This window comes from Eriocheir sinensis, unplaced genomic scaffold, assembly GCF_024679095.1.
Source record: "Eriocheir sinensis breed Jianghai 21 unplaced genomic scaffold, ASM2467909v1 Scaffold725, whole genome shotgun sequence".
Lineage (NCBI taxonomy): Eukaryota > Metazoa > Arthropoda > Malacostraca > Decapoda > Varunidae > Eriocheir > Eriocheir sinensis.
Window position 1 is genome coordinate 149,028 of NW_026112082.1, and position 63,473 is coordinate 212,500.

The 63,473-nt window shown below is 46.0% G+C and overlaps 2 protein-coding genes across 10 annotated transcripts; both read left to right on the plus strand.

Moving 5' to 3' along the window:
- The first annotated feature begins 8,413 nt into the window (after positions 1-8,413).
- LOC126994128 (uncharacterized) lies at positions 8,414-60,740 on the plus strand. Of its 9 annotated transcripts, XR_007748820.1 has the most exons (6): positions 8,695-9,018; positions 18,239-18,588; positions 18,886-19,067; positions 32,488-32,582; positions 51,394-51,820; positions 60,513-60,740. XR_007748820.1 is itself a non-coding variant. In XM_050853374.1 (3 exons), exons 1-3 carry the CDS (start codon positions 8,695-8,697, stop codon positions 51,763-51,765), a joined length of 1,620 nt encoding a protein of 539 aa, XP_050709331.1. In that variant the 5' UTR covers positions 8,414-8,694. The 9 variants fall into 9 exon arrangements, 6 of the variants coding, with proteins under 6 accessions (XP_050709331.1, XP_050709332.1, XP_050709330.1 ...); XR_007748819.1 differs by lacking the exon at positions 8,695-9,018 and having other exon boundaries at positions 17,798-18,588; XR_007748818.1 differs by lacking the exons at positions 8,695-9,018; positions 18,239-18,588; positions 18,886-19,067; positions 32,488-32,582; positions 51,394-51,820 and adding exons at positions 31,256-31,784; positions 37,540-38,060; positions 44,649-45,352.
- Positions 9,035-10,344, plus strand: LOC126994130 (uncharacterized). The gene is made up of 2 exons (XM_050853377.1): positions 9,035-9,366; positions 9,664-10,344. The coding sequence occupies exons 1-2, from the start codon at positions 9,035-9,037 to the stop codon at positions 10,310-10,312; spliced, it is 981 nt and encodes a 326-aa protein (XP_050709334.1). The 3' UTR covers positions 10,313-10,344.
- Positions 60,741-63,473: the final 2,733 nt, after the last annotated feature.

A 63,473-nucleotide genomic window follows, 5' to 3' on the forward strand; every position in this document is an offset into this window, starting at 1 on the left:
TTCTTTACATCCCTTTCCTTCGCCTCTCCTTCGCTCCTTTTTCTCTCTCTCTTTCCCTTCCCTTCGTCATTTCCATACTTTTTTTCCCTATCCTCCTCCTCTTTCTTCTCCCTTTCTCTAACCTTTTCCTCATCCTTCTCGCTTCTGTCTTCCCAATTTCATCTTTCCCATTTCAACTAATCTACTACTTTTCTTCTTTTCTTTTTCTTTTTTTCCTTTCTTCTTCTCCTTCTTCTTCTTCTTCTTCTTTTAAGTCTCCTTCCATTTGCCTGTCATCTCTCTACTCACATTTGCACTTCTCTTTCTCTGCCATTTATCAATTTTCTTGGGTCTGTTTCTGTTTTTTTTCCACCTCCTTCAGCCTTTCCAAACTCTCCCCTTTCGACTGCTTTCTCCCATATTCGCTTCTCTTCCTCTCCTCTCCTTGACATCATTCTCTTCTCTTTTCTAATTTTCCTTTTCTTACTTTTCTTCAATGTTCACCTCTTCTCTTTTGCCTTTTTCACACAGATGTATCCTTCTATCACTTCCTTCCTTCCTCTTCCTCTGTTTCTTCTTCCCTTTTCTCTTTCCCTTCCTTTCATTATCTTTCTGTCTATGTCCACTTTCCCTCTTCATTTTCCATCACTTTTCACCACTTTGTCTACTATTCCATTCCTCTCTCTCTCTCTCTCTCTCTCTCTCACCAATATACTACAGCCTGATGTATGAGTTAGGAAAGCTGTTGTATGTATTCGTCTCTCTCTCTCTCTCCTTTCCTCTATTTCCATTCTTTTTCCTCTTAATTTCTTCCTTTCTCTTTTTTTATTATATCGTCTACATTTTCTTCCCTCTCTTCTTCCCTCTTTGCCTCCTTTCTTGTTTCCTCTCTTCCTATCTTCTACCTTTTCAATTCTCTCTCTCTCTCTCTCTTCCCTTCATCTTCTATTTTCTTCTCTTTCCCTTTGTTATCTTCCCTGGCTCATTTTCTCTTTCCTTCCCTTCTTCCCTTTCTTCCTTCCTTTCCTCTACCTCCGTCCCGCCTTCCCTCCACTTTTCATCTCTCATTCCCTTTCTTCCTCCCTCTTCATTTTCCTTCATCCATTTCTCTCTGTTCATTACCTCATTTCTCTCGTTCCTTTTCCCATCCCTCTCTCTCCCTTTCCTCCTAAATCCACTCTCTTCCTTCTTTACATTTACCCTCCCTCCCTCCCTCCTTCCCTCCCTCCCTCCTCTGCAAAGATCTTCCTGGGATATATTATGCATTTTTTATAAAGTATGATATTACAGAGGTAGAGGAGGGAGGGAGGGAGAGAGGAAAGGATGGATGGAGTGGGAGGGAATAAAAAGGAAACATGTACACCTGGAAACATGAAAATATAGGCAACAGAAAGTCTATTGGCTCACTACGCGATTGGGGGCTCTAGTGGTTCACCTGCTCGACACTCCCTTCGTCCCTGCAGAGGAGAACAAAGCACGCTGGTACGTTAGTTCAGCTCACTCTTGACGCAACAAAGTAGTGGTCGATTTGATATTTAAAGGACTTGAATGTTTTCCCACTTACTACTCTTGAAGGGAGATTGTTCCGGTGGCGCATGACTCGCTTTGAGGAAAAAAAGAAAAAAAAAAAAAACTCGTGCTAATATTTTTTTTTTTTTTTTTTACAACAAAGGAGACAGTTCAAGGGCACAAAAAAGTAAACAATAATAAAAAAAAGCCCGCTACTCGCTGCACTACATTCCCTCATTTAAATAGGAAGGTAAAGTTCGGGGCATGCGCTATAGCTACGCGTGGCCTCGGTGCTCATTTCCGTCGCATTGGCCCTTATAGCCCGTGGAGGGAAGAAGCCATTACCCCGGGATGCAGACCAGTGTGTGACGTCGCGGATTGGCACAGTTTATCTTCCCCAGGTTTTTCCAGGTGTCCACTTATCGACCAGCCCGAAAGGAAGGATGAACAGCTGGGTGAACTGAATGCCGACAGTCCCGGCCGTGATTCGAACCCGGGCAGGCGGATTCATAGCTAGGCACGTTAGGCACTGCTCCACGATATCTCATAAGCGTTTCTTTTTCTGCGAGAAGGGAGAGAAGGAAAGGTGGGGCAGTGAAGCAGGGAAGAGAGAGAAGGAAAGGCGGGGCAGCGTGACAGGAAAGAGAGAGAAGGAAAGACGGGGCAGTGTGACAGGAAAGAGAGAGAAAAACGGGCAGTGTGACAGGAAAGAAAGAGAGAGAAAGACGGGCAGTGTGACAGGAAAGAGAGAGAAAGACGGGCAGTGTGACAGGAAAGAGAAAGACGGGGAAGCGTGACAGGAAAGAGAGAGAAGGAAAGACGGGGAAACGTGACAGGAAAGGGAGAGAAGGAAAGGGAGAACTGCGAAACAGGGAAGAGGGAGAAGGGAAGGGGGGCGGCGAAACAGGGAAGAGGGAGAAAGGAGGGGGGGGAGAGTGTGACAGGGAATGAAGGGGAGAGGAAGGGGAAGGGGTGAGTGAGTAAGTGATTGAACGAATGAATGAATTAAAGTAAGTTCGTGAAAGAGTAAGTGAGTAAGTGAGGAAGCGTTTACGAAAGTGAGGAAGAAAAGAAAAAATAGGAGAGAGGAATGACGTACAAGAGGCAGTGAATGAATAATGAGTTAACATGACTGAATAACGAAAGAAGTGAGAGTGAACGAAAAGTGAGTAAGAGAACGCGCAAAAATATGAACAAAAAGAATGAATGGATGAGTGACAATGTGAGAAAATGAGTAAATAAGCATAATTAAGCGATAAGAGAGAGAGAGAGAGAGAGAGAGAGAGAGAGAGAGAGAGAGAGAGAGAGAGAGAGAGAGAGAGAGAGAGAGAGAGAGAGTCAGGGTAGTGTTCGCCTCCAGCTCTCTTGCTCTTCTATTTTTCTTCTCAAGAGTAATGTTCACCTGAAGCAGGAGGGGGAGGGAGGGAGGTAAGGAGGAGGAAAGGAGGGAGGAGGAGGAGGGAGGGAGGAGGAGGGAGGAAGGGGAGGAAGGAAGGGACAGGAGAGGAGAGAGAGGAGAGAGAGAGAGAGAGAGAGAGAGAGAGAGAGAGAGAGAGAGAGAGAGAGAGAGAGAGAGAGAGAGAGAGAGAGAGAGAGAGAGAGAGAGAGAGAGAGAGAGAGAGAGAGAGAGAGAGAGAGAGAAATTTAGGCAGGTGAGGTAGGAGAGAGGAAAGGAAAGGAAGGAGGAGGTAGGGAAAGAGAAGGGAAGAAGGGAGGGAGGAAAAGTTAAGGAAGAAGGAGGAGGAGAGGAGGAGGATAAAAAGGAGTAGAGGTAAAACATTGAGGAAGGAAGGAAGGAAGGAAGAAAGGAAGGAAGGAGGGAGGAAGGGAAGGAAAAGGATAGAAAGGAGTAAAGGTGAAGCGTGGAGGGAGAGGAAGGGAGAAGGAGGGAAAGAGTGAGGGAGTGAGTGAGGGATGGATGAAGGGAGGGAAGGAGGAAGGGAGGGAGGGAAGGAAGGAAGATAATAGACATGAATGAAGGAAAGGAAAAGGAAAGATTTTAGTAAAGGTGAACCATGGAGGGAGAGGAAGGGAGAAGGAGGGAAAGAGTGAGGGAGAGAGGGAGGGAAGGAGGAAGGGAGGGAGGGAAGGAAGGAAGATAATAGACATGAATGAAGGAAAGGAAAAGGAAAGATTGGAGTAAAGGTGAAGCATGGAGGGAGAGGAAGGGAGAAGGAGGGAAAGAGTGAGGGAGAGAGGGAGGGAGGGAGGGAGGGAGAGAGGGAGGGAGGGATGGAGGGATATCTATGACCCTTCATCTCTCGCTGCTTCTCAGGAAATATATTACTGGATTTTCTTGTTATATATATTTTTTTCATTTTTTTATATATATTTCAGTTATTCTATTTGTTCTTTTTTGGGGAATGGAAGTTAAATAGCGGTTACGTTCGGCAGCAACAGTACCACCACCACCACCACCAACAACAACAACAACAACATCACCACCACCACCACCATCACCACCACCAACAACAACAACAATAATAAAGGAAGAATAGATTGAAGATAGTGACGTTAAGTGAATGTTTGAAAGGAAATGTAGAAAGTAAAAAAAGAAAAGAAAAAAATACTTACGATGAACACGAAAACCAAATAGAAAGGAAAGTTCAGGTAGATGAAGTAGAAGAGAAAAAAGGGAAGGAGAAAAGGAGGAACGGAGAGACAGGTAAAAAGGGGCTAAAAAGAAGGAAGGAAGGGAGAGAAAAAGGAAGGAAGAAAGGGAAGGAGGAAAATGAGAGAAGAAATGAGAATATAGGTTGAAGTGGTAGAGGAAAGAATGAAAGGAGAGAAGGAGGAATAGAAGAGAGGTAAGAAAGAGGAATAGAGAAGGAAAGAGAGGGAGGGAAAAATGGAAGGGAGGGAAAAAAAGATGGAAGGAAGGGAGTGAAAAAAGATGAAAGGGAGGGAGGGAAAAAAGATATAAGGAAGGGAGGGAAAAAAAGATGGAAGGAAGGGAGGGAAAAAGATGGAAGGAAGGAAGGAAAAAGATGGAAGGAGGAGGGAAAAAGATGAAAGGAGGAGGGAAAAAGATGGAAGGAGGTAGGGAAAAAAAGATGGAAGGGAGGGAGGGAAAAAAAGATGGAAGGGAGGGAGGGAAAAAAAAGAGGGAAGGAAGGGAGGGAAAAAAGATGGAAGGGAGGGAGGGAAAAAAAGATGGAAGGAAGGGAGAGAAAAAAAGATGGAAGGAAGGGAGGGAAAAAAAGATGGAAGGAAGGGAGAGAAAAAAAGATGGAAGGAAGGAGAAAAAGATGGAAGGAAGGAGGGAAAAAGATGGAAGGAAGGAGAGAAAAAGATGGAAGGAAGGGAGGGAAAAAAGATGGAAGGAAGGGAGGGAAAAAAGATGGAAGGAAGGGAGGGAAAAAAAGATGGAAGGAAGGGAGGGAAAAAAAAGATGGAAGGAAGGGAGGGAAAAAAGATGAAAGGGAGGGAGGGAAAAAAAAGTGGAAGGGAGGGAGGGAAAAAAAAGATGGAAGGGAGGGAGGGAAAAAAGATGAAAGGGAGGGAGGGAAAAAAGATGGAAGGAAGGGAGGGAAAAAAAGATGGAAGGGAGGGAGGGAAAAAAAGATGGAAGGAAGGGAGGGAAAAAAAGATGGAAGGGAGGGAGATAAAGAAAGATGGAAGGGAGGAAAGATAAAAACAGGTAAAAAAAAGTAAGAAATAAAACTAAAACATGAAAGAATGAGATGAAAAACAGAAATCAAAACAGCGTCACAGATTTATTTAAAGAACAACAAATAAAGAAACACCGTCAACATATTCAGTAAAGCAACAAAACAAAGGAAATAAAACTAGTAAAATAAGTCACTGCAGTTTTGAGGTAAAGTTCAGGAAGAAGAAATTAATGTATTTAAGAAAAAAAAAAGAAAGTCGGTCTGCGCCAAATTAAAATTCACGATTAAATATCAACTTGAAGGCTTTGTTTACTCTCTCTCTCTCTCTATATTCTTTTTTTATTTCTTTTATTTTACTCTTCATTTTTTTTTATAATTTTATCTATTTAATTTTTAAGTCTCTCTCTCTCTCTCTCTAATCATCATTCTTTTTCTCTCATTCACAAGATTTATTTCCCTCTCCTCTGATTTGTGGATTTACTTCAATTATTTTCCTCTCCTCATCCCTCCCTCTCTCCCTCTCCGTCCCTCCCTCACTCTCTCCATCTCTCTGCCTCCTTCCCTCCCATCCCCTCACCCCTTCGTATTCTCTCTCTCTCTCATCCTACCCGTCCCTTCCACTCCCTCCCTCCTTCCCTCTCTTCCCCTCCCACCCTTCATATCTTCTCTCCATCCCTCCCCTCTCCCTCTTCCTTCCCTCCATCCCTCCCTCCCTCCTCGCCTCTTCCGCCAATTTATCGTCTATTTGAGATGATTAGAATGAAGAAACTTTAATTAGTGTTGGAGAAAGAACAAAAGCTTTCCTTCATTTAGTCTGCCTCGATGTGTGTGTGTGTGTGTGTGTGTGTGTGTGTGTGTGTGTGTGTGTGTATGTGAGTCAGGATTAGAGTATTCGTATTCAGTATCCATAATCGATAACAGTGGAATAGAGTACTTTGGTTTATTCGTATTCGAGTTATTGTTATTCGACATTTAAGTGTTATCATTTGCATTTGAAAACTCGTGGTAAATATTCGTATGCGTCGAATAACGTGCCGAATAATCCTCCGTTAATTGCAGAAATAACAATCTATTTGAGCGATATGTCCTGTCTGAACGCATGCAGAGGTGGTATGACGTGATCTGGTGTTTATTTTAAAGGTAAGGTAAAGCTGGGAGGATATCCTAAAGCTGCGCGTGGCGGCGGTGCTCATCTCCGTCCCGTTGGCCCTTTCAGCCTGTGGTATCTTAACCCGACGCAGTGTCAGTGTAACAACCGGGATAGCACAGTTCACCTTTCCCAGGTTTCCGCAGGTACCCATTTAATGACCATCCCGAGAGGTAAAATGAATAGCTGGGTGTGCTGGACGCCGCCGCCTAGGCCAGGATTCGAACCTAGGCCCGCAATTTCGTAATCAGATAAGTTAACCATTGCGTCGCGGAGGCATTTATTCATTTATTTTTGCCAGAGAAAGAATAGAAAGTACACTTGAGCTGGTGCTGCTTACTTTCCAGCAGACGTCGGTAGTCGGCATGGAGTGCGGACGGAGAGATGAGTCGGTGAGTGGTCAGTGAGCGGCTGCCTTCTTTCACCCACACAACAGCTAACTAATGGGAGTTTGAGCGTCTGAGTGAGCGAGTCATGGAATCGTACAGTCAGGATACGGAGCGGGAATTTGACATCGTAGCATCAAACAGTAAATTATACTAAAGACTAAATTATTGATAAACTCCGCCGAGTCATAGTACTGTGTTACGATATCAAGAAAACGGTCTCATTGAGCCTAGACTCCAAAGAGTTGACTCTGCCTGTGCACAGATAATTACTATAATTATATAGCATTTATTTTCCGTGTAGGTTTTGTCATTTTATCTCAAAGTTAGAAATCATCTCTATGAATACCAGTATGGTTCATTTAAAAGAATTTATCCGAAAATTTATCTCTAACTGCTTTTTTATCACTTTTTCTCGGCCACACTGCCATGAAACAAAAAGGTCAGTACGTGATCAGGCCGCGTATTCCCGTTCTGTGTCACATTTTTGCACAGCTCTCCTCCGCCCCGCCCTTCTCGAGGCTTTTCAGTCAATCACACAGCAGAGCCGCGTGTGGCATGCCAGGTTCCACTTCCCGTGAAATTGGTCATATTTACCTGTGTTTTCCATGCATAAATAGGTCGAAGATACATACCATGTGGGCGTATTTTTAAAAATATTTCTCACTTGAATTTCATCGACTTTGATAAAATCCAGACAGTGAGGAAACAGAACGGCCAGACTATAGTACTGACATAGTCACTGAGAGAGAGAGAGAGAGAGAGAGAGAGAGAGAGAGAGAGAGAGAGAGAGAGAGAGAGAGAGAGAGAGAGAGAGAGAGAGAGAGAGAGAGAGAGAGAGAGAGAGAGAGAGAGAGAGAGAGAGAGAGAGAGTGTGTGTGTGTGTGTGTGTGTGTGTGTGTGTGTGTGTGTGTGTGTGTGTGTGTGTGTGTGTGTGTGTGTGTGTGCGTGTGTGTGTGTGTGTGTGTGTGTGTGTGTGTGTGTGTGTGTGTGTGTGTGTGTGTGTGTGTGTGTGTGTGTGTGTGTGTGTGTGTGTGTGTGTGTGTGTGTGTGTGTGTGTGTGTGTGTGTGTGTGTGTGTGTGTGTGTGTGTGTGTGTGTGTGTGTGTGTGTGTGTGTGTGTGTGTGTGTGTGTGTGTGTGTGTGTGTGTGTGTGTGTGTGTGTGTGTGTGTGTGTAGTTCAATGCTAACAAGAGACAAATCCATCACCAAGGCTCCTGGAGGGCAAGGCGGGACGATCCAGTAGTTAACAAAGCCTCACGCCGCTGAACGCGTCATCTGTTAAAATTCAGAAGAAAAAAACTACCCGAGAAATCGTATTGTTGCAGCAGCTAAATATTTGTAATTGTAAATATTTTGTACGCCTCCCTTCATTGCCAATAATCAATATAAGGGAAATATATATGTGTGACGTTATTATTCTTGTAAGATTGATAATACGAAGTTCTTGCTGGGCTTGTGGCAAGAATTTTCGGCCGAGTGTTTCATTGGGTTAGGTGGGCACGATGCGGCCAGTCCCAGCTCACGGCGGCTTCTCGGTGTGATGAGATGTGTGTTGCGCCGCCGGCAGGTTTAAGTGAAGCTGAGGGGATGAATTATGAGGGTTGGTGTGAGTAGAAGGAGCTAGGAGCATGAGGGCGTGGGGGCGGGGTTGGCATGGGCGTAATACTGGTAGCAAACATTCGGCCAGGGATGAGGGAGTGGGTCGTGTGGGTTGGTGTGGGTGGCATGAGGAGTATGAGGGTGTGCGTGCGGGGTTGGCATGGGCGTAATACTGGTAGCAATCATTCGGCCAGGGATGAGGGAGTGGGTTGTGTGGGTTGGTGTGGGTGGCAGGAGGAGCATGAGGGCGTGGGCGTGGGATGGGCGCACTACTTCCAGCAACATTTCGTCACCTGCATTACGTCCCATCGCCCCAGCGTTACACTCTCAGCCTTTTCTTTGAGCGTCCCCGCCAGTGGTCGGTGTAGCCAAGGCGGCACACGACGAGGAGAAGCCATCCCAGAAGAGGACAACGTTGATGACCTGCACGTTCCTGCTAAAGATTGTTCATTTACATTAAAATGACTCAGCAAAAACAAGTGAAGAAGTCTTGGTGCTGCGGGTGCTTCGGCTGGCTCTTCGCCAGGCGGAAGCGCCGCAGCCCCTCCGAGGAACCTGACGACATCGTCGAGGAAACCGAAAACGCGGGTGCCCAGGCCGATGCAGGGCAACAGGCCCTGGTCTGCCTGAAGAAGGCTGCTCAGCCTCTCTCAGTGGTGGAGGAGGAGATCCCCTCCGACACCCTGCTGGATGCTGATGGGGTGGTGGGGAAGGGCGAAAAGGAGGCCACTGGCAGGGGGCGTCAGACTCTCATCATCACAATCCACTTGGTGAAGAGAGAGAAGGTCCACAAGCCAGTGGATGATACAACAGTCGCACAAAAAGACTGCACGCAATTGGAGAGCCATGGCAAGAGGGTTCACACTCGTAATTACTCTGCACATGGTCAAGAGAGAGAAAATAAAGGAGGTATACGATGAGCTCCCCTCCGGGCACCAAGGCACGGCTGGGGACGCTCCTTCCAGCAGGAGCAAGGCCGTTACCGGCCCACCGGAAAAGATGCCCCTTATCAGCAGCTTCAAACAGCGGGATGCATCTCAAACCCCGGTCAAGAAAATGATCAGGTTCAACTTCCAAAACCTGAACACTTTCGTCAAAATTCGTGAGCTGTACTGTGCCTACGACTACTGCAAGTATGGCTTCCCTCTCTCCAGCATTCGTCCTGAGCTGAAAAGCCTAAAGGAGAGAGCAGTGGAGCCACAGGAAGAGCCACCAAAGGAAGCAGTAAACAAACTACCAGAGGCTCAGAAAACAGTAGCAGAGGAAGCAACAGATTCAGCCAACAAAATCAATGAGCCACAACACCTCACAGGGATCCTCAAGAAAGGAAAGACGGCCAGCACCGCTCATAAATGTGTGCGCTTTAACTTCCAGAACCTGAACACTTTCGTCAAGGATCGTGAACTGTACTGTGGCTACGACTACTTCAGGTATGGCTTCCCTCTCTCCAGCATTCGTCCTGAGCTGGACAGGCGAAAGGAGAGAACAGTGAAGCCACAGAAAGGGCCAGCAAAGGACGCGGTAAAGAAACACAACACACGACACCAGCAAACAGTTGGAGCAGCTCGCTGTGCACAAATGAATACCACTACTGAAGGGAAGTCTCCTAAAGGTATCCTGAAGAAAGAAAAGATGCCACGGTCCACCTGTCCAAGACACGTGCCCTTCAACCTTGGTAACCTCCGCGCCCCCGTCAAGGAACGTGAGGTGTACCGTGGCCACGACACCTTCAGATACGCCGCGCCGCTCCAAGTCACTCAGCCTCCCAACTTTACCTCGAGGCCTCACCAGCAGCCCGTTAGATCCGCCTCTAACTCGCTGCGTGGCGCACCTCGGCACCTCGAGAGGCCGACACAGCGGAGGAACGACTCCTTCCAGCAAAACAGTGGCTGGTATGCTGCACACAACTACACCAACAGCCGCCACTCACAGCAACGCCAGCACAACGCCAGCAGCCACGTCCCGCCAAGATACGAAACAAGGCATTTCTACGAGGGACAGACACATCGGGGCACCAACTCCCGCAGCAGAGGTCGTGCCAAGAGAGGCGCAAAGCCGAGTGGTGGCGAGTTTCTGTGAGCACCGGGCGAGTACACAGCGTCGTGATCAAACTCAAATGTTCAGCGTTGTACAGGTGACGTACACTCCGGGTGCATTTCTCAACACTCGCTGAACAGTAACTGTCGCTGACTGGTGATAACAGAGACTGAGGAGTGCCAAGAAGCACCACAATCACACTGAGAGGAACGGCTCGCCAGCTGACTAAAATCACCATGCAGAGGAACGCATCCCATGGAACGGTGCCACTTCTGCGGAACAAATTGTTCAAGAGTGTCGCATCTGTGGGGAGTGTTTGGACGCATGTGTGCTTACATTTTATCTTATATTTCAAATGAAAAATAGAAAATATTGTCTTACAAAACCTTAGGCAGGGATAGTGGGGTCGTGTTGCACCTCAGAACAAGAAACGTTATGTAAGGAGTTGTCTGAACGACCACCTGTTTTAAAACTATATTTAAATGAAAGGTATTAGAATGCTCTTGCCAGTATGCTTCAGCTCAGTGTGATGACCTGAGTTTTATTTTGTCTCTCATTCTCTGCGGAATGATTATAGCTTCCAGGTCTGAGACGCGTGCCCAGAGCGTGACGGAGGTGAGATCGGGATGGAGCCACACATTCCGCGTTATTCATTTATCATGTAAAAATTCCCTGGTTCAGTCACGCTTGTTCGCGTGCTATCAACGATTGAGGCAGCTCACAGAAGGTGCCGGAGCCTTAGAACTTTTGCTAATAATGGTCTTCACATTTATGCCAAGAATCGTGCCAAATCTGTTCTCCGACTTGCCAATAACTCCTTCATCAATAAATCAAAATGTCAAAATTTTGCTAACAAAATTGTTTCCATCTACCTGAAAATAGCTCCCACAAAACACACACACACACACTCTCTCTCTCTCTCTCTCTCTCTCTCATCAAGTGCCGATGTCAATACACCAGTCTGGCCGTTCTATTTCTTCACTGACTGGATTTACTCAAAGTCGAACAAAATCAAATGAAAAATAATAAAAAAAATACGTCCATATACACACTTATGTATCTTCGACCTTTTTATGTTGAAAACACAGATAAACTTGACGAATTTTACGGGAAATGGAACATAAGAACATAAGAACGTAAGGAGTCTGCAAGAGGCTGGTTGGCCTATACAAGGCAGCTCCTGTGCACTCAACCCCACCTTACCTCACCATCCATGGCTTTATCTAACTTCTTCTTGAATGTATCTACGGTATTGGCACCCACAACATGGCCCCCAAGCCTGTTCCATTCGTCCACCACTCTATTGGTGAACCAATTCTTGCCTCTGTCTTTGTTGAATCTGAATTTGTCTAACTTAAAACCATTGCTACGCGTCCTACCTGGCTCTTTTACTATCAAAATCTTATTGACATCCCCTCTATTAAAGCCCTTCATCCATTTGTAGACTACGATCAAGTCTCCTCGCAACCTTCGCCTTTCTAGAGAGTGTAGATTTAAATGCTTCAGCCTGTCTTCATAAGGCAAGTTTCTCACCCCCTGAATCATCTTTGTCATCCTCCTCTTTCCAGATTCTAACATCTTGATATCCATTCTATAGTGGGGGACCAGAACTGAACTGCATAATCGAGCTGAGGTCTAACTAGTGCTAAGTAAAGTTTGAGGATGACTTCAGCGCTCCTATTGCTTACGCTCCTTGAGATGAAACCAAGTACTCTGATGGCCCGATTTTTAGCCTGAATGCATTGAGCCCTAGGACGGAGGTCATCGCTCACTAGGACTCCTAAAGGTGCGGTCACACTAGCTACTGATATCGCTGGATCCAGCGGTACGGCTTGATCGGCCAGCCATTTGCGCTGCACGAGCTACTGATATCGGCTGCTTTGAGCTATCGATACGGACCGTTTTCACTGGCCGTACTGCTGGCGGCAGCGGTAGCCGAATGGAAGGGAATAAGAAACTATCGTTTATTCAGCATACATGTAATCAAAAAATATTCCATTTCTTTTTTTGGGGAGGGACTTTAAATGCGTAATATAAAAGCTAAACGACAATACAAGAAAATTTCCAAATGTATTTTTTTTCTTTAATGGAAATATAATATTCATTTCTTATTTGACCTCGGTGACTTTCCAACGGGTCACCTGTACAGCAAGAGCAAGAGCAAGAGCGAACACACTTGCCAGCCATGGTCTTATCCACTTTCGTTTCACTTTTCTTTTCTTCTTTAAGTCCTCACTGGCTACAAAACAAGTGGCAAGAGTAATTGTGGACAGAGCGAATCCAAGAAGTGCTTCCTCCATAGCGGCTAGTGTTGTTATGATATGGTCCGCTAGCTAGCTAGCTAGCGGACTTTGCATGTGGTGTGACCAGACTGCCGCGCGTATCGCGTTAACAATAACAAGTGTGACCGTAGCTTAAGTCTCTCTCACGCCCGGACCTGTTTAGAGGAGTGTCATTTAAGGAGTAATTGTGTGAGGAGTTATTCCTACCTACACTCAAAATGCTACACTTCCCGACATTGAATTCCATCTGCCACTTCCCCGCCCAATCATATAGTCTGTCAAGCTCATCCTGGAGAACCCGAGCGGCCCTGTCTGATTGGATTACTCTACCGATCTTGGTATCATCTGCGAACTTACTGACATCGCTACTAATTCCTGTGTCCAAGTCATTGATGAAAATAATATAAAGCAGAGGACCCAGCACCGACCCTTGTGGGACGCAACTCGTAACACTGCCCCATCCAAATCCCACACGCGACTCTGCTGTGTGATTAGCTGTCAGGCCACGAGAAGGGCGGGGCGGAGGAGAGCTGTGCAAAAATGTGACACAGAACGGGAATACGCGATCACACACACACACACACACACACACACACACACACACACACACACACACACACACACACACACACTGGAAGAATAGTCAGTGAAACATGGTACATCAAACCCGCAGATTCAAATTCAAAATAGGCATACCTACCAACAACATTATAACGAACACCGCCGCTACCACCACTACTAATCACCCACCACTTGGATAACTACCATTAATACCATCATGGCAGGCACTTCAACCGCAAGAACTACCATACAGCCGCCCCCTACCCATCCATCACCACCACTACTACAAAAGAGGAAGAGAATAGGAGGAAAATGATAAAAGGGGAACCCAAATATCGAAGGAAAGTTTTTGAGTAGAAAAAAAGAAAAGGAGAAATATGGAAATAATAAGTATGAGTAAGTGAGAGTTTTGAAGGAATAAGAGGAAGAAAAGAAGGGAAAGTAAAGGGACGGAAAATAAAAGTAAAGGAAAAAATATTAGATGAGGTGAAAACAAAATATGCAAACACGAAACAAGAAGATGAACAAGAAAATGGAAGAAGGAAGTGGAAGAAAAAATGTCAAGGAATTATAACTCAAAGAACGTAGAGGATACAAAAAGGAGAGTCACGAGGAAGGCGATGGAAGAATTAAGGTAAGGCAGAGTAGGGAGAAGGGATAAGAGGCGAAATAAGACTTAGAATATATGAAAAAGTAAGAGGATATGATAAGAAATAGAAAAAGTTGGAAGAAAACAATAAAAAGGAGGAAAAAATAAACACGAAGAGGAAAGAAGAGAAAAAAGAGAGTATTTAAATGTGTAGAAATTGGGAAGATTAATATTATGAGAATGTAAAAACGCAGGAAAGCAAAACGAGGAAGTAGAAGTAAAAAAAATAATATACAAAAGTGAAATGACAGGAAGGAGGAAGATGAAATGCAAGAACAATAAAAACAGAAAGACACGTAAGACAAAACAGACAGAGACGATAAAAGAGAGAGAAGACAAAGGGCGAGAAATATACGAATGAGGCTGAAAAACAAAATATAAAGACGGATAAGTAAAAACATGGATGGGGAGGAGGAGTAAGAGGGAGAGATGAAAGAAAAGAACATGGGATTTAAAGTTTAGTGAGATAATGAGGAACTGAAAGATGGGTTGGAAAAAAGAAAAGATGTAGACCAAATTAAGAATGAATGGGAAAACAAACAGAAGAAAAAACAAGATTAAAAGGAAAATTTGGAGTAGGACAATGAGGAGGAAGAAGAGCGTGAGGACTGGAAGGAAGAGGACGAGGAAGAGGAAGTGACTGAAAGAGGAAAAAAAGGGGACTGAAAAGATGAACATGGGTTAATTAACTTAAGCGCGGGTGACACAATAGTGGACAGCCGGAGCGTGGGCTCGGGTGTCCACAATAGTGGACAGCCGGAGCGTGGGTTAGCGCGGATGTCACAATAGTGGACAGCCGGCCGTGGCTCGTAGCGCGGGTGTCCACAATAGTGGACAGCCGGGGCGTGGGCTCATGCGCGGGTGTCCACAATAGTGGACAGCCGGAGCGTGGGCTCGTAGCGCGGCTGTCAACAAAAGTGGACAGCCGGAGAGTGGGCTCAGTAGCGCGGGTGTCCACAATAGTGGACAGCCGAGCGTGGGCTCAGCGCGGGTGTCCACAATAGTGGACAGCCGAGCGTGGGCTCAGAAGCGCGGGTGTCCACAATAGTGGACAGCCGGAGCGTAGGCTCGTAGCGCGGGTGTCCACAAAAGTGGACAGCCGGAGCGTGGGCTCGTAGCGCGGGTGTCCACAATAGTGGACAGCCGGAGCGTGGGCTCGTAGCGCGGGTGTCCACAATAGTGGACAGCCGGAGCGTGGGCTCGTAGCGCGGGTGTCCACAATAGTGGACAGCCGGAGCGTGGGCTCGTAGCGCGGGTGTCCACAATAGTGGACATGGCATTTTTTTTATGAACGCGCCGCCAGATTTGGTTGGTTTGTCGTCAAGTACAGTAAACATGCCGTTTTCTTTCCTACAATGCCCACAAACACTCTCTTACATTATCAGTGGTCAGTTAACGCCTTGTGCTAGCTTTGACAAGATGTCCGCTAGACCCCGCAGCTCCGCTCACCTTCCAGTCAAATCCATCCTCAAGATGGGGCCCCTTTGACCTCAACACCAATAAAAAACATCAGGAAAGCCTTGGAAGAAAGCGAAATTGAAGCAGAGTTAGATAAAACTGTCACAAGCACAATCCTTGGTAGTGACAGTGATGCCACTCTAAGTTACTGTAGTGATGGTGATGGATATGGCTTTGTCAATGAAAGCAGTGCTTCTGGTGATGTTCCTGAACATTTTCACAAGGGAAAGGGGATTTTTTATCATTCTAACATACATGAAGATCTACGCCATGTCAGAAATATACGCCCTGTCAGGACTGCCTTATCGCCCTCACCAGTCAGCTCCGCCACAAGTGTGGACCCCGCTACAGAGACCACCACCACGGATACGCCTGATCCTAACTTTTTTTTTTTCATTCTAACATGCACGATGATGTTATCTGTATATATTTGTGATAGGTATGATAAATAAACGCTGGATGCAGAAAAATGAAATGCAAATGTTACGTGTCATACAGTGGCCGTTCGGCGTGGAGGGTGCAGCCTGGCAACGCCTGAGCCAGTGTGTACAATGTTGCGAGAGGCACAACAATAAGTATGTAGCGAACCGTAAAACTTACCCTTTGTAATCTCAAAAATATTAGTAGTGTTGTTTTCTGTTTTTTTATCATTCCTTTTGTTACACAATGCAAGTACAGCATTCTAGCATGGATTTTGGTTCATTGCTAAGTGTAGCGAGTAATGCTAACCACAGATTTTTACAATAATACAAAATTTGAGCTTTATATGGGTATGGTACACAGAAGCTGTAAAAAAGTGATGCTTTTTATTGCTAAATAATAGAAAATAAGAACAATAGAGGTGGGTATCTCTATAATAATATGTCTTCATAGTTCCTACTTCATAACTCTGTACTCGTTCTACCAATGCTTATATGGTGTTCAAATTAACGTCAAAGGGCAGCTAAGGAAAAGGACTTTACAATGATACCTCATTCAGCAACGTTAGCTCAGTAAGAGAGAAGATACTTGAGGTTGAAGTGAGGTGTGTTTTTGAGTGAAAATGCTGCGTGGAGGCCAGGCGCGGCAAAAATCTAGCCTGCGCTTGAAGGGTTAAGAAAGAAATGAGATGGAAGAAAATAAAGATAAGATATAAAGCAAAATTAGGAAGAGGATAATGAGGAAGAAGAAGAGAGTGATGATTAGAAGGAATTAGAAGAGGAAGAGGAAGAAGGAAAACGGAGACTCAAAAAAAGGAAAATCAATGGGAAACAGTTTAATGTGAGCAGAATGTTAAGCGAAGACCGTCAGAAAAAGCGAAAACAATAAAAATAAGGAGAAAAAAGTAAGAAAAGAGTAAAAAGGAAAGGAAAAAACATTGAATAGAAAAGAGTGGAAGATGAAAAAGGAAAAAAAAGATGAAAACGTAGAATTAAAACTGGGAGAGAATGATCATAAGCAGGAGTAAATTAGAAGATGGGTGAGCGGAATAAAAGAAGACTAGACAAAAAAAGAAGAGAGAGAGAGAGAGAGAGAGAGAGAGAGAGAGAGAGAGAGAGAGAGAGAGAGAGAGAGAGAGAGAGAGAGAGAGAGAGAGAGAGAGAGAGAGAGAGAGAGAGAGAGAGAGTCACCACGTGGCGGTAAGAGGTCGTGTTACGTGTGTGTGTGTGTGTGTGTGTGTGTGTGTGTGTGTGTGTGTGTGTGTGTGTGTGTGTGTGTAGTTCAATGCTAACAAGAGACAAATCCATCACCAAGGCTCCTGGAGGGCAAGGCGGGACGATCCAGTAGTTAACAAAGCCTCACGCCGTTAAACGCGTCATCTGTGAAAATACAGAAGAAAAAAACTACCCGAGAAATCGTATTGTTGCAGCAGCTAAATATTTGTAACTGAAAATATTTTGTACGCCTCCCTTCATTGCCAATAATCAATATAAGGGAAATATATTTGTGTGACGTTATTATTCTTGTAAGATTAATAATACGAAGTTCTTGCTGGGTTTGTGGCAAGAATTTTCGGCCGAGTGGTTCATTGGGTAAGGTGGGCACGATGCGGCCAGTCCCAGCTCACGGCGGCTTCTCGGTGTGACGAGATGTGTGTTGCGGCGCCGGCAGGTTTAAGTGAAGGTGAGGGGATGAATTATGAGGGTTGGTGTGAGTAGAAGGAGCTAGGAGCATGAGGGCGTGGGGGCGGCATTGGCATGGGCGTAATACTTGTTGCAATCATTTGGCAAGGGATGAGGGAGTGGGTCGTGTGGGTTGGTGTGGGTGGCAGGAGGAGCATGAGGGCGTGGGTGTGGGATGGGCGCACATGGCGTAATACTGGTAGCAAACATTCGGCCAGGGATGAGGAAGTGGGTTGTGTGGGTTGGTGTGGGTGGCAGGAGGAGCATGAGGGCGTGGGTGTGGGATGGGCGCACATGGCGTAATACTGGTAGCAAACATTCGGCCAGGGATGAGGGAGTGGGTTGTGTGGGTTGGTGTGGGTGGCAGGAGGAGCATGAGGGCGTGGGTGTGGGATGGGCGCACTACTTCCAGCAACATTTCGTCACCTGCATTACGTCCCATCGCCCCAGCGTTACACTCTCAGCCTTTTTTGAGCGTCCCCGCCAGTGGTCGGTGTAGCCAAGGCGGCACACGACGAGGAGAAGCCATCCCAGAAGAGGACAACGTTGATGACCTGCACGTTCCTGCTAAAGATTGTTCATTTACATTAAAATGACTCAGCAAAAACAAGTGAAGAAGTCTTGGTGCTGCGGGTGCTTCGGCTGGCTCTTCGCCAGGCGGAAGCGCCGCAGCCCCTCCGAGGAACCTGACGACATCGTCGAGGAAACCGAGAACGCGGGTGCCCAGGCCGATGCAGGGCAACAGGCCCTGGTCTGCCTGAAGAAGGCTACTCAGCCTCTCTCAGTGGTGGAGGAGGAGATCCCCTCCGACACCCTGCTGGATGCTGACGGGGTGGTGGGAAAGGGCGAAAAGGAGGCCACTGGCAGGAGGCGTCAAACTCTCATCATCATAATCCACTTGGTGAAGAGAGAGAAGGTCCACAAGCCAGTGGATGATACAACAGTCTCACAAAAAGACTGCACGCAATTGGAGAGCCATGGCAAGAGGGTTCAAACTCTCGTAATTACTCTGCACATGGTCAAGAGAGAGAAAATAAAGGAGGTATACGATGAGCTCCCCTCCGGGCACCAAGGCACTGCTGGGGACGCTCCTTCCAGCAGGAGCAAGGCCGTTACCGGCCCACCGGAAAAGATGCCCCTTATCAGCAGCTTCAAACAGCGGGATGCATCTCAAACACCGGTCAAGAAAACTATCAGTTTCAACTTCCAAAACCTGAACACTTTCGTCAAAATTCGTGAGCTGTACTGTGCCTACGACTACTGCAAGTATGGCTTCCCTCTCTCCAGCATTCGTCCTGAGCTGAAAAGCCTAAAGGAGAGAGCAGTGGAGCCACAGGAAGAGCCACCAAAGGAAGCAGTAAACAAACTACCAGAGGCTCAGAAAACAGTAGCAGAGGAAGCAACAGATTCACCCAACAAAATCAATGAGCCAGAACACCTCACAGGGATCCTCAAGAAAGGAAAGACGGCCAGCACCGCTCATAAATGTGTGCGCTTTAACTTCCAGAACCTGAACACTTTCGTCAAGGATCGTGAACTGTATTGTGGCTACGACTACTTCAGGTATGGCTTCCCTCTCTCCAGCATTCGTCCTGAGCTGGAAAGGCGAAAGGAGAGAACAGTGAAGCCACAGAAAGGGCCAGCAAAGGACGCGGTAAAGAAACACAACACACGACACCAGCAAACAGTTGGAGCAGCTCGCTGTGCACAAATGAATACCACTACTGAAGGGAAGTCTCCTAAAGGTATCCTGAAGAAAGAAAAGATGCCACGGTCCACCTGTCCAAGACACGTGCCCTTCAACCTTGGTAACCTCCGCGCCCCCGTTAAGGAACGTGAGGTGTACCGTGGCCACGACACCTTCAGATACGCCGCGCCGCTCCAAGTCACTCAGCCTCCCAACTTTACCTCGAGGCCTCACCAGCAGCCCGTTAGATCCGCCTCTAACTCGCTGCGTGGCGCAACTCGGCACCTCGAGAGGCCGGCACAGCGGAGGAACGACTCCTTCCAGCAAAACAGTGGCTGGTATGCTGCACACAACTACACCAGCAGCCGCCACTCACAGCAACGCCAGCACAACGCCAGCAGCCACGTCCCGCCAAGATACGAAACAAGGCATTTCTACGGAGGGCAGACACATCGGGGCACCAACTCCCGCAGCAGAAGTCGTGCCAAGAGAGGCGCAAAGCCGAGTGGTGGCGAGTTTCTGTGAGCACCGGGCGAGTACACAGCGTCGTGATCAAACTCAAATGTTCAGCGTTGTACAGGTGACGTACACTCCTGGTGCATTTGTCAACAACCTGTGAACAGTATCTGTCTCTGACTTGTGTTATCAGTTAGTGAGGAGTGCCTAGTAGCACCACAATCACACTGAGAGGAACGGCTCGCCAGCTGACTAAAATCACCATGCAGAGGAACGCATCCCATGGAACGGTGCCACTTGCGGAACAAATTGTTCAAGAGTGTCGCATCTGTGGGGAGTGTTTGGACGCATGTGTGCTTACATTTCTTATCTTATATTTCAAATGAAAAAATAGAAAATATTGTCTTACAAAAACCTTAGGCAGGGATAGTGGGGTCGTGTTGCACCTCAGAACAAGAAACGTTATGTAAGGAGTTGTCTGAACGACCACCCGTTTTAAAACTATATTTAAATGAAAGGTATTAGAATGCTCTTGCCAGTATGCTTCAGCTCAGTATGATGACCTGAGTTTTATTTTGTCTCTCATTCTCTGCGGAATGATTATAGCTTCCAGGTCTGAGACGCGTGCCCAGAGCGTGACGGAGGTGAGATCGGGATGGAGCCACACATTCCGCGTTATTCATTTATCATGTAAAAATTCCCTGGTTCAGTCACGCTTGTTCGCGTGCTATCAACGATTGAGGCAGCTCACAGAAAGTGCCGGAGCCTTAGAACTTTTGCTAAAAATGGTCTTAACATTTATGCCAAGAATCGTGCCAAATCTGTTCTCCGACTTGCCAATAACTCCTTCATCAATAAATCAAAATATTGAAATTTTGCTAACAAAATTGTTTCCATCTACCTGAAAATAGCTCCCACAAAACTCTCTCATGAAGTGACGATGTCAACACACCAGTCTGGCCGTTCTATTTCTTCACTGACTGGATTTAATCAAAGTCGAACAAAATCAAATGAAAAAATAATAAAAAAAATACGTCCACATAGTACACACTTATGTATCTTCGACCTTTTTATGCATGGAAAACACAGATAAAATTGACGAATTTTACGGGAAGTGGAACCTGGCATCCCACACGCGGCTCTGCTGTGTGATTGGCTGTCAGGCCACGAGAAGGGCGGGGCGGAGGAGAGCTGTGCAAAAATGTGACACTAAAAGGAAAACGCGATCAGGCCACGGTGAATTTTACACACACACACACACACACACACACACACACACACACACACACACACACACACACACACACACACACACACACACACACACACACACACACACACAATGGAAGAATGGTAACTGAAACATGGTATAACAAACCCGTAGACTTAAACTCAAAATAAGCATTCCAACTAATAACACTATCAGGAACACTGCCGCTACCACCACTACTAATCACCCACCACTTGAATAACGACCATTAGAACCATCATGGCAGGCACTTCAACCACCAGGACTACCATATCCCCCCCCCCCCTTCTTCCTGGCATCACCACTGCAGAAGAAAAGGAAGAGAATAGGAGGAAAATGATGAAAGCAGAATGCAAAATCGAAGGAAAAGTTTGTGGGCAGGAAAAAGGAGGAGAAGGAGTAATATGGAAATAATAAGTATGAGTAAGTGAGAGTTTCGAAGGAATAAGAGGAAGAAAAGAAGCAAAAGAAGAAGGACGGAGAAAAAAAAGAAAGGAAAAAATATTAGATGAAGTAAAAACAAGACTTGCAAAAAGGAAACAAAAAGATGAACAAGAAAACGGAACAAGGAAATGGAAGAAAAAATGTCAAGGAATTAAAACTCAAAGAACGTAGAGGATACAAAAAGGAAGTTACGAGGAAGGCGATGGAAGAATTAAAGCAAGGCAGAGTAGGGAGAAGGGATAAGAGGCGAAATAAGACTTAGAATATATGAAAAAGTAAGAGGATATGAAAAGAAATAGAAAAAGTTGGAAGAAAACAATAAAAAGGAGGAAAAAATAAACACGAATGGGAAAGAAGAGAAACAAAAGAGAGTATTTAAATGTGTAGAAATTGGGAAGATTAATATTATGAGAATGTGAAAACGCAGGAAAGCAAAACGAGGAAGTAGAAGTAAAAAAAATAATATACAAAAGTGAAATGACAGGAAGGAGGAAGATGAAAGGCAAGAACAATAAAAACAGAAAGACACATAAGACAAAACAGACAGAGACGATAAAAGAGAGAGAAGACAAAGGGCGAGAAATATACGAATGAGGCTGAAAAACAAAATATAAAGACGGAGAAGTAAAAACATGGATGGGGAGGAGGAGTAAGAGGGAGAGATGAAAGAAAAGAATATGGGAGTTAAAGTTTAGTGAGATAATGAGGAACTGAAAGATGGGTTGGAAAAAAGAAAAGATGTAGACCAAATTAAGAATGAATGGGAAAACAAACAGAAGAAAAAACAAGATTAAAAGGAAAATTTGGAGTAGGACAATGAGGAGGAAGAAGAGCGTGAGGACTGGAAGGAAGTAGAAGAGGAAGAGGAAGAGGAAGTGACTGAAAGCGGAGGAAAAAGAGGGGACTGAAAAGATAGACATGCGAAAGAAAAAGTGTTAAGGCAACATTAATTAACCCTTAAAGCGCGGGTGTCCACAATAGTGGACAGCCGGAGCGGAGCGTGGGTTTCAGAGCGCGGGTGTCCAATAGTGGACAGCCGGAGCGTGGGGTCGAGCGTGGGTGTCTGACAATAGTGACAGCGCGGTGTGGGCTCACAGTGGACAGCCGGAGCGTGGGCTCAGCGCGGTGTCCACAATAGTGGACAGCCGGAGCGTGGGCTCGTAGCGCGGGTGTCCACAATAGTGGACAGCCGGAGCGTGGGTCAGAAGCGCGGGTGTCCACAATAGTGGACAGCCGGGCGTGGGCTCAGCGCGGGTGTCCACAATAGTGGACAGCCGGAGCGTGGGCTCAGAAGCGCGGGTGTCCACAACAGTGGACAGCCGAGCGTGGGCTCAGCGCGGGTGTCCACAATAGTGGACAGCCGGAGCGTGGGCTCGTAGCGCGGGTGTCCACAATAGTGGACAGCCGGAGCGTAGGCTCGTAGCGCGGGTGTCCACAATAGTGGACATGGCATTTTTTTTATGAACGCGCCGCCAGATTTGGTTGGTTTGTCGTCAAGTACAGTAAACATGCCGTTTTCTTTCCTACAATGCCCACAAACACTCTCTTACATTATCAGTGGTCAGTTAACGCCTTGTGCTAGCTTTGACAAGATGTCCGCTAGACCCCGCAGCTCCGCTCACCTTCCAGTCAAATCCATCCTCAAGATGGGGCCCTTTGACCTCAACACCAATAAAAAACATCAGGAAAGCCTTGGAAGAAAGCGAAATTGAAGCAGAGTTAGATAAAACTGTCACAAGCACAATCCTTGGTAGTGACAGCGATGCCACTCTAAGTTACTGTAGTGATGGTGATGGATATGGCTTTGTCAATGAAAGCAGTGCTTCTGGTGATGTTCCTGAACATTTTCACAAGGGAAAGGGGATTTTTTTCATTCTAACATACATGAAGATCTACGCCATGTCAGAAATATACGCCCTGTCAGGACTGCCTTATCGCCCTCACCAGTCAGCTCCGCCACAAGTGTGGACCCCGCTACAGAGACCACCACCACGGATACGCCTGATCCTAACTTTTTTTTTTTCATTCTAACATGCACGATGATGTTATCTGTATATATTTGTGATAGGTATGATAAATAAACGCTGGATGCAGAAAAATGAAATGCAAATGTTACGTGTCATACAGTGGCCGTTCGGCGTGGAGGGTGCAGCCTGGCAACGCCTGAGCCAGTGTGTACAATGTTGCGAGAGGCACAACAATAAGTATGTAGCGAACCGTAAAACTTACCCTTTGTAATCTCAAAAATATTAGTAGTGTTGTTTTCTGTTTTTTTTTATCATTCCTTTTGTTACACAATGCAAGTACAGCATTCTAGCATGGATTTTGGTTCATTGCTAAGTGTAGCGAGTGATGCTAACCACAGATTTTTACAATAATACAAAATTTGAGCTTTATATGGGTATGGTACACAGAAGCTGTAAAAAAGTGATGCTTTTTATTGCTAAATAATACAAAATAAGAACAATAGAGGTGGGTATCTCTATAATAATATGTCTTCATAGTTCCTACTTCATAACTCTGTACTCGTTCTACCAATGCTTATATGGTGTTCAAATTAACGTCAAAGGGCAGCTAAGGAAAAGGACTTTACAATGATACCTCATTCAGCAACGTTAGCTCAGTAAGAGAGAAGATACTTGAGGTTGAAGTGAGGTGTGTTTTTGAGTGAAAATGCCTGCGTGGCAGGCCAGGCGCGGCAAAATCTAGCCCGCGCTTGAAGGGTTAAGAAAGAAATGAGATGGAAGAAAATAAAGATAAGATAGAAAGCAAAATTAGGAAGAGGATAATGAGGAAGAAGAAGAGAGTGAGGATTAGAAGGAATTACAAGAGGAAGAGGAAGAAGGAAAACGGAGACTCAAAAAAAGGAAAATCAATGGGAAACAGTTTAATGTGAGCAGAATGTTAAGCGAAGACCGTCAGAAAAAGCGAAAACAATAAAAATAAGGAGAAAAAAGTAATAAAAGAGGAAAAAGGAAAGGAAAAAAACATTGAATAGAAAAGAGTGGAAGATGAAAAAGGAAAAAAAGATGAAAACGTAGAATTAAAACTGGGAGAGATTGATCATAAGCAAGAGTAAATTAGAAGATGGGTGAACGGAATAAAAGAAGACTAGACAAAAAAAGAAGAGAGAGAGAGAGAGAGAGAGAGAGAGAGAGAGAGAGAGAGAGAGAGAGAGAGAGAGAGAGAGAGAGAGAGAGAGAGAGAGAGAGAGAGAGAGAGAGAGAGAGAGAGAGAGAGAGAGAGAGAGAGAGAGAGAGAGAGAGAGAGAGAGAGAGAGAGAGAGAGAGAGAGTCAGCACGTGGCGGTAAGAGGTCGTGTTACGTGTGTGTGTGTGTGTGTGTGTGTGTGTGTGTGTGTGTGTGTGTGTGTGTGTGTGTGTGTGTGTGTGTAGTTCAATGCTAACAAGAGACAAATCCATCACCAAGGCTCCTGGAGGGCAAGGCGGGACGATCCAGTAGTTAACAAAGCCTCACGCCGCTGAACGCGTCATCTGTGAAAATACAGAAGAAAAAAACTACCCGAGAAATCGTATTGTTGCAGCAGCTAAATATTTGTAACTGTAAATATTTTGTACGCCTCCCTACATTGCCAATAATCAATATAAGGAAAATATATTTGTGTGACGTTATTATTCTTGTAAGATTAATAATACGAAGTTCTTGCTGGGTTTGTGGCAAGAATTTTCGGCCGAGTGGTTCATTGGGTAAGGTGGGCACGATGCGGCCAGTCCCGGCTCACGGCGGCTTCTCGGTGTGACGAGATGTGTGTTGCGGCGCCGGCAGGTTTAGGTGAAGGTGAGGGGATGAATTATGAGGGTTGGTGTGAGTAGAAGGAGCTAGGAGCATGAGGGCGTGGGTGCGGGATTGGCATGGGCGTAATACTTGTAGCAATCATTCGGCCTGGGATGCGGGTGGGGGTTGTGTGGGTTGGTGGGGGTGGCAGGAGGGCGTGGGGGCGGGATTGGCATGGGCGTAATACTTGTTGCAATCATTTGGCAAGGGATGAGGGAGTGGGTCGTGTGGGTTGGTGTGGGTGGCAGGAGGAGCATGAGGGCGTGGGTGTGGGATGGGCGCACATGGCGTAATACTGGTAGCAAACATTCGGCCAGGGATGAGGAAGTGGGTTGTGTGGGTTGGTGTGGGTGGCAGGAGGAGCATGAGGGCGTGGGTGTGGGATGGGCGCACATGGCGTAATACTGGTAGCAAACATTCGGCCAGGGATGAGGGAGTGGGTTGTGTGGGTTGGTGTGGGTGGCAGGAGGAGCATGAGGGCGTGGGTGTGGGATGGGCGCACTACTTCCAGCAACATTTCGTCACCTGCATTACGTCCCATCGCCCCAGCGTTACACTCTCAGCCTTTTCTTTGAGCGTCCCCGCCAGTGGTCGGTGTAGCCAAGGCGGCACACGACGAGGAGAAGCCATCCCAGAAGAGGACAACGTTGATGACCTGCACGTTCCTGCTAAAGATTGTTCATTTACATTAAAATGACTCAGCAAAAACAAGTGAAGAAGTCTTGGTGCTGCGGGTGCTTGGCTGGCTCTTCGCCAGGCGGCGCCGCAGCCCTCCGAGGAACCTGACGACATCGTCGAGGAAACCGATAACGCGGGTGCCCAGGCCGATGCAGGGCAACAGGCCCTGGTCTGCCTGAAGAAGGCTACTCAGCCTCTCTCAGTGGTGGAGGAGGAGATCCCCTCCGACACCCTGCTGGATGCTGATGGGGTGGTGGGAAAGGGCGAAAAGGAGGCCACTGGCAAGAGGCGTCAAACTCTCATCATCACAATCCACTTGGTGAAGAGAGAGAAGGTCCACAAGCCAGTGGATGATAAAACAGTCTCACAAAAAGACTGCACGCAATTGGAGAGCCATGGCAAGAGGGTTCAAACTCGTAATTACTCTGCACATGGTCAAGAGAGAGAAAATAAAGGAGGTATACGATGAGCTCCCTCCGGGCACCAAGGCACTGCTGGGGACGCTCCAGCAGGAGCAAGGCCGTTACTGGCCCACCGGAAAAGATGCCCTTATCAGCAGCTTCAAACAGCAGGATGCATCTCAAACCCCGGTCAAGAAAACTATCAGGTTCAACTTCCAAAACCTGAACACTTTCGTCAAAATTCGTGAGCTGTACTGTGCCTACGACTACTGCAAGTATGGCTTCCCTCTCTCCAGCATTCGTCCTGAGCTGAAAAGCCTAAAGGAGAGAGCAGTGGAGCCACAGGAAGAGCCACCAAAGGAAGCAGTAAACAAACTACCAGAGGCTCAGAAAACAGTAGCAGAGGAAGCAACAGATTCAGCCAACAAAATCGATGAGCCACAACACCACACAGGGATCCTCAAGAAAGGAAAGACGGCCAGCACCGCTCATAAATGTGTGCGCTTTAACTTCCAGAACCTGAACACTTTCGTCAAGGATCGTGAGCTGTACTGTGGCTACGACTACTTCAGGTATGGCTTCCCTCTCTACAGCATTCGTCCTGAGCTGGACAGGCGAAAGGAGAGAACAGTGAAGCCACAGAAAGGGCCAGCAAAGGACGCGGTAAAGAAACACAACACACGACACCAGCAAACAGTTGGAGCAGCTCGCTGTGCACAAATGAATACCACTACTGAAGGGAAGTCTCCTAAAGGTATCCTGAAGAAAGAAAAGATGCCACGGTCCACCTGTCCAAGACACGTGCCCTTCAACCTTGGTAACCTCCGCGCCCCCGTCAAGGAACGTGAGGTGTACCGTGGCCACGACACCTTCAGATACGCCGCGCCGCTCCAAGTCACTCAGCCTCCCAACTTTACCTCGAGGCCTCACCAGCAGCCCGTTAGATCCGCCTCTAACTCGCTGCGTGGCGCACCTCGGCACCTCGAGAGGCCGACACAGCGGAGGAACGACTCCTTCCAGCAAAACAGTGGCTGGTATGCTGCACACAACTACACCAACAGCCGCCACTCACAGCAACGCCAGCACAACGCCAGCAGCCACGTCCCGCCAAGATACGAAACAAGGCATTTCAACGAGGGACAGACACATCGGGGCACCAACTCCCGCAGCAGAAGTCGTGCCAAGAGAGGCGCAAAGCCGAGTGGTGGCGAGTTTCTGTGAGCACCGGGCGAGTACACAGCGTCGTGATCAAACTCAAATGTTCAGCGACGTACGGGTGACGTACATTCCGGGTGCATTTCTCAACACCCGCTGAACAGTAACTGTCGCTGACTGGTGATAACAGAGACTGAGGAGTGCCAAGAAGCACCACAATCACACTGAGAGGAACGGCTCGCCAGCTGACTAAAATCACCATGCAGAGGAACGCATCCCATGGAACGGTGCCACTTCTGCGGAACAAATTGTTCAAGAGTGTCGCATCTGTGGGGAGAGTTTGGACGCATGTGTGTGCTTACATTTCTTATCTAATATTTCAAATGAAAAAATAGAAAATATTGTCTTACAAAAACCTTAGGCAGGGATGGTGGGGTCGTGTTGCACCTCAGAACAAGAAACGTTATGTAAGGAGTTGTCTGAACGACCACCTGTTTTAAAACTATATTTAAATGAAAGGTATTAAAATGCTGTGTGATTGGCTGTCAGGCCACGAGAAGGGCGGGGCGGAGGAGAGCTGTGCAAAAATGTGACACTAAAAGGAAAACGCGATCAGGCCACGGTGAATTTTACACACACACACACACTGACCTACACACACACACACACACACACACACACACACACACACACACACACACACACACACACACACACACACACACACACACACAATGGAAGAATGGTAACTGAAACATGGTATAACAAACCCGTAGACTTAAACTCAAAATAAGCATTCCAACTAATAACACTATCAGGAACACTGCCGCTACCACCACTACTAATCACCCACCACTTGAATAACGACCATCAACACCATCATGGCAGGCACTTCAACCACCAGGACTACCATATCCGCCCCCCCCTTCTTCCCGGCATCACCACGGCAGAAGAAAAGGAAGAGAATAGGAGGAAAATGATGAAAGCAGAATGCAAAATCGAAGGAAAAGTTTGTGGGCAGGAAAAAGGAGGAGAAGGAGTAATATGGAAATGGTAAGTATGAGTAAGTGAGAGTTTCGAAGGAATAAGAGGAAGAAAAGAAGGAAAAGAAGAAGGACGGAGAAAAAAAAGAAAGGAAAAAATATTAGATGAAGTAAAAACAAGACTTGCAAAAAGGAAACAAAAAGATGAACAAGAAAACGGAAGAAGGAAATGGAAGAAAAAATGTCAAGGAATTAAAACTCAAAGAACGTAGAGGATACAAAAAGGAAGTTACGAGGAAGGCGATGGAAGAATTAAAGCAAGGCAGAGTAGGGAGAAGGGATAAGAGGCGAAATAAGACTTAGAATATATGAAAAAGTAAGAGGATATGAAAAGAAATAGAAAAAGTTGGAAGAAAACAATAAAAAGGAGGAAAAAATAAACACGAATGGGAAAGAAGAGAAACAAAAGAGAGTATTTAAATGTGTAGAAATTGGGAAGATTAATATTATGAGAATGTAAAAACGCAGGAAAGCAAAACGAGGAAGTAGAAGTAAAATAATAATATACAAAAGTGAAATGACAGGAAGGAGGAAGATGAAAGGCAAGAACAATAAAATGGAAAGACAAAAAAGACAAAACAGACGATACAAACAGAGAAGAAGAAGGATAAAAAAAAATACGAATAAGGCTGAAAAAAACAATATAAAAGGAAGGATAAGTAAAAAACGGATGGGGAGGAGGAGTAAGAGGAAGAGATGAAAGGAAAGAAAACAAAATGGATGACAAAATTTAGATTGAGATAATGAGGAACTAGAAGAGGGGTTAGAGAATGGCCGCGCGGGAGAAAAGATGTGAGCCAAATTAAGAATGAGAGGGTAGGCAGGAAAAAAAAAAGATTAAAAGCAAAATTTGAAGTAAGATAATGAGGTAGCAGAAGAGCGTGACGACTGGAAGAAAGTAGAAGAGGAAGAGGAAGAGGAAGAGGAAGAGGAAGAGGAAGTGATTGAAAGAGGAGGAGAAAGAGGATATTGAGAAGATCAACGTGCGAGAAAAAAATGAGTAAAGGCAACATAAAAAAAATTAAAGGGATGAAAAAAAAAAGATTCAAAGCAAAATTTGGAGTACGATAATGAGAAGGAAGAGCGTGAGGTCTGGAAGAAAGTAGACGAGGAAGAGGAAGTGATTGAAAGAGGAGGAGAAAGAGGAGATTGAGAAAGCAGACTTGCGAGAGGAAAGATGTAAAAGCAACATTAAAAAAGAAAAGAGGAAAGAAAAAAAAAAGATTAGAAGCAAAATTAGGAATAAGACAAAGGGGAAGAAGAAGAGTGTGAGGATTAGAAGGAAGTAGAAGAGGAAGAGGAAAAGGAAGTGATTGAAAGATGAGGAGAAAGAGGAGATTGAGATGGAAGGAAAAAAAGATATGAGATAAAAAGCAAAGTTGGAGTAGGATAATGAGGAAGAAGAAGAGGCGAGTCAGGAGTAGAAGGAAGTAGAAGAGGAAGAGGAAGTGATTGAAAGAGAAGATTGAGAAGGTTGACGTGGGAGAGAAAAAGTGTTAAAGGAAAATAAAAAAAGAAATGAAAAGGAAGATAAAAAGAACATGATTAAAAGCAAAATTAGGAATAGGATAAAGAAGAAGAAGAAGAGCGTGAGAACTGGAAGGAATAGGAAGAGGAAAAGGAAGAAGGAAAAAGGAGAATCAAAAAAGGAAAATCAATGGGAAACAGTTTAATTTGAGCAGAATGTATTGCAAAGACAGTCAGAAAAAATAAATAAATAAAAATGAAGAAAAAACATAATAAAAAAGGAAAAAGGAAAAAAAGGAAAAAATTGAAAAAAAAAACATTGAATAGAAAAGAGTGGAAGATGAAAAAGGAAAAAAAAATGATGAAAACGTAGAATTAAAACTGGAAGAGAATGATCATAAGCAGGAGTAAATTAGAAGATGGGTGAACGGAATAAAAGAAGACTAGACAAAAAAAGAAAAGAGAGAGAGAGAGAGAGAGAGAGAGAGAGAGAGAGAGAGAGAGAGAGAGAGAGAGAGAGAGAGAGAGAGAGAGAGAGAGAGAGAGAGAGAGAGAGAGAGAGAGAGAGAGAGAGAGAGAGAGAGAGAGAGAGAGAGAGAGAGAGAGAGAGGAGTCAGCAGGTGGCAGTAAGAGGTGGTGTTAAGTGTGTGTGTGTGTGTGTGTGTGTGTGTGTGTGTGTGTGTGTAGTTCAATGCTAACAAGAGACAAATCCATCACCAAGGCTCCTGGAGGGCAAGGCGAGACGATCCAGTAGTTAACAAAGCCTCACGCCGCTGAACGCGTCATCTGAGAAAATTCAGAAGAAAAAAACTACCCGAGAAATCGTATTGTTGCAGCAGCTAAATATTTGTAACTGTAAATATTTTGTACGCCTCCCTTCATTGCCAATAATCAATATAAGGGAAATATATTTGTGTGACATGTTATTATTCTTGTAAGATTAATAATTCGAAGTGGTTCATTGGGTAAGGTGGGCACGATGCGGCCAGTCCAGGCTCACGGCGGCTTCTCGGTGTGACGAGATGTGTGTTGCGGCGCCGGCAGGTTTAGGTGAAAGTGAGGGGATGAATTATGAGGGTTGGTGTGAGTAGAAGGAGCTAGGAGCATGAGGGCGTGGGTGCGGGATTGGCATGGGCGTAATACTTGTAGCAATCATTCGGCCAGGGATGAGGGAGTGGGTCGTGTGGGTTGGTGTGGGTGGCAAGAGGGCGTGGGGGCGGGATTGGCATGGGCGTAATACTTGTTGCAATCATTTGGCAAGGGATGAGGGAGTGGGTCGTGTGGGTTGGTGTGGGTGGCAGGAGGAGCATGAGGGCGTGGGTGTGGGATGGGCGCACATGGCGTAATACTGGTAGCAAACATTCGGCCAGGGATGAGGGAGTGGGTTGTGTGGGTTGGTGTGGGTGGCAGGAGGAGCATGAGGGCGTGGGTGTGGGATGGGCGCACTACTTCCAGCAACATTTCGTCACCTGCATTACGTCCCATCGCCCCAGCGTTACACTCTCAGCCTTTTCTTTGAGCGTCCCCGCCAGTGGTCGGTGTAGCCAAAAAGGGCACACGACGAGGAGAAGCCATCCCAGAAGAGGACAACGTTGATGACCTGCACGTTCCTGCTAAAGATTGTTCATTTACATTAAAATGACTCAGCAAAAACAAGTGAAGAAGTCTTGGTGCTGCGGGTGCTTCGGCTGGCTCTTCGCCAGGCGGAAGCGCCGCAGCCCCTCCGAGGAACCTGACGACATCGTCGAGGAAACCGAGAACGCGGGTGCCCAGGCCGATGCAGGGCAACAGGCCCTGGTCTGCCTGAAGAAGGCTACTCAGCCTCTCTCAGTGGTGGAGGAGGAGATCCCCTCCGACACCCTGCTGGATGCTGATGGGGTGGTGGGAAAGGGCGAAAAGGAGGCCACTGGCAAGAGGCGTCAGACTCTCATCATCACAATCCACTTGGTGAAGAGAGAGAAGGTCCACAAGCCAGTGGATGATACAACAGTCTCACAAAAAGACTGCACGCAATTGGAGAGCCATGGCAAGAGGGTTCAAACTCTCGTAATTACTCTGCACATGGTCAAGAGAGAGAAAATAAAGGAGGTATACGATGAGCTCCCCTCCGGGCACCAAGGCACTGCTAGGGACGCTCCTTCCAGCAGGAGCAAGGCCGTTACCGGCCCACCGGAAAAGATGCCCCTTATCAGCAGCTTCAAACAGCGGGATGCATCTCAAACCCCGGTCAAGAAAACTATCAGGTTCAACTTCCAAAACCTGAACACTTTCGTCAAAATTCGTGAGCTGTACTGTGCCTACGACTACTGCAAGTATGGCTTCCCTCTCTCCAGCATTCGTCCTGAGCTGAAAAGCCTAAAGGAGAGAGCAGTGGAGCCACAGGAAGAGCCACCAAAGGAAGCAGTAAACAAACTACCAGAGGCTCAGAAAACAGTAGCAGAGGAAGCAACAGATTCAGCCAACAAAATCGATGAGCCACAACAAGACACAGGGATCCTCAAGAAAGGAAAGACGGCCAGCACCGCTCATAAATGTGTGCGCTTTAACTTCCAGAACCTGAACACTTTCGTCAAGGATCGTGAGCTGTACTGTGGCTACGACTACTTCAGGTATGGCTTCCCTCTCTACAGCATTCGTCCTGAGCTGGACAGGCGAAAGGAGAGAACAGTGAAGCCACAGAAAGGGCCAGCGAAGGACGCGGTAAAGAAACACAACGCACTACACCAGCAAACAGTTGGAGCAGCTCGCTGTGCACAAATGAATACCACTACTGAAGGGAAGTCTCCTAAAGGTATCCTGAAGAAAGAAAAGATGCCACGGTCCACCTGTCCAAGACATGTGCCCTTCAACCTTGGTAACCTCCGCGCCCCCGTCAAGGAACGTGAGGTGTACCGTGGCCACGACACCTTCAGATACGCCGCGCCGCTCCAAGTCACTCAGCCTCCCAACTTTACCTCGAGGCCTCACCAGCAGCCCGTTAGATCCGCCTCTAACTCGCTGCGTGGCGCACCTCGGCACCTCGAAAGGCCGGCACAGCGGAGGAACGACTCCTTCCAGCAAAACAGTGGCTGGTATGCTGCACACAACTACACCAACAGCCGCCACTCACAGCACCGCCAGCACAACGCCAGCAGCCACGTCCCGCCAAGATACGAAACAAGGCATTTCTACGAGGGACAGACACATCAGGCACCAACTCCGCAGAAGTCGTGCCAAGAGAGGCGCAAAGCCGAGTGGTGGCGAGTTTCTGTGAGCACCGGGCGAGTACACAGCGTCGTGATCAAACTCAAATGTTCAGCGACGTACGGGTGACGTACATTCCGGGTGCATTTCTCAACACCCGCTGAACAGTAACTGTCGCTGACTGGTGATAACAGAGACTGAGGAGTGCCAAGAAGCACCACAATCACACTGAGAGGAACGGCTCGCCAGCTGACTAAAATCACCATGCAGAGGAACGCATCCCATGGAACGGTGCCACTTCTGCGGAACAAATTGTTCAAGAGTGTCGCATCTGTGGGGAGTGTTTGGACGCATGTGTGCTTACATTTCTTATCTTATATTTCAAATGAAAAAATAGAAAATATTGTCTTACAAAAAACCTTAGGCAGGGATAGTGGGGTCGTGTTGCACCTCAGAACAAGACACGTTATGTAAGGAGTTGTCTGAACGACCACCTGTTTTAAAACTATATTTAAATGAAAGGTATTAAAATGCTCTTGCCAGTATGCTTCAGCTCAGTGTGATGAGCTGAGTTTTATTTTGTCTCTCATTCTCTGCGGAATGATTATAGCTTCCAGGTCTGAGACGCGTGCCCAGAGCGTGACGGAGGTGAGATCGGGATGGAGCCACACAATCCGCGTTATTCATTTATCATGGCAAAACTCCCTGGTTCAGTCACGCTTGTTCGCGTGCTATCAACGATTGAGGCAGCTCACAGAAGGTGCCGGAGCCTTAGAACTTTTGCTAATAATGGTCTTCACATTTATGCCAAGAATCGTGCCAAATCTGTTCTCCGACTTGCCAATAACTCCTTCATCAATAAATAAAAATATTGAAATTTTGCTAACAAAATTGTTTCCATTTACCTGAAAATAGCTCCCACAAAACACTCTCTCTCTCTCTCATCAAGTGACGATGTCAACACACCAGTCTGGCCGTTCTATTTCTTCACTGACTGGATTTAATCAAAGTCGAACAAAATCAAATGAAAAAATAATAAAAAAATACGTCCACATAGTACACACTTATGTATCTTCGACCTTTTATGCATGTAAACACAGATAAAATTGACGAATTTACGGGAAGTGGAACCTGGCATCCCACACGCGGCTCTGCTGTGTGATTGGCTGTCAGGCCACGAGAAGGGCGGGGCGGAGGAGAGCTGTGCAAAAATGTGACACTAAAAGGAAAACGCGGCCAGGCCACGGTGAATTTTACACACACACACACACACACACACACACACACACACACACACACACACACACACACACACACACACAATGGAAGAATGGTAACTGAAACATGGTATAACAAACCCGTAGACCTAAACTCAAAATAAGCATTCCAACAAATAACACTATCAGGAACACTGCCGCTACCACCACTACTAATCACCCACCACTTGAATAACGACCATTAGCACCATCATGGCAGGCACTTCAACCACCAGGACTACCATATCGCCCCCTTCTTCCCGGCATCACCACTGCAGAAGAAAAGGAAGAGAATAGGAGGAAAATGATGAAAGCAGAATGCAAAATCGAAGGAAAAGTTTGTGGGCAGGAAAAAGGAGGAGAAGAAGTAATATGGAAATAATACGTATGAGTAAGTGAGAGTTTTGAAGGAATAAGAGGAAGAAAAGAAGGGAAAGTAAAGGGACGGAAAATAAAAGTAAAGGAAAAAATATTAGATGAGGTGAAAACAAAATATGCAAACACGAAACAAGAAGATGAACAAGAAAACGGGAGAAGGAAGTGGGAGAAAAAATGTCAAGGAATTATAACTCAAAGAACGTAGAGGATACAAAAAGGAAGTTACGAGGAAGGCGATGGAAGAATTAAAGCAAGGCAGAGTAGGGAGAAGGGATAAGAGGCGAAATAAGACTTAGAATATATGAAAAAGTAAGAGGATATGAAAAGAAACAGAAAAAGTTGGAAGAAAACAATAAAAAGGAGAAACTAAACACGGATGGGAAAGAAGAGATAAAAGAGAGTATTTAAATGTGTAGAAATTGGGAAGATTAATATTATGAGAATGTAAAAACGCAGGAAAGCAAAACGAGGAAGTAGAAGTAAAAAAAATAATATACAAAAGTGAAATGAAGGGAAGGAGGAAGATGAAAGGCAAGAACAATAAAAACAGAAAGACACATAAGACAAAACAGACAGAGACGATAAAAGAGAGAGAAGACAAAGGGTGAGAAATATACGAATGAGGCTGAAAAACAAAATCTAAAGACGGAAAAGTAAAAACATGGATGGGGAGGAGGAGTAAGAGGGAGAGATGAAAGAAAAGAATATGGGAGTTAAAGTTTAGTGAGATAATGAGGAACTGAAAGAGGGGTTGGAAAAAGGAAAAGATGTAGACCAAATTAAGAATGAATGGGAAAACAAGCAGAAGATAAAATAAGATTAAAAGGAAAATTTGGAGTAGGACAATGAGGAGGAAGAAGAGCGTGAGGACTGGAAGGAAGTAGAAGAGGAAGAGGAAGAGGAAGTGACTGAAAGAGGAGGAAAAAGAGGGGATTGAAAAGATAGACACGCGAAAGAAAAAGTGGAAAGGCAACATTAAGAAAGAAATGAGATGGAAGAAAAAAAAGATAGAAAGCAAAATTAGGAAGAGGATAATGAGGAAGAAGAAGAGAGTGAGGATTAGAAGGAATTAGAAGAGGAAGAGGAAGAAGGAAAACGGAGACTCAAAAAAAGGAAAATCAATGGAAAACAGTTTAATGTGAGCAGAATGTTAAGCGAAGACCGTCAGAAAAAGCGAAAACAATAAAAATAAGGAGAAAAAAAGTAATAAAAGAGGAAAAAGGAAAGGAAAAAAAACATTGAATAGAAAAGAGTGGAAGATGAAAAAGGAAAAAAAAGATGAAAACGTAGAACTAAAACTGGGAGAGAATGATCAAAAGGAAGAGTAAATTAGAAGATGGGTGAGCGGAATAAAAGAAGACTACACAAAAAAAGGAAGAGAGAGAGAGAGAGAGAGAGAGAGAGAGAGAGAGAGAGAGAGAGAGAGAGAGAGAGAGAGAGAGAGAGAGGGGGGGTGTATTTGTTGTGTGTGTGTGTGTGTGTGTGTGTGTGTGTGTGTGTGTGTGTGTGTGTGTGTGTGTGTGTGTGTGTGTGTGTGTGTGTGTATTTGTAGTTCAATGCCAACAAGAGACGCTGAACGCGTCATCTGAGAAAATTCGGAAGAAAAAAACTACCCGAGAAATCGTATTGTTGCAGTAGCTAAATATTTGTAACTGTAAATATTTTGTACGCCTCCCTTCATTGCCAATAATCAATATAAGTTAAATATGTTTGTGTGACATGTTATTATTCTTGTAAGATTAATAATACGAAGTTCTTGCTGGGCTTGTGGCAAGAATTTTCGGCCGAGTGGTTCATTGGGTAAGGTGGGCACGATGCGGCCAGTCCAGGCTCACGGCGGCTTCTCGGTGTGATGAGATGTGTGTTGCGGCGCCGGCAGGTTTAAGTGAAGGTGAGGGGATGAATTATGAGGGTTGGTGTGAGTAGAAGGAGCTAGGAGCATGAGGGCGTGGGTGCGGGGTTGGCATGGGCGTAATACTTGTAGCAATCATTCGGCCAGGGATGAGGGAGTGGGTTGTGTGGGTTGGTGTGGGTGGCAGGAGGGCGTGGGGGCGGGATTGGCATGGGCGTAATACTTGTTGCAATCATTTGGCAAGGGATGAGGGAGTGGGTCGTGTGGGTTGGTGTGGGTGGCAGGAGGAGCATGAGGGCGTGGGTGTGGGATGGGCGCACATGGCGTAATACTGGTAGCAAACATTCGGCCAGGGATGAGGAAGTGGGTTGTGTGGGTTGGTGTGGGTGGCAGGAGGAGCATGAGGGCGTGGGTGTGGGATGGGCGCACATGGCGTAATACTGGTAGCAAACATTCGGCCAGGGATGAGGGAGTGGGTTGTGTGGGTTGGTGTGGGTGGCAGGAGGAGCATGAGGGCGTGGGTGTGGGATGGGCGCACTACTTCCAGCAACATTTCGTCACCTGCATTACGTCCCATCGCCCCAGCGTTACACTCTCAGCCTTTTCTTTGAGCGTCCCCGCCAGTGGTCGGTGTAGCCAAGGCGGCACACGACGAGGAGAAGCCATCCCAGAAGAGGACAACGTTGATGACCTGCACGTTCCTGCTAAAGATTGTTCATTTACATTAAAATGACTCAGCAAAAACAAGTGAAGAAGTCTTGGTGCTGCGGGTGCTTCGGCTGGCTCTTCGCCAGGCGGAAGCGCCGCAGCCCCTCCGAGAACCTGACGACATCGTCGAGGAAACCGAGAACGCGGGTGCCCAGGCCGATGCAGGGCAACAGGCCCTGGTCTGCCTGAAGAAGGCTACTCAGCCTCTCAGTGGTGGAGGAGGAGATCCTCCGACACCCTGCTGGATGCTGATGGGGTGGTGGGAAAGGGCGAAAAGGAGGCCACTGGCAAGAGGCGTCAAACTCTCATCATCACAATCCACTTGGTGAAGAGAGAGAAGGTCCACAAGCCAGTGGATGATACAACAGTCTCACAAAAAGACTGCACGCAAATGGAGAGCCATGGCAAGAGGGTTCAAACTCTCGTAATTACTCTGCACATGGTCAAGAGAGAGAAAATAAAGGAGGTATACGATGAGCTCCCCTCCGGGCACCAAGGCACGGCTGGGGACGCTCCTTCCAGCAGGAGCAAGGCCGTTACCGGCCCACCGGAAAAGATGCCCCTTATCAGCAGCTTCAAACAGCGGGATGCATCTCAAACACCGGTCAAGAAAACTATCAGGTTCAACTTCCAAAACCTGAACACTTTCGTCAAAATTCGTGAGCTGTACTGTGCCTACGACTACTGCAAGTATGGCTTCCCTCTCTCCAGCATTCGTCCTGAGCTGAAAAGCCTAAAGGAGAGAGCAGTGGAGCCACAGGAAGAGCCACCAAAGGAAGCAATAAACAAACTACCAGAGGCTCAGAAAACAGTAGCAGAGGAAGCAACAGATTCAGCCAACAAAATCAATGAGCCACAACACCTCACAGGGATCCTCAAGAAAGGAAAGACGGCCAGCACCGCTCATAAATGTGTGCGCTTTAACTTCCAGAACCTGAACACTTTCGTCAAGGATCGTGAGCTGTACTGTGGCTACGACTACTTCAGGTATGGCTTCCCTCTCTACAGCATTCGTCCTGAGCTGGAGAGGCGAAAGGAGAGAACAGTGAAGCCACAGAAAGGGTCAGCAAAGGACGCGGTAAAGAAACACAACACACTACACCAGCAAACAGTTGGAGCAGCTCGCTGTGCACAAATGAATACCACTACTGAAGGGAAGTCTCCTAAAGGTATCCTGAAGAAAGAAAAGATGCCACGGTCCACCTGTCCAAGACACGTGCCCTTCAACCTTGGTAACCTCCGCGCCCCCGTCAAGGAACGTGAGGTGTACCGTGGCCACGACACCTTCAGATACACCGCGCCGCTCCAAGTCACTCAGCCTCCCAACTTTACCTCGAGGCCTCACCAGCAGCCCGTTAGATCCGCCTCTAACTCGCTGCGTGGCGCACCTCGGCACCTCGAGAGGCCGGCACAGCGGAGGAACGACTCCTTCCAGCAAAACAGTGGCTGGTATGCTGCACACAACTACACCAGCAGCCGCCACTCACAGCAACGCCAGCACAACGCCAGCAGCCACGTCCCGCCAAGATACGAAACAAGGCATTTCTACGGAGGGCAGACACATCGGGGAACCAACTCCCGCAGCAGAAGTCGTGCCAAGAGAGGCGCAAAGCCGAGTGGTGGCGAGTTTCTGTGAGCACCGGGCGAGTACACAGCGTCGTGATCAAACTCAAATGTTCAGCGTTGTACAGGTGACGTACACTCCGGGTGCATTTCTCAACACCCGCTGAACAGTAACTGTCGCTGACTGGTGATAACAGAGACTGAGGAGTGCCAAGAAGCACCACAATCACACTGAGAGGAACGGCTCGCCAGCTGACTAAAATCACCATGCAGAGGAACGCATCCCATGGAACGGTGCCACTTCTGCGGAACAAATTGTTCAAGAGTGTCGCATCTGTGGGGAGTGTTTGGACGCATGTGTGTGCTTACATTTCTTATCTTATATTTCAAATGAAAAAATAGAAAATATTGTCTTACAAAAACCTTAGGCAGGGATAGTGGGGTCGTGTTGCACCTCAGAACAAGAAACGTTATGTAAGGAGTTGTCTGAACGACCACCTGTTTTAAAACTATATTTAAATGAAAGGTATTAGAATGCTCTTGCCAGTATGCTTCAGCTCAGTGTGATGACCTGAGTTTATTTTGTCTCTCATTCTCTGCGGAATGATTATAGCTTCCAGGTCTGAGACGCGTGCCCAGAGCGTGACGGAGGTGAGATAGGGATGGAGCCACACATTCCGCGTTATTCATTTATCGTGGCAAAACTCCCTGGTTCAGTCACGCTTGTTCGAGTGCTATCAACGATTGCGGCAGCTCAAAGTAGGTGCCGGAGCCTTAGAACTTTTGCTAAAAATGGTCTTAACATTTATGCCAAGAATCGTGCCAAATCTGTTCTCCGACTTGCCAATAACTCCTTCATCAATAAATCAAAATATTGAAATTTTGCTAACAAAATTGTTTCCATTTACCTGAAAATAGCTCCCACAAAACTCTCTCTCTCTCTCTCTCTCATCAAGTGACGATGTCAACACACCAGTCTGGCCGTTCTATTTCTTCACTGACAGGATTTAATCAAAGTCGAACAAAATCAAATGAAAAAATAATAAAAAAAATACGTCCACATAGTACACACTTATGTACCTTCGACCTTTTTATGCATGGAAAACACAGATAAAATTGACGAATTTTACGGGAAGTGGAACCTGGCATCCCACACGCGGCTCTGCTGTGTGATTGGCTGTCAGACCACGAGAAGGGCGGGGCGGAGGAGAGCTGTGCAAAAATGTGACACTAAAAGGAAAACGCGATCAGGCCACGGTGAATTTTACACACACACAGACACACACACACACACACACACACACACACACACACACACACACAATGGAAGAATGGTAACTGAAACATGGTATAACAAACCCGTAGACTTAAACTCAAAATAAGCATTCCAACTAATAACACTATCAGGAACACTGCCGCTACCACCACTACTAATCACCCACCACTTGAATAACGACCATTAACACCATCATGGCAGGCACTTCAACCACCAGGACTACCATATCCCCCCCCCCCCCTTCTTCCTGGCATCACCACTGCAGAAGAAAAGGAAGAGAATAGGAGGAAAATGATGAAAGCAGAATGCAAAATCGAAGGAAAAGTTTGTGGGCAGGAAAAAGGAGGAGAAGGAGTAATATGGAAATAATAAGTATGAGTAAGTGAGAGTTTTGAAGGAATAAGAGGAAGAAAAGAAGGAAAAGAAGAAGGACGGAAAAAAAAGAAAGGAAAAAATATTAGATGAAGTAAAAACAAGACTTGCAAAAAGGAAACAAAAAGATGAACAAGAAAACAGAATAAGGAAGTGGAAGAAAAAATGTCTAGGAATTATAACTCAAAGGTAGAGGATACAAAAAGGAAGTTACGAGGAAGGCGATGGAAGAATTAAAGCAAGGCAGAGTAGGGAGAAGGGATAAGAGGCGAAATAAGACTTAGAATATATGAAAAAGTAAGAGGATATGAAAAGAAACAGAAAAAGTTGGAAGAAAACAATAAAAAGGAGGAAAAAATAAACACGAATAGGAAAGAAGAGAAACAAAAGAGAGTATTTAAATGTGTAGAAATTGGGAAGATTAATATTATGAGAATGTAAAAACGCAGGAAAGCAAAACGAGGAAGTAGAAGTAAAAAAAATAATATACAAAATTGAAATGACAGGAAGGAGGAAGATGAAAGGCAAGAACAATAAAATGGAAAGACAAAAAAGACAAAACAGACGATACAAACAGAAAAGAAGAAGGATAAAAAAATATACGAATAAGGCTGAAAAAACGAAATAAAAGGAAGGATAAGTAAAAACACGGATGGGGAGGAGTAAGAGGAAGAGATGAAAGGAAAGAAAACAAAATGGATGACAAAATTTAGATTGAGATAATGAGGAAGTAAAAGAGGGTTTGGAGAACGGCCGCGCGGGAGAAAAGATGTGAGCCAAATTAAGAATGAGAGGGAAGGCAGGAAAAAAAAATTAGAAGCAAAATTTGGAGTAAGATAATGAGGAAGCAGAAGAGCATGACGACTGGAAGGAAGTTTTTTTTTTTTACGTTGTTGCCTATTGCGCCGGTAGGCATCTTCCCGGTGGGGCCTGATGGTCGGCCCAAGGCTTCTTCCAGGTGGGGCCTGATGGTCGGCCCAGCCCGTTCTGGCGCAGGCGAATGTTTATAGTGGCGCCATCTTGCATTGGCTCATGCTGCCCCCCGGAACTCGTTCTTGATTCGCTTGGACGGCTTCCTCTAGAGTCCGGGTTGATGGGTGGTCTTCAGGACAGCATGTGGGTAGTTTTAAGCCACTCGGCGGTGACTGAAAAATCCGAGTGGTAGCGTGGGGATTCCAACCCACGTCGTCCATCACGCGGCGAATGTGGGTCCAGTACGCTATCACTTCGGCCACCGCCTACCCTAAAGTAGAAGAGGAAGAGGAAGAAGAAGTGACTGAAAGAGGAGGAGAAAGAGGAGATTGAGAAGATTGACGTGCGAGAAAAAAATGTGTAAAGGCAACATAAAAAAAATGAAAGGGATGAAAAAAAATATTCAAAGCAAAATTTGGAGCACGATAATGAGAAGGAAGAGCGTGAGGTCTGGAAGAAAGTAGAAGAGGAAGAGGAAGTGATTGAAAGAGGAGGAGAAAGAGGAGATTGAGAAGGCAAACGTGCGAGAGGAAAGTAGAAGGAAGTAGAAGAGGAAAAGGAAGAGGAAGAGATTGAAAGATGAGGAGAAAGAGGAGATTGAGATGGAAGGAAAAAAGATATGAGATAAAAAGCAAAGTTGGAGTAGGATAATGAGAAAGAAGAAGAGGCGAGTCAGGAGTAGAAGGAAGTAGAAGAGGAAGAGGAAGTGATTGAACTGAGATTGAGAAGGTTGACGCGGGAGAGAAAAAGTGTTAAAGGAAAATAAAAAAAGAAATGAAAAGGAAGATAAAAAGAACATATGATTAAAAGCAAAATTAGGAATAGGATAAAGAAGAAGAAGAAGAGCGTGAGAACTGGAAGGAATAGGAAGAGGAAAAGGAAGAAGGAAAAAGGAGAATCAAAAAAGGAAAATCAATGGGAAACAGTTTAATTTGAGCAGAATGTATTGCAAAGACAGTCAGAAAAAACAAAATAAATGAAAATGAAAAAAAAGGAAAGAGGAAAAAAGGGTAAAAATTGAAAAAAAAAACATTGAATAGAAAAGAGTGGAAGATGAAAAAGGAAAAAAAAAGATGAAAACGTAGAATTAAAACTGGGAGAGAATGATCATAAGCAGGAGTAAATTAGAAGATAGGTGAGCGGAATAAAAGAAGACTAGATAAAAAAGAGAGAGAGAGAGAGAGAGAGAGAGAGAGAGAGAGAGAGAGAGAGAGAGAGAGAGAGAGAGAGAGAGAGAGAGAGAGAGAGAGAGAGAGAGAGAGAGAGAGAGAGTCAGCAGGTGGCAGTAAGAGGTGGTGTTAAGTGTGTGTGTGTGTGTGTGTGTGTGTGTGTGTGTGTGTGTGTGTGTGTGTGTGTGTGTGTGTGTGTGTGTGTGTGTGTGTGTAGTTCAATGCTAACAAGAGACAAATCCATCACCAAGGCTCCTGGAGGGCAAGGCGGGACGATCCAGTAGTTAACAAAGCCTCACGCCGCTGAACGCGTCATCTGAGAAAATTCAGAAGAAAAAATATTTGTAACTGTAAATATTTTGTACGCCTCCCTTCATTGCCAATAATCAATATAAGGGAAATATATTTGTGTGACATGTTATTATTCTTGTAAGATTAATAATACGAAGTTCTTGCTGGGCTTGTGGCAAGAATTTTCGGCCGAGTGGTTCATTGGGTAAGGTGGGCACGATGCGGCCAGTCCAGGCTCACGGCGGCTTCTCGGTGTGACGAGATGTGTGTTGCGGCGCCGGCAGGTTTAGGTGAAGGTGAGGGGATGAATTATGAGGCTTGGTGTGAGTAGAAGGAGCTAGGAGCATGAGGGCGTGGGTGCGGGGTTGGCATGGGCGTAATACTGGTAGCAATCATTCGGCCAGGGATGAGGGAGTGGGTTGTGTGGGTTGGCGTGGACGGCATGAGGGCGTGGGTGCGGGATTGGCATGGGCGTAATACTGGTAGCAAACATTCGGCCAGGGATGAGGGAGTGGGTTGTGTGGGTTGGTGTGGGTGGCATGAGGGCGTGGGGGCGGGATTGGCATGGGCGTAATACTGGTAGCAATCATTCGGCCAGGGATGAGGGAGTGGGTTGTGTGGGTTGGCGTGGGTGGCATGAGGGCGTGGGTGCGGGATTGGCATGGGCGTAATACTGGTAGCAATCATTCGGCCAGGGATGAGGGAGTGGGTCGTGTGGGTTGGTGTGGGTGGCAGGAGGAGCATGAGGGCGTGGGTGTGGGATGGGCGCACTACTTCCAGCAACATTTCGTCACCTGCATTACGTCCCATCGCCCCAGCGTTACACTCTCAGCCTTTTCTTTGAGCGTCCCCGCCAGTGGTCGGTGTAGCCAAGGCGGCACACGACGAGGAGAAGCCATCCCAGAAGAGGACAACGTTGATGACCTGCACGTTCCTGCTAAAGATTGTTCATTTACATTAAAATGACTCAGCAAAAACAAGTGAAGAAGTCTTGGTGCTGCGGGTGCTTCGGCTGGCTCTTCGCCAGGCGGAAGCTCCGCAGCCCCTCCGAGGAACCTGACGACATCGTCGAGGAAACCGAGAACGCGGGTGCCCAGGCCGATGCAGGGCAACAGGCCCTGGTCTGCCTGAAGAAGGCTACTCAGCCTCTCTCAGTGGTGGAGGAGGAGATCCCCTCCGACACCCTGCTGGATGCTGATGGGGTGGTGGGAAAGGGCGAAAAGGAGGCCACTGGCAAGAGGCGTCAAACTCTCATCATCACAATCCACTTGGTGAAGAGAGAGAAGGTCCACAAGCCAGTGGATGATACAACAGTCTCACAAAAAGACTGCACGCAATTGGAGAGCCATGGCAAGAGGGTTCACACTCTCGTAATTACTCTGCACATGGTCAAGAGAGAGAAAATAAAGGAGGTATACGATCAGCTCCCCTCCGGGCACCGAGGCACGGCTGGGGACGCTCCTTCCAGCAGGAGCAAGATCGTTACCGGCCCACCGGAAAAGATGCCCCTTATCAGCAGCTTCAAACAGCGGGATGCATCTCAAACCCCGGTCAAGAAAACTATCAGGTTCAACTTCCAAACCTGAACACTTTCGTCAAAATTCGTGAGCTGTACTGTGCCTACGACTACTGCAAGTATGGCTTCCCTCTCTCCAGCATTCGTCCTGAGCTGAAAAGCCTAAAGGAGAGAGCAGTGGAGCCACAGGAAGAGCCACCAAAGGAAGCAATAAACAAACTACCAGAGGCTCAGAAAACAGTAGCAGAGGAAGCAACAGATTCAGCCAACAAAATCGATGAGCCACAACACCTCACAGGGATCCTCAAGAAAGGAAAGACGGCCAGCACCGCTCATAAATGTGTGCGCTTTAACTTCCAGAACCTGAACACTTTCGTCAAGGATCGTGAACTGTATTGTGGCTACGACTACTTCAGGTATGGCTTCCCTCTCTACAGCATTCGTCCTGAGCTGGACAGGCGAAAGGAGAGAACAGTGAAGCCACAGAAAGGGTCAGCAAAGGACGCGGTAAAGAAACACAACACACGACACCAGCAAACAGTTGGAGCAGCTCGCTGTGCACAAATGAATACCACTACTGAAGGGAAGTCTCCTAAAGGTATCCTGAAGAAAGAAAAGATGCCACGGTCCACCTGTCCAAGACACGTGCCCTTCAACCTTGGTAACCTCCGCGCCCCCGTCAAGGAACGTGAGGTGTACCGTGGCCACGACACCTTCAGATACGCCGCGCCGCTCCAAGTCACTCAGCCTCCCAACTTTACCTCGAGGCCTCACCAGCAGCCCGTTAGATCCGCCTCTAACTCGCTGCGTGGCGCACCTCGGCACCTCGAGAGGCCGGCACAGCGGAGGAACGACTCCTTCCAGCAAAACAGTGGCTGGTATGCTGCACACAACTACACCAACAGCCGCCACTCACAGCAACGCCAGCACAACGCCAGCAGCCACGTCCCGCCAAGATACGAAACAAGGCATTTCAACGAGGGACAGACACATCGGGGCACCAACTCCCGCAGCAGAGGTCGTGCCAAGAGAGGCGCAAAGCCGAGTGGTGGCGAGTTTCTGTGAGCACCGGGCGAGTACACAGCGTCGTGATCAAACTCAAATGTTCAGCGACGTACAGGTGACGTACATTCCGGCATTTCAACACCCGATGAACAGTAACTGTCGCTGACTGGTGATAACAGAGACTGAGGAGTGCCAAGAAGCACCACAATCACACTGAGAGGAACGGCTCGCCAGCTGACTAAAATCACCATGCAGAGGAACGCATCCCATGGAACGGTGCCACTTCTGCGGAACAAATTGTTCAAGAGTGTCGCATCTGTGGGGAGTGTTTGGACGCATGTGTGTGCTTACATTTCTTATCTTATATTTCAAATGAAAAAATAGAAAATATTGTCTTACAAAAACCTTAGGCAGGGATAGTGGGGTCGTGTTGCACCTCAGAACAAGAAACGTTATGTAAGGAGTTGTCTGAACGACCACCTGTTTTAAAACTATATTTAAATGAAAGGTATTAGAATGCTCTTGCCAGTATGCTTCAGCTCAGTGTGATGAGCTGAGTTTTATTTTGTCTCTCATTCTCTGCGGAATGATTATAGCTTCCAGGTCTGAGACGCGTGCCCAGAGCGTGACGGAGGTGAGATCGGGATGGAGCCACACATTCCGCGTTATTCATTTATCATGTAAAAACTCCCTGGTTCAGTCACGCTTGTTCGCGTGCTATCAACGATTGAGGCAGCTCACAGAAGGTGCCGGAGCCCTAGAACTTTTGCTAAAAATGGTCTTCACATTTATGCCAAGAAGCGTGCCAAATTTGTTCTCCGACTTGCCAATAACTCCTTCATCAATAAATAAAAATGTCAAAATTTTGCTAACAAAATTGTTTCCATCTACCTGAAAATAGCTCCCACAAAAAACTCTCTCTCATCAAGTGACGATGTCAACACACCAGTCTGGGCGTTCTATTTCTTCACTGACAGGATTTAATCAAAGTCGAACAAAATCAAATGAAAAAATAATAAAAAAATACGTCCACATAGTACACACTTATGTATCTTCGACCTTTTTATGCATGGAAAACACAGATAAAATTGACGAATTTTACGGGAAGTGGAACCTGGCATCCCACACGCGGCTCTGCTGTGTGATTGGCTGTCAGACCACGAGAAGGGCGGGGCGGAGGAGAGCTGTGCAAAAATGTGACACTAAAAGTAAAACGCGATCAGGCCACGGTGAATTTTACACACACACACACACACACACACACACACACACACACACACACACACACACACACACACACACACACACACACACGCACACACACACACACACACACACACACACACACACACACACACACACACACACACACACACACACACACACACACACACACACACACACACACACACACACACACACACACACACACACACACACACACACACACACACACACACACACACACACACACACACACACACACACACACGCACACACACACACACACACACACACACACACACACACACACACACACACACACACACACACACACACACACACACACACACACACACACACACACACACACACACGCACACACACACACGCACACACACACACACACACACACACACACACACACACACACACACACACACACACACACACACACACACACACACACACGCACACACACACACACACACACACACACACACACACACACACACACACACACACACACACACACACACACACACACACACACACACACACACACACACACACACACACACACACACACACACACACACACACACACACACACACACACACACACACACACACACACACAATGGAAGAATGGTAAGTGAAACACGGTACATCAAACCCGTACACTTGGACCCAAAATAAGCATACCTCCCAACAACATTATAACGAACACCGCCGCTACCACCACTACTAATCACCCACCACTTGAATAACTACCATTAACACCATCATGGCAGGCACTTTAACCGCAAGAACTACCATACAACCCCCCTCCCCCCCTCACCGCAGCTACCACCACAAATGCAAAAGAAGAGGAAAAATAGAAGGAAAATGATGAAAGCGGAATGCAAATTCGAAGGAAAAGTTTGTGAACAGAAAAAAAATAATTGAAGGAGAAGTATGGAAATAATAAGTATGAGTAAGTGAGAGTTTTGAAGGAATAAGAGGAAGAAAAGAAGGAAAAGAACAAGGACGGAAAAAAAAGAAAGGAGTTTTTTTTAGATGAAGTAAAAACAAGACTTGCAAAAAGGAAACAAAAAGATGAACAAGAAAACGGAAGAAGGAAATGGAAGAAAAGAAGTCAAGGAATTATAACTCAAAGAACGTAGAGGATACAAAATGGAAGTTACGAGGAAGGCGATGGAAGAATTAAAGCAAGGCAGAGTAGGGAGAAGGGATAAGAGGCGAAATAAGACTTAGAATATATGAAAAAGTAAGAGGATATGAAAAGAAATAGAAAAAGTTGGAAGAAAACAATAAAAAGGAGAAACTAAACACGGATGGGAAAGAAGAGAAACAAAAGAGAGTATTTAAATGGGTAGAAATTGGGAAGATTAATATTATGAGAATGTAAAAACGCAGGAAAGCAAAACGAGGAAGTAGAAGTAAAAAAAATAATATACAAAAGTGAAATGAAATGAAGGAGGAAGATGAAAGGCAAGAACAATAAAAACAGAAAGACACATAAGACAAAACAGACAGAGACGATAAAAGAGAGAGAAGATAAAGGGCGAGAAATATACGAATGAGGCTGAAAAACAAAATATAAAGACGGATGAGTAAAAACATGGATGGGGAGGAGGAGTAAGAGGGAGAGATGAAAGAAAAGAATATGGGAGTTAAGATTTAGTGAGATAATGAGGAACTGAAAGAGGGGTTGGAAAAAAGAAAAGATGTAGACCAAATTAAGAATGAATGGGAAAACAAACAGAAGAAAAAACAAGATTAAAAGGAAAATTTGGAGTAGGACAATGAGGAAGAAGAAGAGCGTGAGGACTGGAAGGAAGTAGAAGAAGAAGAGGAAGAGGAAGTGACTGAAAGAGGAGGAAAAAGAGGGGACTGAAAAGAAAGACATGCGAAAGAAAAAGTGTAAAAGCATCATTAAGAAAGAAATGAGATGGAAGAAAAAAAAGATAAGATAGAAAGCAAAATTAGGCAGAGGATAATGAGGAAGAAGAAGAGAGTGAGGATTAGAAGGAATTAGAAGAGGAAGAGGAAGAAGGAAAACGGAGACTCAAAAAAAGGAAAATCAATGGAAAACAGTTTAATGTGAGCAGAATGTTAAGCGAAGACCGTCAGAAAAAGCGAAAACAATAAAAATAAGGAGAAAAAAAGTAATAAAAGAGGAAAAAGGAAAGGAAAAAAAAACATTGAATAGAAAAGAGTGGAAGATGAAAAAGGAAAAAAAAGATGAAAACGTAGAACTAAAACTGGGAGAGAATGATCATAAGCAGGAGTAAATTAGAAGATGGGTGAACGGAATAAAAGAAGACTAGACAAAAAAAGAAAAGAGAGAGAGAGAGAGAGAGAGAGAGAGAGAGAGAGAGAGAGAGAGAGAGAGAGAGAGAGAGAGAGAGAGAGAGAGAGAGAGAGAGAGAGAGAGAGAGAGAGAGAGAGAGAGAGAGAGAGGGTGGTGTGTGTGTGTGTGTGTGTGTGTGTGTGTGTGTGTGTGTGTGTGTGTGTGTGTGTGTGTGTGTGTGTGTGTGTGTGTGTGTGTGTATTTGTAGTTCAATGCTAACAAGAGACGCTGAACGCGTCATCTGAGAAAATTCGGAAGAAAAAAACTACCCGAGAAATCGTATTGTTGCAGCAGCTAAATATTTGTAACTGTAAATATTTTGTACGCCTCCCTTCATTGCCAATAATCAATATAAGGGAAATATATTTGTGTGACATGTTATTATTCTTGTAAGATTAATAATACGAAGTTCTTGCTGGGCTTGTGGCAAGACTTTTCGGCCGAGTGGTTCATTGGGTAAGGTGGGCACGATGCGGCCAGTCCAGGCTCACGGCGGCTTCTCGGTGTGACGAGATGTGTGTTGCGGCGCCGGCAGGTTTAAGTGAAGGTGAGGGGATGAATTATGAGGTTGGTGTGAGTAGAAGAGCTAGGAGCATGAGGGCGTGGGTGCAGGGTTGGCATGGGCGTAATTTGTAGCAATCATTCGGCCAGGGATGAGGAGTGGGTTGTGGGGGTTGGTGGGTGGCAGGAGGCGTGGGGCGGGATTGGCATGGGCGTAATACTTGTTGCAATCATTTGGCAAGGGATGAGGGAGTGGGTCGTGTGGGTTGGTGTGGGTGGCAGGAGGAGCATGAGGGCGTGGGTGTGGGATGGGCGCACATGGCGTAATACTGGTAGCAAACATTCGGCCAGGGATGAGGGAGTGGGTTGTGTGGGTTGGTGTGGGTGGCAGGAGGAGCATGAGGGTGTGGGGGCGGGATTGGCATGGGCGTAATACTTGTTGCAATCATTCGGCCAGGGATGAGGAAGTGGGTTGTGAGGGTTGGTGTGGGTGGCAGGAGGAGCATGAGGGCGTGGGGGCGGGATTGGCATGGGCGTAATACTTGTTGCAATCATTCGGCCAGGGATGAGGGAGTGGGTTGTGTGGGTTGGTGTGGGTGGCAGGAGGAGCATGAGGGCGTGGGTGTGGGATGGGCGCACTACTTCCAGCAACATTTCGTCACCTGCATTACGTCCCATCGCCCCAGCGTTACACTCTCAGCCTTTTCTTTGAGCGTCCCCGCCAGTGGTCGGTGTAGCCAAGGCGGCACACGACGAGGAGAAGCCATCCCAGAAGAGGACAACGTTGATGACCTGCACGTTCCTGCTAAAGATTGTTCATTTACATTAAAATGACTCAGCAAAAACAAGTGAAGAAGTCTTGGTGCTGCGGGTGCTTCGGCTGGCTCTTCGCCAGGCGGAAGCGCCGCAGCCCCTCCGAGGAACCTGACGACATCGTCGAGGAAACCGAGAACGCGGGTGCCCAGGCCGATGCAGGGCAACAGGCCCTGGTCTGCCTGAAGAAGGCTACTCAGCCTCTCTCAGTGGTGGAGGAGGAGATCCCCTCCGACACCCTGCTGGATGCTGATGGGGTGGTGGGAAAGGGCGAAAAGGAGGCCACTGGCAAGAGGCGTCAAACTCTCATCATCACAATCCACTTGGTGAAGAGAGAGAAGGTCCACAAGCCAGTGGATGATACAACAGTCTCACAAAAAGACTGCACGCAATTGGAGAGCCATGGCAAGAGGGTTCAAACTCTCGTAATTACTCTGCACATGGTCAAGAGAGAGAAAATAAAGGAGGTATACGATCAGCTCCCCTCCGGGCACCAAGGCACGGCTGGGGACGCTCCTTCCAGCAGGAGCAAGGCCGTTACCGGCCCACCGGAAAAGATGCCCCTTATCAGCAGCTTCAAACAGCGGGATGCATCTCAAACCCCGGTCAAGAAAACTATCAGGTTCAACTTCCAAAACCTGAACACTTTCGTCAAAATTCGTGAGCTGTACTGTGCCTACGACTACTGCAAGTATGGCTTCCCTCTCTCCAGCATTCGTCCTGAGCTGAAAAGCCTAAAGGAGAGAGCAGTGGAGCCACAGGAAGAGCCAGCAAAGGAAGCAATAAACAAACTACCAGAGGCTCAGAAAACAGTAGCAGAGGAAGCAACAGATTCAGCCAACAAAATCAATGAGCCACAACACCTCACAGGGATCCTCAAGAAAGGAAAGACGGCCAGCACCGCTCATAAATGTGTGCGCTTTAACTTCCAGAACCTGAACACTTTCGTCAAGGATCGTGAACTGTATTGTGGCTACGACTACTTCAGGTATGGCTTCCCTCTCTACAGCATTCGTCCTGAGCTGGACAGGCAAAAGGAAAGAACAGTGAAGCCACAGAAAGGGCCAGCAAAGGACGCGGTAAAGAAACACAACACACGACACCAGCAAACAGTTGGAGCAGCTCGCTGTGCACAAATGAATACCACTACTGAAGGGAAGTCTCCTAAAGGTATCCTGAAGAAAGAAAAGATGCCACGGTCCACCTGTCCAAGACATGTGCCCTTCAACCTTGGTAACCACCGCGCCCCCGTCAAGGAACGTGAGGTGTACCGTGGCCACGACACCTTCAGATACACCGCGCCGCTCCAAGTCACTCAGCCTCCCAACTTTACCTCGAGGCCTCACCAGCAGCCCGTTAGATCCGCCTCTAACTCGCTGCGTGGCGCACCTCGGCACCTCGAGAGGCCGGCACAGCGGAGGAACGACTCCTTCCAGCAAAACAGTGGCTGGTATGCTGCACACAACTACACCAGCAGCCGCCACTCACAGCAACGCCAGCACAACGCCAGCAGCCACGTCCCGCCAAGATACGAAACAAGGCATTTCTACGGAGGGCAGACACATCGGGGCACCAACTCCCGCAGCAGAAGTCGTGCCAAGAGAGGCGCAAAGCCGAGTGGTGGCGAGTTTCTGTGAGCACCGGGCGAGTACACAGCGTCGTGATCAAACTCAAATGTTCAGCGACGTACAGGTGACGTACATTCCGGTGCATTTCAACACCCGCTGAACAGTAACTGTCGCTGACTGGTGATAACAGAGACTGAGGAGTGCCAAGAAGCACCACAATCACACTGAGAGGAACGGCTCGCCAGCTGACTAAAATCACCATGCAGAGGAACGCATCCCATGGAACGGTGCCACTTCTGCGGAACAAATTGTTCAAGAGTGTCGCATCTGTGGGGAGTGTTTGGACGCATGTGTGCTTACATTTCTTATCTTATATTTCAAATGAAAAAATAGAAAATATTGTCTTACAAAAAACCTTAGGCAGGGATAGTGGGGTCGTGTTGCACCTCAGAACAAGAAACGTTATGTAAGGAGTTGTCTGAACGACCACCCGTTTTAAAACTATATTTAAATGAAAGGTATTAGAATGCTCTTGCCAGTATGCTTCAGCTCAGTATGATGACCTGAGTTTTATTTTGTCTCTCATTCTCTGCGGAAGGATTATAGCTTCCAGGTCTGAGACGCGTGCCCAGAGCGTGACGGAGGTGAGATCGGGATGGAGCCACACATTCCGCGTTATTCATTTATCATGGCAAAACTCCCTGGTTCAGTCACGCTTGTTCGCGTGCTATCAACGATTGAGGCAGCTCACAGAAGGTGCAGGAGCCTTAGAACTTTTGCTAAAAATGGTCTTAACATTTATGCCAAGAATCGTGCCAAATCTGTTCTCCGACTTGCCAATAACTCCTTCATCAATAAATCAAAATATTGAAATTTTGCTAACAAAATTGTTTCCATTTACCTGAAAATAGCTCCCAAAAAACTCTCTCTCATCAAGTGACGATGTCAACACACCAGTCTGGTCGTTCTATTTCTTCACTGACAGGATTTAATCAAAGTCGAACAAAATCAAATGAAAAAATAATAAAAAAAATACGTCCACATAGTACACACTTATGTACCTTCGACCTTTTTATGCATGGAAAACACAGATAAAATTGACGAATTTTACGGGAAGTGGAACCTGGCATCCCACACGCGGCTCTGCTGTGTGATTGGCTGTCAGGCCACGAGAAGGGCGGGGCGGAGGAGAGCTGTTAAAAAATTTGACACTAAACGTAAAACGCGATCAGGCCACGGTGAATTTTACACACACACACACACACACACACACACACACACACACACACACACACACAAGGCGGTTGACAGAGATGAAAATTATGATGTAATCTATCTTGATTTTAGTAAAGCGTTTGACAAAGTTCCTCACCAACGACTGTTGCTTAAATTACAGGCTCACGGAGAGGGTAAAGTTTGAACTGGGTCAAGGCGTGGCTTAGCAGCAATAGGAAGCAAAGAGTGCAAATCAATGGTAAAAGATCTGACTGGGGATGTGTTACGAGTGGGGTCCCACAAGGTTCGGTATTAGGTCCACTTTTGTTTATTATTTATATCAATGACTTAGACACAGGAATTAGTAGTGATGTTAGTAAATTTGCAGATGATACCAAGATCGGTAGAGTAATTGAGTCGGATCAGGACGCTAGTATTCTCCAAGGTGAACTCAACAGATTATATGACGGGGCGGATAAATGGCAGATGGAGTTCAATGTAGGGAAGTGCAGTATTCTGAGTGTAGGTAGGAACAACCCTCACATAACTATTGCTTAAATGACACTCTCATAAGTAGGTCTGGGTGCGAGAGGGATTTAGGGGTCTTAGTGAGCTCTGATCTCCGTCCAAGGGCACAATGCATTCAAGCTAGAAATCGAGCTAATAGGGTACTGGGATTTATTTCAAGGAGCGTAAGCAACAGAAGCCCCCAAGTCTTCCTCAAACTATATTTAGCATTAGTTAGACCTCATCTTGACTATGCGGTTCAGTTCTGGTCACCCTACTATAGAATGGATATCAAAATGTTAGAATCGGTGCAGAGGAGGATGACTAAGATGATTCAGGGGTTGAGAAACTTGCCATACGAGGAAAGACTCAAACAGTTAAACTTGCATTCTCTAGAAAGGCGAAGGGTGCGTGGAGACATGATCGAGGTTTATAAATGGATGAAGGGCTTTAAGGGAGATATCCATAAGGTTTTGTTGGTAAGAGAACCGGGTAGGACACGAAGTAATGGGTTTAAACTGGATAAATTCAGATTCAACAGGGACATAGGCAAAAATTGGTTTACTAATAGGGTGGTGGATGAGTGGAATAGGCTTAGCAGTCATGTGGTGAGTGCCAATACAATTGTCACATTCAAAAATAGACTAGATAAATTCATGGACAGCGATATTAGGTGGGGTTAGATACACGGGAGCTTAGGGTCAAAGGAGCTGCCTCGTACAGGCCTACCGGCCTCTTGCAGACTCCTGCGTTCTTATGTTCTTATGTTCTTAATGGAAGAATGGTAGCTGAAACATGGTATAACAAACCCGTAGACTTAAACTCAAAATAAGCATTCCAACTAATAACACTATCAGGAACACTGCCGGTACCACCACTACTAATCACCCACCACTTGAATAACGACCATTAGCACCATCATGGCAGGCACTTCAACCACCAGGACTACCATATCCGCCCCCCCCCCCCCTTCTTCCTGGCATCACCACTGCAGAAGAAAAGGAAGAGAATAGGAGGAAAATGATGAAAGCAGAATGCAAAATCGAAGGAAAAGTTTGTGGGCAGGAAAAAGGAGGAGAAGGAGTAATATGGAAATAATAAGTATGAGTAAGTGAAAGTTTTGAAGGAATAAGAGGAAGAAAAGAAGGGAAAGTAAAGGGACGGAAAATAAAAGTAAAGGAAAAAATATTAGATGAGGTGAAAACAAAATATGCAAACACGAAACAAGAAGATGAACAAGAAAATGGAAGAAGGAAATGGAAGAGAAAATGTCAAGGAATTATAACTCAAAGAACGTAGAGGATACAAAAAGGAGAGTCACGAGGAAGGCGATGGAAGAATTAAGGCAAGGCAGAGTAGGGAGAAGGGATAAGAGGCGAAATAAGACTTAGAATATATGAAAAAGTAAGAGGATATGATAAGAAATAGAAAAAGTTGGAAGAAAACAATAAAAAGGAGGAAAAAATAAACACGAAGAGGAAAGAAGAGAAAAAAGAGAGTATTTAAATGGGTAGAAATTGGGAAGATTAATATTATGAGAATGTAAAAACGCAGGAAAGCAAAACGAGGAAGTAGAAGTAAAAAAAATAATATACAAAAGTGAAATGACAGGAAGGAGGAAGATGAAATGCAAGAACAATAAAAACAGAAAGACACGTAAGACAAAACAGACAGAGACGATAAAAGAGAGAGAAGACAAAGGGCGAGAAATATACGAATGAGGCTGAAAAACAAAATATAATGACGGAAAAGTAAAAACATGGATGGGGAGGAGGAGTAAGAGGGAGAGATGAAAGAAAAGAACATGGGAGTTAAAGTTTAGTGAGATAATGAGGAACTGAAAGAGGGGTTGGAAAAAAGAAAAGATGTAGACCAAATTAGGAATGAATGGGAAAACAAACAGAAGAAAAAACAAGATTAAAAGGAAAATTTGGAGTAGGACAATGAGGAGGAAGAAGAGCGTGAGGACTGGAAGGAAGTAGAAGAGGAAGAGGAAGAGGAAGTGACTGAAAGCGGAGGAAAAAGAGGGGATTGAAAAGATAGACATGCGAAAGAAAAAGTGTAGGGGCAACATTAATTAATTAACCCTTAAAGCGCGGGTGTCCACAATAGTGGACAGCCGGAGCGTGGGCTCGTAGCGCGGGTGTCCACAATAGTGGACAGCCGGAGCGTGGGCTCGTAGCGCGGGTGTCCACAATAGTGGACAGCCGGAGCGTGGGCTCGTAGCGCGGGTGTCCACAATAGTGGACAGCCGGAGCGTGGGCTCGTAGCGCGGGTGTCCACAATAGTGGACAGCCGGAGCGTGGGCGTGTCGCGCGGGTGTCCACAATGGACAGCCGGAGCGTGGGCTCAGCGCGGGTGTCCACAATAGGACAGCCGGTGGGCTCGTAGCGCGGTGTCCACAATAGCGGACAGCCGGAGCGTGGGATTGTAGCGCGGGTGTCCACAATAGCGGACAGCCGGAGGGTGGGATTGTAGCGCGGGTGTCCACAATAGTGGACAGCCGGAGCGTGGGCTCGTAGCGCGGCTGTCCACAATAGTGGACAGCCGTAGGGTGTGATCGTAGCGCGGGTGTCCACAATAGTGGACAGCCGGAGAGTTGGCTCGTAGCGCGGGTGTCCACAATAGGACATGGCATTTTTTATGAACGCGCCGCCAGATTTGGTTGGTTTGTCGTCAAGTACAGTAAACATGCCGTTTTCTTTCCTACAATGCCCACAAACACTCTCTTACATTATCAGTGGTCAGTTAACGCCTTGTGCTAGCTTTGACAAGATGTCCGCTAGACCCCGCAGCTCCGCTCACCTTCCAGTCAAATCCATCCTCAAGATGGGGCCCTTTGACCTCAACACCAATAAAAAACATCAGGAAAGCCTTGGAAGAAAGCGAAATTGAAGCAGAGTTAGATAAAACTGTCACAAGCACAATCCTTGGTAGTGACAGCGATGCCACTCTAAGTTACTGTAGTGATGGTGATGGATATGGCTTTGTCAATGAAAGCAGTGCTTCTAGTGATGCTCCTCAACATTTTCACAAGGGAAAGGGGATTTTTTTCATTCTAACATACATGAAGATCTACGCCATGTCAGAAATATACGCCCTGTCAGGACTGCCTTATCGCCCTCACCAGTCAGCTCCGCCACAAGTGTGGACCCCGCTACAGAGACCACCACCACGGATACGCCTGATCCTAACATTTTTTTTTCATTCTAACATGCACGATGATGTTATCTGTATATATTTGTGATAGGTATGATAAATAAACGCTGGATGCAGAAAAATGAAATGCAAATGTTATGTGTCATACAGTGGCCGTTCGGCGTGGAGGGTGCAGCCTGGCAACGCCTGAGCCAGTGTGTACAATGTTGCGAGAGGCACAACAATAAGTATGTAGCGAACCGTAAAACTTACACTTTGTAATCTCAAAAATATTAGTAGTGTTGTTTTCTGTTTTTTTTTATAATTCCTTTTGTTACACAATGCAAGTACAGCATTCTAGCATGGATTTTGGTTCACTGCCAAGTGTAGCAAGTAATGCTAACCACAGATTTTTACAATATTACAAAATTTGAGCTTTATATGGGTATGGTACACAGAAGCTGTAAAAAAGTGATGCATTTTATTGCTAAATAATAGAAAATAAGAACAATAGAGGTGGGTATCTCTATAATAATATGTCTTCATAGTTCCTACTTCATAACTCTGTACTCGTTCTACCAATGCTTATATGGTGTTCAAATTAACGTCAAAGGACAGCTAAGGAAAAGGACTTTACAATGATACCTCATTCAGCAACGTTAGCTCAGTAAGAGAGAAGATACTTGAGGTTGAAGTGAGGTGTGTTTTTGAGTGAAAATGCCTGCGTGGCAGGCCAGGCGCGGCAAAATCTAGCCCGCGCTTGAAGGGTTAAGAAAGAAATGAGATGGAAGAAAATAAAGATAAGATAGAAAGCAAAATTAGGAAGAGGATAATGAGGAAGAAGAAGAGAGTGATGATTAGAAGGAATTAGAAGAAGAAGAGGAAGAAGGAAAACGGAGACTCAAAAAAAGGAAAATCAATGGGAAACAGTTTAATGTGAGCAGAATGTTAAGCGAAGACCGTCAGAAAAAGCGAAAACAATAAAAATAAGGAGAAAAAAGTAAGAAAAGAGGAAAAAGGAAAGGAAAAAACATTGAATAGAAAAGAGTGGAAGATGAAAAAGGAAAAAAAAGATGAAAACGTAGAATTAAAACTGGGAGAGAATGATCATAAGCAGGAGTAAATTAGAAGATGGGTGAGCGGAATAAAAGAAGACTAGACAAAAAAAGAAGAGAGAGAGAGAGAGAGAGAGAGAGAGAGAGAGACCCCCTGTGTGTGTGTGTGTGTGTGTGTGTGTGTGTGTGTGTGTGTGTGTGTGTGTGTGTGTGTGTGTGTGTGTGTGTGTGTGTGTAGTTCAATGCTAACAAGAGACAAATCCATCACCAAGGCTCCTGGAGGGCAAGGCGGGACGATCCAGTAGTTAACAAAGCCTCACGCCGCTAAACGCGTCATCTGTGAAAATACAGAAGAAAAAAACTACCCGAGAAATCGTATTGTTGCAGCAGCTAAATATTTGTAACTGAAAATATTTTGTACGCCTCCCTTCATTGCCAATAATCAATATAAGGGAAATATATTTGTGTGACGTTATTATTCTTGTAAGATTAATAATACGAAGTTCTTGCTGGGTTTGTGGCACGAATTTTCGGCCGAGTGGTTCATTGGGTAAGGTGGGCACGATGCAGCCAGTCCCAGCTCACGGCGGCTTCTCGGTGACGAGATGTGTTGCGGCGCCGGCAGGTTTAAGTGAAGGTGAGGGGATGAATTATGAGGGTTGGTGTGAGTAGAAGGAGCTAGGAGCATGAGGGCGTGGGGGCGGCATTGGCATGGGCGTAATACTTGTTGCAATCATTTGGCAAGGGATGAGGGAGTGGGTCGTGTGGGTTGGTGTGGGTGGCAGGAGGAGCATGAGGGCGTGGGTGTGGGATGGGCGCACATGGCGTAATACTGGTAGCAAACATTCGGCCAGGGATGAGGAAGTGGGTTGTGTGGGTTGGTGTGGGTGGCAGGAGGAGCATGAGGGCGTGGGTGTGGGATGGGCGCACATGGCGTAATACTGGTAGCAAACATTCGGCCAGGGATGAGGGAGTGGGTTGTGTGGGTTGGTGTGGGTGGCAGGAGGAGCATGAGGGCGTGGGTGTGGGATGGGCGCACTACTTCCAGCAACATTTCGTCACCTGCATTACGTCCCATCGCCCCAGCGTTACACTCTCAGCCTTTTCTTTGAGCGTCCCCGCCAGTGGTCGGTGTAGCCAAGGCGGCACACGACGAGGAGAAGCCATCCCAGAAGAGGACAACGTTGGTAATCTTCACTTTCCTGCTAAAGATTGTTCATTTACATTAAAATGACTCAGCAAAAACAAGTGAAGAAGTCTTGGTGCTGCGGGTGCTTCGGCTGGCTCTTCGCCAGGCGGAAGCGCCGCAGCCCCTCCGAGGAACCTGACGACATCGTCGAGGAAACCGAGAACGCGGGTGCCCAGGCCGATGCAGGGCAACAGGCCCTGGTCTGCCTGAAGAAGGCTACTCAGCCTCTCTCAGTGGTGGAGGAGATCCCCTCCGACACCCTGCTGGATGCTGATGGGGTGGTGGGAAAGGGCGAAAAGGAGGCCACTGGCAAGAGGCGTCAAACTCTCATCATCACAATCCACTTGGTGAAGAGAGAGAAGGTCCACAAGCCAGTGGATGATACAACAGTCTCACAAAAAGACTGCACGCAATTGGAGAGCCATGGCAAGAGGGTTCAAACTCTCGTAATTACTCTGCACATGGTCAAGAGAGAGAAAATAAAGGAGGTATACGATCAGCTCCCCTCCGGGCACCGAGGCACGGCTGGGGACGCTCCTTCCAGCAGGAGCAAGGCCGTTACCGGCCCACCGGAAAAGATGCCCCTTATCAGCAGCTTCAAACAGCGGGATGCATCTCAAACACCGGTCAAGAAAACTATCAGGTTCAACTTCCAAAACCTGAACACTTTCGTCAAAATTCGTGAGCTGTACTGTGCCTACGACTACTGCAAGTATGGCTTCCCTCTCTCCAGCATTCGTCCTGAGCTGAAAAGCCTAAAGGAGAGAGCAGTGGAGCCACAGGAAGAGCCACCAAAGGAAGCAGTAAACAAACTACCAGAGGCTCAGAAAACAGTAGCAGAGGAAGCAACAGATTCAGCCAACAAAATCAATGAGCCACAACACCTCACAGGGATCCTCAAGAAAGGAAAGACGGCCAGCACCGCTCATAAATGTGTGCGCTTTAACTTCCAGAACCTGAACACTTTCGTCAAGGATCGTGAGCTGTACTGTGGCTACGACTACTTCAGGTATGGCTTCCCTCTCTCCAGCATTCGTCCTGAGCTGGACAGGCGAAAGGAGAGAACAGTGAAGCCACAGAAAGGGTCAGCAAAGGACGCGGTAAAGAAACACAACACACTACACCAGCAAACAGTTGGAGCAGCTCGCTGTGCACAAATGAATACCACTACTGAAGGGAAGTCTCCTAAAGGTATCCTGAAAAAAGAAAAGATGCCACGGTCCACCTGTCCAAGACACGTGCCCTTCAACCTTGGTAACCTCCGCGCCCCCGTTAAGGAACGTGAGGTGTACCGTGGCCACGACACCTTCAGATACGCCGCGCCGCTCCAAGTCACTCAGCCTCCCAACTTTACCTCGAGGCCTCACCAGCAGCCCGTTAGATCCGCTCTAACTCGCTGCGTGGCGCACCTCGGCACCTCGAGAGGCCGGCACAGCGGAGGAACGACTCCTTCCAGCAAAACAGTGGCTGGTATGCTGCACACAACTACACCAGCAGCCGCCACTCACAGCAACGCCAGCACAACGCCAGCAGCCACGTCCCGCCAAGATACGAAACAAGGCATTTCTACGGAGGGCAGACACATCGGGGCACCAACTCCAGCAGCAGAAGTCGTGCCAAGAGAGGCGCAAAGCCGAGTGGTGGCGAGTTTCTGTGAGCACCGGGCGAGTACACAGCGTCGTGATCAAACTCAAATGTTCAGCGTTGTACAGGTGACGTACACTCCGGGTGCATTTCTAAACACCCGCTGAACAGTAACTGTCGCTGACTGGTGATAACAGAGACTGAGGAGTGCCAAGAAGCACCACAATCACACTGAGAGGAACGGCTCGCCAGCTGACTAAAATCACCATGCAGAGGAACGCATCCCATGGAACGGTGCCACTTCTGCGGAACAAATTGTTCAAGAGTGTCGCATCTGTGGGGAGTGTTTGGACGCATGTGTGCTTACATTCTTATCTTATATTTCAAATGAAAAATAGAAAATATTGTCTTACAAAAACCTTAGGCAGGGATAGGGGTCGTGTTGCACCTCAGAACAAAAAACGTTATGTAAGGAGTTGTCTGAACGACCACCCGTTTTAAAACTATATTTAAATGAAAGGTATTAGAATGTTTTGCCAGTATGCTTCAGCTCAGTATGATGACCTGAGTTTTATTTTGTCTCATTCTCTGCGGAATGATTATAGCTTCCAGGTCTGAGACGCGTGCCCAGAGCGTGACGGAGGTGAGATCGGGATGGAGCCACACATTCCGCGTTATTCATTTATCATGTAAAAATTCCCTGGTTCAGTCACGCTTGTTCGCGTGCTATCAACGATTGAGGCAGCTCACAGAAAGTGCCGGAGCCTTAGAACTTTGCTAAAAATGGTCTTAACATTTATGCCAAGAATCGCCAAATCTGTTCTCCGACTTGCCAATAACTCCTTCATCAATAAATCAAAATATTGAAATTTTGCTAACAAAATTGTTTCCATCTACCTGAAAATAGCTCCCACAAACTCTCTCTCTCTCACAAGTGACAATGTCAACACACCAGTCTGCCCGTTCTATTTCTTCACTGACTGGATTTAATCAAAGTCGACGAAAATCAAATGAAAAATAATTTTAAAAGATACGTCCACATAGTGCACACTTATGTATCTTCGACCTGTTTATGCATGGAAAACACAGCTAAATTTGACGATATTTACGGGAAGTGGAACTTGGCATCCCACACGCGGCTCTGCTGTGTGATTGGCTGTCAGACCACGAAAAGGGCAAGGAGGAGAGCTGTGCAAAAATGTGACACTAAAAGGAAGACGCGATCAGGCCACGGTGAATTTTACACATACACACACACACACACACACACACATACACACACACACACACACACACACACACACACACACACACACACACACAATGTGAGAATGGTAACTGAAACAAGTTATAACAAACCCGTAGACTTAAACTCAAAATAAGCATTCCAACTAATAACACTATCAGGAACACTGCCGCTACCACCACTACTAATCACCCACCACTTGAATAACGACCATTAAAACCATCATGGCAGGCACTTCAACCACCAGGACTACCATATCCCCCTTCTTCCTGGCATCACCACTGCAGAAGAAAAGGAAGAGAATAGGAGGAAAATGATGAAAGCAGAATGCAAAATCGAAGGAAAAGTTTGTGGGCAGGAAAAAGGAGGAGAAGGAGTAATATGGAAATAGTAAGTATGAGTAAGTGAGAGTTTTGAAGGAATAAGAGGAAGAAAAGAAGGAAAAGAAGAAGGACGGAAAAAAAAGAAAGGAAAAAATATTAGATGAAGTAAAAACAAGACTTGCAAAAAGGAAACAAAAAGATGAACAAGAAAACGGAAGAAGGAAGTGGAAGAAAAAATGTCAAGGGATTATAACTCAAAGAACGTAGAGGATACAAAAAGGAAGTTACGAGGAAGGCGATGGAAGAATTAAAGCAAGGCAGAGTAGGGAGAAGGGATAAGAGGCGAAATAAGACTTAGAATATATGAAAAAGTAAGAGGATATGAAAAGAAACAGAAAAAGTTGGAAGAAAACAATAAAAAGGAGGAAAAAATAAACACGAATGGGAAAGAAGAGAAACAAAAGAGAGTATTTAAATGTGTAGAAATTGGGAAGATTAATATTATGAGAATGTAAAAACGCAGGAAAGCAAAACGAGGAAGTTCTAGTAAAAACAAAAATAACATACAAAATTGAAATAGGAGGAAGGAGGAAGATGAAAGGCAAGAACAATAAAAACAGAAAGACACATAAAACAAAACAGACAGAGACGATAAAAGAGAGAGAAGACAAAGGGCGAGAAATATACGAATGAGGCTGAAAAACAAAATATAAAGACGGATGAGTAAAAACACGGGGCCCGAAAATCTCTCTCTCTCTTTTTTTGTCTAGTCTTCTTTATTCCGCTCAACTATCTTCAAATTTACTCCTGCTTATGTTAATTATCTCCCAGTTTTAATTCTACGTTTTCATCTTTTTTTCATTTTTCATCTTTCAGTTTTTTCTATTCATCGTTTTTTGCAATTTTTCCTTTTTTTTCCTTTTTCGTCTTTCATTCTCCTCATTTTTATTATTTTTTTCTGACGTTCTTCGTTTTACATTCTGCTCAAATTTAATGGTTTCCCATTGATTTTCTTTTTTTGATTCTCCGTTTTCCTTCTTCCTTTTCCTCTTCTACTTCCTTCCAGTCCTCACGCTCTTCTTCTTCCTCTTTATCCTATTCCTAATTTTGCTTTTTATCTTTTCTATTTTTTTCTCTTCCCTCATTTTTTCTTAATTATGATTTTACATCTTTTCTCTCACAAGTCTATCTCAATCTACTCTTTCAATCACTTCCTCTTCCTCTTCTACTTCCTTCTAAGCATACAGGCAAGAGCATTCTAATATCTTTCATTTAAATATAGTTTTAAAACAGGTGGTCGTTCAGACAACTTCTTACATAACGTTTCTTGTTCTGAGGTGCAACAGACTATCCCTGCCTAAGGTTTTTGTAAGACAATATTTTCTGTTTTTCATTTGAAATATAAGATAAGAAATGTAAGCACACATGCGTCCAAACACTCCCCACAGATGCGACACTCTTGAACAATTTGTTCCGCAGAAGTGGCACCGTTCCATGGGATGCGTTCCTCTGCATGGTGA

Excerpts from the sequence above, each read along its gene's own strand:
- LOC126994130 (XM_050853377.1), top strand. The coding sequence starts at position 9,035 with ATGATACAACAGTCGCACAAAAAGACTGCACGCAATTGGAGAGCCATG. Across the intron at positions 9,367-9,663 it reads TGTGCCTACGACTACTGCAA|GTATGGCTTCCCTCTCTCCA; the intron begins GTATGGCTTCCC and ends CGACTACTTCAG.
- LOC126994128 (XM_050853374.1), top strand. The coding sequence starts at position 8,695 with ATGACTCAGCAAAAACAAGTGAAGAAGTCTTGGTGCTGCGGGTGCTTC. Across the intron at positions 9,019-44,002 it reads ACTTGGTGAAGAGAGAGAAG|GTCCACAAGCCAGTGGATGA; the intron begins GTCCACAAGCCA and ends AAGAGAGAGAAG. Across the intron at positions 44,129-50,595 it reads AGAGAGAGAAAATAAAGGAG|GTATACGATCAGCTCCCCTC; the intron begins GTATACGATCAG and ends AAAATAAAGGAG.